Source organism: Leptodactylus fuscus, chromosome 7 (genome assembly GCF_031893055.1).
Source record: "Leptodactylus fuscus isolate aLepFus1 chromosome 7, aLepFus1.hap2, whole genome shotgun sequence".
Taxonomy (NCBI): Eukaryota; Metazoa; Chordata; class Amphibia; order Anura; family Leptodactylidae; genus Leptodactylus; species Leptodactylus fuscus.
In genome coordinates, this window is record NC_134271.1 from 99,996,124 (window position 1) to 100,068,212 (window position 72,089).

Below are 72,089 nucleotides of genomic sequence, written 5' to 3' on the forward strand. Positions count from 1 at the left end.
CATGAACACAACGCTTGTGGGAAAAACTGTACTGAACCACCTCCTTATTATAAGAAAGGTCCATTGACAATAAGCTGAATATAAAATTATCCCATCTGGGAATGCCAGTTGGAAAACCTGGCAGTATATGTTAAACTTCCCTAAAGAGCCACCATATATACTAACGTTGCATGTCCATTGTTCATGTCCATATTGACTGTAATGGGATCCGTTGAGTGTCCGTAATTTTTTAACTGAAATCATTGAAGGAAAAAGTTCTCCTTGCAGGACTTTTTTTCCCCTGCCACTTTTTAGCTGACTCTATAACAGGGTCTCCAATGGAGACGCAGATGTGAACCTAGCCTAACATAGTTGATAAGCAAGAATATGGTATCAAGTCCATCTAGTCCATACTACTATATAATCTTACCATGATGATTCACAAAAAGTTTTTTAAAAAATTGCCTCATATTAAGGAAATTGCAGCATGTCAATTATATCTACGGAAACGCCGGTGGTTTCCCCATAGATATAATTGTAACAGAAAGTCCGCTAAGGAAAACTCAGTGAGCCTTCTGTTTAAAGCCCTGCGGGAAGAATCGCAATGCGTTGCCGCTGCGGTTTTTCCTGCAGCGCTTTATTGCTGCAGGTCGTCCCGTGGTGCCTTAACCTCAAAGTGAGCCTTCTACCAGATGTGTCCCTATTCAACTAACACTGTATAGGACAATCTATAAGGTTTCCAAACATACCTGGCATGGCTGAGTGATCTGGCTGTTTTCAGAAATACAACTTTTATTCTGTATGCAGATTATCTGCACCAGGGCTGTGCCTGCACCTCCACGTATACCCATTTACAGCCAGCAATTCCTCCTTAGCGGAAAAGAAATAGGTATATATAGAGGTGTAACTTGAAGCTCCTGGGGCCTTATGCAAAATCTGTAATGGATCCATTCCCTACCTACCTTATACCATTTAGAATAGTGGTATATTTTATGTCACAGTGGGGCCTTTGCAGTGCTCTCAGGGGCTAGGACCCAGTCAGTGGTGTAACTAGAAATGGCGGGGCCCCATGGTGAACTTTTGACATGCGCCCCCCCACACACACACACACACACACACACTGACACCGACGACCTCGACCGACCCCCTCCTACGCATTCCTGCGTGCTCTATTATGCCCCATAGTGGTCCCTGCACACAGTGTTATACCCCATAGAGGACCCTACACACAGTATTATGTCCCTTAGTGGCCCCTGCACACAGTATTATGTCCCTTAGTGGCCCCTGCACGCAGTATTATGTCCCTCAGTAGCCAGTACACACAGTATTATCCCCCATAGTGGCCCCTGCACACAGTATTATCCCCCATAGTGGCCCCTGCACACAGTATTATCCCCTGGCTCTGCTGCAGTCCTCCGCTGTAGTCCATCTTCAATGCATTCAGACGTCACATGACCCGAGACGCAGGCCGGGGTCATGAGACGTCAGACGACTAGGTCTGAAGCCTGCCCAGAGTGTTTTTTATGTTTCTTACCTCTCCCGGGCCTCCGATCATTATACTCGGGGGTCTGAAAAGATAGTGATAGTGATAGTGATATAATGATAGTGTTTGTGGGGCCCGCGGTGTCACTTACTGATCCCGGCCCTCTCAAGATTGGTAAGGGAGCGTTCACACTACCGTCGGTGTCCGACATGTAGTGTCCGCTCCTAGTGTCCGCTCAAAATCTGTCACGGACACTAGGAGCGGACACTAGATGTGTCCGTGACACCTGTCATTCACTCTAATGGGCATCGGGTGCGTTCTTTTGCACTCCGTGCCCGTCCTTTCCTGTCCGCAAGAGAAGATGTCCGACTTCTCAAGCGGACAGAGGAACCCTGCATGCATTTCTCAAGCTGGCCAAGGGAGTACGGTAAACTCATCCTGGTGCTCCTCAAACCACACACATACACTGAAAGCTTAATGACACGTCGCATTGCTGGTAGATGCCATCATCCTGAGGAAAAACAATTCGCATGTAGGAGTGAACATGGTCCGCAAGGATAGATGCATACTTGTGTTGCTCCATCGTGCCTTCCTTCAACTTACCTGCACAGAAGTGCTGCCGCTGCCCTCTTCTGGTCCGTTGCTCTCTCCTTCACATGCCTTCAGAGCGCCCTGCACCCCCCCGCCTCCCTAGACTAGTATTATAGAGATGCTGGGAGAAGGCGGGGCTTGTGGCTTAGGAGAGTGTGGGCGGGTACTGGGAGGGGAGAGGGGAGACCCGCCCACACTCTCCTAAGCCACAACAAGCCCCACCAGGGGCTGGTATAGATTTCAACGGCAACTCATGCCAATTTTCGTCATCAGTAATACAAAAAAGGCATGCCCGCCCCTTGATCCCCACCCTGATCTGCCAACTGTTTTACAAAGTGGCAAGCGGGGGCAGAAATGGGAGAAAGTGTTTTCTCTTTGGTACAAGTCATGTCCCATTTGCCAAAGATGCACCATTTCTGCTTTTCTAGCATACATATTGTATAGTAAATTACCTCCTGATACGTGCCACTCATGTGTCAAATATATGAATGGCATGTATGTGGGATGTGTTTTATGTGCGAGTGTTGTCTATGAATCATGTTTCTAAGGTGCCTGTGGCATGTATACGATATAATGCGAATATATTTAATTACCTGTGTTGTTGTTTATTGGGGCCCAGACAAACTTCTTGCATAGGGGCCCTTTGTGTCAATGTCCACCCCTGCCCTTGGTGTACTGGTGGCTATTGGACATTTAGTGTATCAGTGACGACCAGGGAATTGTCTAGCATTGACCCTTAGTGACTGGATAATGACAGTGACCAGACAATGATCACCACCAGCAACTACATAATAAATATAACCAAAGACAGTAATAACACATAAATCTGTCATTCATGTAAATGTGCTTCGGTGTAGTTTATTTCACTTACTATGCTCTACAGATCAGTAGAATCAATGAAACATTTGCTGCCCTAGAACACCGGTGACTATATCATTACATCCTTTATTATTTATATTATGAGGGTATTTGAGGGGCTGCCTGTATTGTATGGGAAATATGCTGTTTAGCAGTATAATATGACCATTAGCATTATGCATTATTTGCTACTGTATATGCAGCAGGCATTTTTAAGCATTGTAAAGTCTGAGCAATAAATGACGATATTGTGTGGGCATTGTATGGATGTTTCTTTGTATTATAAGATCAACTCTCAATATATGGAAAGGAGAAGGCGTTTTTTTGTTGCCAAGGACCCCATTATATAAAACCAGCCTAACCTTTGAGTCAATACCAACCATTTGTATACTGTATAATCTATGAACAGAGGTTTGGTACTCTTCCACTATATACTCTATATCTTTCACACAATTATTTTACCCTCTTCAAAAATGAATGGAAATATCTCCATTACATTGCCGCTCTGGATCCCGGTGAAGACTAACAGGTCAAATTCCAAACACGTCTGAAAGCATTCTTAAGACATTAAAATGCTGACTTTGAGTTTAGATCTGGAATTCCATATTCTTAGATATCCCTTTGTATCCTCAGCAATGTTCTGTTTATTTCCTTCCTCTCCCAGCATCCACAAAATTAAAAGTCTTATAATCCTATGCAATTCATATCTCAGTCGCAGACTTCAGGAAAGCAGGAGCTGTGTAGAGAACAGTCAGAGCTCCATCTAAAGGCTGCTACATAATAAATCACCAGAAAAGTCACATTCCGCAGTTTCCCCCTTCTGTCAAATGTCTAAAATATTCTATTCTCATTTTCATCTGTTTATGGAAAAGCTGGATGACAACCAATATGGCCACTACCCCTACAGAGGTCTCCACCTGGCTTAGCAAGATATCTGAATGGCAAATCTGACAAGTAATCATGTTTTCCTGCAAGGGGTGAGTGAGAACCCGCACTGCAGCAGTAGTCATTGTTTTTTGTCACCCAACTTGATGCACTTAAAGAGGTTGTCCATGCATTATTTTAATGTCTGAACAACCGCGGGAGGTGAAAGTAATAAAAAAAATATCCCACTCATCTGTTCCCAGTGCTCGAGTGTTATCCCGACGCGTTCTGGCACTTCTGCCTTGGCGTCTTCTCACGGGTCTTTTCCTGAGTTCCATTGAGCCTCAAAAAGAGACCCATGATGTCAGAGGTAGTGACATCGCAAGTCCTTCCACCACACAGAACCAAGAAGATCAGACTGTGCAGGGAGGCACCAAAGCCATATGGAAAGGTGAGTATGACTTTAGAATTTTTGGTATTTTTGTCACTGCCCACGTTCGATGTAAAACTTAAACGGGTTGTCCATTTGTGCCTGGACAACCACTTTAAGCCTAATGCAAAATCTAGGGGAGAACCTCAAGCTACCACATGGCATTTATAATATTAATGTTATTGGCCCGTGTCTCTGTACCCCTATAGCTACACCCATACCCAAAAATAGATATAACAATATAGAAATCTGGATCGAAAATGGAAAAATAGTTTAAAAAATCTTTTAATTAATATAATATTTGCGCAGTGAGCAGTACAAAAATGCCACAAATACATAATAATATATAATATGTAAAGCATTTAGTCCACAAACTATAAAAAACATAATAAAGACATGAAAATACCACGTGGAGGCTGGCGGCCCACTCTGTCTTCATGCGCTGGAATGGAGCTTCCGGTCCTTTATGAAGGAATGCCAGAACCAGTGGCATAACTACCACCATAGTAGCAGAGGCAGCTGCCTCAGGGCCTGGGACATTAGGGGCCCGGTAACAGCTGCTACCACTGCTATCATTATTCTCGGAGGTCTTTTCGGACCCCCGAGTATAATGATCGGGCCCCCTGTTGGGGGGTCTGGCTCCTCTCAGCGCTTCAGGACGCTCCCCCTCCCCCTCTCTCCCCCCCTCCCTTTCTCTGCCTGTCCTCTGCCCACCAATGAGAGGCCTGAGGAGAGCCCAGGAGGCGGGGCTTATCCCTGCCGAGCTCCTGCCGTCCTGCACACAAGAGAAGAAGAAGCTGCTCCAAGAAAATGAAACTAAAGAAAGAAAACAGGTACACAGGTACATACTGGGGTTACTATGCTTATTAATATCAGGTACATACTGGGGTTACTATACTTATTAATATCAGGCATTTGGGGTGATTACTTTTGTTTTAGTAACTCCATGTGCCTCGCCTCATATTAATAGCAGTTAACCCTATCATGTCCCTCACATTAACCCCTGTGTGCCTCACCATAAGAGTTACTAATATGTGAGACATATGGGGGTAATAATAATGAAGATACTTTATTATTACCTCCATGTCTCTCACATATCAGTAACTCTTATGTGAGGTACACAAGGGTTAATGTGAGGGACATGATGGGGCTAACTGCTATTAATATGAGGCACATGGAGTTACTAAATTGTAATGCACATGACCAGATTTTTTATCCACAATTGTCCTGGTATAGCGGTCAGCGGGTGACGTGACAGTATTTAGTCCTGTAGGGGCCACTATGGGACATAATACTGTGTGCAGTGGCCACTATTGTGTATAATACGGTGTGCAGGGGCCACTATGGGGCATAATACTGTGTGCAGGGGCCACTATGGGGCATAATACTGTGTGCAGGGGCCTCTAAGGGACATAATACTGTGTGCAGGGGCCACTATGGGGAATAATACTGTGTGCAGGGGCCACTATGGGGCATAATACTGTGTGCAGGGGCCACTATGGGGCATAATACTGTGTGCAGGGGCCACTATGGGGCATAATACAGTGTGCAGGGGCCACTATGTGGCATAATACTGTGTGCAGGGGTCACTTATGGGGCATAATACTGTGTGCAGGGGCCACTATGGGGCATAATACTGTGTGCAGGGTCCACTATTGGTCATAATAGAGCGCGCAGGAATGCGTAGGAGGGACTCGGTCGAGATCTTCGGTGTCGGGGGGGCCCCATGTCAAAAGTTCACCACGGGGCCCCGCCATTCCTAGTTATGCCACTGGCCGGAACCTCCGCTGCCATTATAGTCTATGGGGTCCATGCTCTTTAACTGCACAGCGCCTGCAGTTGCGCTGATAAAAAGTAATCTCCCTCGTAACTGCATGTTGTGGGCTTTCGCAACTAGCAAAGACGAGCCTGCAGCAAATCAACGCTGGTTCTGCAGCAGGCATATCCTTGCTAGTCGGAAGAGAGCTGGCAGATTGCTGTTATGAGGGAGCTTACTTTTTCTCATAGGAATGAATTGATCAGCGTTGATTGGCCAGTGTACAGCATTCAGCCAATCAACGCTGGTTCTGCCGGAGGCTCGTCTGTGAGGAGGCGGAGTCTAAAATCGGACCACAATGGAGACTGCTGTGGTCCGATCTTAGACTCCGCCTCCTCACAGACAAGCCTCCGGCAGAACCAGCGTTGATTGGCCGAATGCTGTACACTGGCCAATCAACATTGGTCAATTCATTCCTATGAGAAAAAGTCAGCTCCCTCATAACAGCAAGCTGCCAGCTCTTAGCAAGGATGAGCCTGCTGCAGAACCAGCATTGATTTGCCGAATGCTATACACTGTATAGCATTCGGCCAATCAACACTGGTTCTGAATCAAATATTTATTGTGAATAGCTAGTAGTATTCGATCGAGCACGAATATTTCGAATACCATAATATTCAATCGAATACCTACTCGATGGAATACTACTCGCTCATCTCTATTGACTACGTTTTTGGCTATCCCTGGAACCTACATTGACCTTTTGTGTACCGACTTGGCCTGTATGACTTCCCTACGGTGCTTCTGCTACCTCCTGCAAACCTCAGATCATCTCTCTCCATGCTGACCAGCTCTCCTATTTATTCATCAGCTGAGGTTCCTAACAATTATGCATACTTACCCAGAGACATATTGATGTCAAAAAATGTAATAGCACCAGGCTGCACAAGAGGGGGCAAGCAAGCACAAATGCCTGACACGCATTTCACCAAACAAAATGGCTTCTTCAGGAGAAACAAAGGAAATGTTTAAATACATGACATAGGTTATATTCCATTTCTTATGGCCCCTGCTTTAGCTAATAAACATAAAGTAGAAGAGGAAACAGATGGTGAAATGCAGAGGCTGTGTACATAAACTGTTGGGGCTTTTTATTCAAGACTATTTGGTTGGCTTCTTCATTTCTTATTCTGGTTGGAATAAAGTTACAAAAGCCTGCACTGCAAAAGTTGGACACCATGGGCAATAAGGTAGTGTGAAGCAACAGACGTTGGAGAACAATTTCACATTTCCCAAGGCATTCACCAAGGTGTACTCTGACAAACCTCCTGACAACATAGATTTAATAAAAATTCTTACCTTTTGTGTCCCACAGGGGCCAGCTGAGTTTTTGCTTCCACTTTAATCTATATCATGAAATCTACAGAGGTAGTCACGTCACTCTGACCCAATGCTGGATCCCTAAATTACTTAAAATTTTCAATAACATTTTAAAGGTGCTCTATCACTAGGAAAAGTCATTTTTAACTAATCACATCCTTGCATAGCCTTTAGAAAGTCTATTCCACACCTACCTTTAGTATGTAAATTGCCTCAGTGGTTTCTGAATAAGTCCGTTTTTATTCAGATGCTAATTAGACTGTTGCAGGATACATCGTGCACACCTCTCCTGTTGTTTCCTATGGGAGACTGCTGATGATGATGATGACTCAGCTTCCTGTTTGCCTCACACACATAGGAGATAATAGCAGAGATGAGTGCTGCTGGGAACTTCCTGTGCTGGCTGGAAGCTCATTAGCATGTGAATAAAAACGGACTTATTCAGAAACCACTGAGGGAATCTACATACTAAAGGTAAGTGTGGAATAGGCTTTCTAAAGCCTATGAAAGGATGTGATTAGTTAAAAATGACTTCCCAGTGATAGAGCCCCTTTAAGGGGGCATCCACATTTGCGTTGTGCTCTCCGCATGTAATCAGTTTTTGTAATCCGTCTTAAGATCTCAAAAACTGATTTGAAACTGTATGTTAAGAAACCCATTGATTTCAATAGGTTTTTAAAATGATCCGCAGGTGTGCATTTTGAGCTTTTCCTCTGTGTATTCGGTCTTTTGGACAGAGACCAAAGTCGCACTCTTTGTCCAAAAAATAAGGATATACGATGGTCCACATCAGAATGAAGAAAAGGGGGAAAAAAAACAAACTAATTGGACAAAAACGGACACAAATTGACACAAATGGTCTGTTTTTACAACAGATTCGGGTATTCGCTGCCTGTTTGGAATTCTTTTATACCATTTTTTTTTTCTTTTTTTTACACGGTTTGCAAGCAGACACATACCAGGCACAAGCGTGACCCTAGCTTATCAAGTCCAAAGTCCTTTCTTGAAGCACAGGTAATGGATCTTCAGGCAACTGGACATTTCCTTTGTTTGTATTCAGAGATCAGACTAGGAGGTGGAGACCAGCAGGGATTCACTAATCCTCAGAATGGGATGGTGAGTATTCCAGCATTTCTTTAGAACCTCTTGAAGCTTGACAAAATGGAGCAATTGTACACTACATAGCCACTATTTAGTAATACAATATACAATTATAAATGATCTTTACTATACTCCTGCTTTTTTCTTCAGTAGACATGTCAGCTGTCAACATTTGCCTCTTAAAATGGTAAATACTAGAGGAAAAAAGGCAGAACCTGAAAGGCAAAGAACAAAAAGTCTTTTATGAGATTTTTACAAGATTATTCCAAGTACTTTGGAAGTATTTGTACATTTCATTGTTAGTTCTTAATTACTATTCACATATTTCAAAGCATTCTTCAGAAACAAAAAGTCCTGTTCCAAATGTATGAAATGTGTTTGTTGGTTAAAGTGTTCTCAGTACTTCAGGATTTAACCGAATACTAGCCTAACAATTTCAGCATTAATCACATTGTTAAAAAAGAAAGATACAAATTATGAATATTAATAAATATAGACTGATTTAGAATGTTCCCATTGAATTCAGTGGCAACCCTGTCAGTACTTTGCTCCCCCTAGTGGTGGTTTCAGACAGTCAGATGTATTTTGTCTTTTTAAAATGGAGTCGATTCACTTTTGTTTACTATTGTATAGGTGTTTGCGGAACATTTTTAGAACATACTTTATTAATCTATTTACTTCCTTTTAGTGAAAAAAGGTTCTAAAATTGTGAGTTAAGCCATGTAGTTTACATGTATCTTAATAGACTTTATTAAAGGGGTTGTCCCAGCTCAAGGATCCTATCTATACTGGTAGCTTATGTAAATTGAAGCCTTTTCCTTAAAATTTTGCTTTAGAAATTCTGCTGTTTTCCTGCTATGTGACCATATTCCTCCCATTGTTTTAACAACGTTGCTATAACCACTAACCTATAGCACAAGTGACGTCACTTAGTGCCAGCAGGACAATTGTCCAACTAATTGCAGTTTGCTGATAAAGCCAAGTCTGTTATCTCTCTATGTAAACGCACAGATAACACTGAGTTCATTCTGTTCAAGCCTCTGATCTGTACAAGTGTTTTGTGTCCCGTTCAGCAAGAGGGAGGAGAGAAGAGAGAAATACAGGAAGATGGGAAAACCTATAATTGACTTTCAAAGTGGCAATGGACCACAGTACTGTACAGAGGCATAGGTAGCACATATGATATGTTCAACCCTGGGCATCTCAGGTTTTTTGTAAGACTGTAACATAGAAAAGAGGAATTTGCAACTTATCTATTGTAATCGTCTTGTATCACAAAGACACCTCCTGTCCATAGGCCCTATTAGGTATGTGGACATAAAATTAGGGATCAAACCCACTCCCCCTCCCATGTATGGACATCCATTTAAGGGTCACCCCAAAATTGGCAACAGTCAACAGCTCCGTTTCCATTTTCTTTCTAAACCTTTTTATACTCGAATATTATTTACTTGTCACTACTATATCTGTCTTTTATGTTCTTCCGTTCCTTTAAACATCCTGGTAAATATTCTCAGCAGATTTCTCTTTCATATAGCTCACAGAATGTGTTTACTAGCAAAGACTGACAAATAAATACACGGCCTCTGAGCTGTACAAAACACTCTTCCGTCTCCTCCTAGGTGACCTTAATAATTGGAGCAGAATGTCTTTAAAGTTCCAGCTCAGAGATTTGCGACTATCTGCCACATGTAAATCTCACAGTCTACAAAAGTCCAAGTAATGATAAATTAAGCAGCTGTGAAAATGACAAATACTACGACCACAAACATCCTTCTGATTGAAATGGAAATCTAAATCAAGTCTTAACTTGTCAACTTTAATGAACTTCTCAAAGATTTGGCTGCCTGGCTTTGTTTCTTGACAGTTTTAGATGAATAAACATAGTAGAAAAAAAGTCTATTCTACTAAAATTTTGCAGAGTACAGCCTTATGGGAAATATGTGCACATTATGACTGGACAAATAGAACAGTTCTTTGTTTTTGCTGCAAGGATTAGCCTATGTGTATTGTTGGGTGCGATCCCCTCTGCTGACTTAACCACTTCATGACCAGACCATTTTCCCTGGTTCATGGCCAAACACTAAAATTTATTTTAACCGATTCATGCAAAATCACATATACATATATATATATATATATATATATATATATATATATATATATATACTAGCTTTTACCCGCGACTTCGTCTGCGGTGAGTTGAGTATTGGGCGGACACAGACGTGTGAAACTGTAAAAGTCCTTTAAAAAGTTTGGTGGGCTAGCAAATGTGATTTGATGTGTTATATTGTGTATGTTGTGATACAGACAATGTGATGTGTTATACAGCCTGTGTACAGGAGTGTATATGTATCAGGCACTGTATATAGCAGTGATAGGAGATACATGTAATTATATAGTATATACAGCCTGTGTACAGGAGTATATATGTATCAGGCACTGTATATAGCAGTGATAGGAGATATATGTAATTATATAGTATATACAGCCTGTGTACAGGAGTATATATGTATCAGGCACTGTATATAGCAGTGATAGGAGATACATGTAATTATATAGTATATACAGCCTGTGTACAGGAGTATATATGTATCAGGCACTGTATATAGCAGTGATAGGAGATACATGTAATTATATAGTATATACAGCCTGTGTACAGGAGTATATATGTATCAGGCACTGTATATAGCAGTGATAGGAGATATATGTAATTATATAGTATATACAGCCTGTGTACAGGAGTATATATGTATCAGGCACTGTATATAGCAGTGATAGGAGATACATGTAATTATATAGTATATACAGCCTGTGTACAGGAATATATATGTATCAGGCACTGTATATAGCAGTGATAGGAGATACATGTAATTATATAGTATATACAGCCTGTGTACAGGGGTATATATGTATCAGGCACTGTATATAGCAGTGATAGGTAATACATGTAATTATATAGTATATACAGCCTGTGTACAGGGGTATATATGTATCAGGCACTGTATATAGCAGTGATAGGAGATACATGTAATTATATAGTATATAAAGCCTGTGTACAGGGGTATATATGTATCAGGCACTGTATATAGCAGTGATAGGAGATACATGTAATTATATAGTATATAAAGCCTGTGTACAGGAGTATATATGTATCAGGCACTGTATATAGCAGTGATAGGTAATACATGTAATTATATAGTATATACAGCCTGTGTACAGGAGTATATATGTATCAGGTACTGTATATAGCAGTGATAGGAGATACATGTAATTACAATGTGATGTGTTGTATTGTGTATGTAGTGATACAGACAATGTGATGTGTTATATAGTGGAAAGCTATATGTAAATGTGAGTGAGTAGAGTGAGGGCTACTCCTGAGATGACAGTAAGGAGTGTGCAGGCAGGTTGAGGCAGGAAATGCCAGGCAGTGTGTGTGAGTCTATAGCTGGGGCTAGGAGTCCTGCTTTTGTGAGTCTCCTGTTAGGAAGTCATGTTGTTTAGTGGCACCAAAAGTAGCCTGTGACTCAATCCTAAGGGAAAACTATGTTTGTGGAAAATTGCATGCAAATCCGTCCAGGCGTTTTAGCGTGATTGAGGAACAAACATCCAAACTCACAAACATCCAAACATTCAAACACACAAACTTTCACATTTATAATATTAGTAGGATATATATATATATATATATATATATGAAATCGGCGTGATAGGGTTTAGGATTCAGGACACCGATTGCAGCTGTTAACATTTCAGATGCTACGTTTAAACCTGACCACGACATCCAAATTGTGCAGGCAAAATCACGGCCGCAAAATAACGCGGCGTATACAATCCAGGCTCCCATTGAAATCAATGGGAGCATTTAAGGCACTCAAAGTCTCAAACGCCGTATATGTGCCACATCACGCGGCACGTTACTCCGTGTGAACTCCCCCTAAAACTTTTCTCAATGTGTCTCAATGTATCCCTATATGGCAGATGACCTTACGATTAGCTAACCACCCAGACAATAAGCCATCATTAGAGATGAGCGAACAGTGTTCTATCGAACACATGTTCGATCGGATATCAGGCTGTTCGATGTGTTCAATTCGAATCGAACATCACGTGGCAAACTCCAAAAAAAATCAATTCCCCTCCCACCTTCCCTGGTGCTTTTTTTGCACCAATAACAGCGCAGGGGAGGTGGGACAGGAACTACAACACCGGAGGCATTGAAAAAAATCGGAAAAAGTCATTGGCTGCCGAAATCAGGTGACCTCCATTTTAGACGAATAGTGGATTTCAAATCCGGGTCATATGAGAATGTGAACTTTGTGACTAAGAGACAGGGATAGCTGTACAGGCAGGGATAGCTAGGGATAACCTTTATTTAGGTAGGAATGTTATTAAAATAACTTTTTGGGGCTCTATCGGGTGTGTAATTGTGATTTTTGTGAGAAACTTTTTCCCATAGGAATGCATTGGACAGCGCTGATTGGCCAGAGTACGGAATTCGACCAATCAGCGCTGGCTCTGCTGGAGGAGGCGGAGTCTAAGATCGCTCCACACCCGTCTCCATTCAGGTCCGACCTTAGACTCCGCCTCCTCCGGCAGAGCCAGCGCTGATTGGCCGAAGGCTGGCCAATGCATCCCTATGGGTATGCAGAGACTTAGCAGTGTTGAGCCAGTTCTGCTCAACTACACCGTGTGCCGGTCAGCCCATCAGATGTAGCAGAGCCGAGGGTGCACTAGAACCCTTATGCACACTCGTCTCTGCTACATCAGATGTAGCAGAGCCGAGGGTGCACTGGAACCCCTGTGCACACTCAGCTCACGCTAATAGAATGCATTGGCCAGCGCTGATTGGCCAATGCATTCTATTAGCCTGTTGAAGCAGAGCTGAATGTGTGTGCTTAGCTCAACTACTCCACCGGCGTAGTTGAGCTAAGCACACACATTCAGCTCTACTTCATCGGGGCAATAGAATGCATTGGCCAGCGCTGATTGGCCAGAGTACAGAATTCGACCAATCAGCGCTGGCTCTGCTGGAGGAGGCGGAGTCTAAGATCGCTCCACACCAGTCTCCATTCAGGTCCGACCTTAGACTCCGCCTCCTCCGGCGGAGCCAGCGCTGATTGGCCGAAGGCTGGCCAATGCATTCCTATGGGTATGCAGAGACTTAGCAGTGTTGAGCCAGTTCTGCTCAACTACACCATGTGCCGGTCAGCCCATCAGATGTAGCAGAGCCGAGGGTGCACTAGAACCCTTATGCACACTGATAGGTGAAATGTGATCCAGCAATCCTAAGGTAGGGCCTAGATCAGGGTCATAACTTGAGGGGGTGCAGAGGGTACAGTCACAGTAGGGCCCAGGAGTCTTAGAGAGTCCATAAGCTCTGGCATCAGTATTGAGATTGCAGCTTCCATCTGGCCCATAAGCCAAGGAGACCTACAGGTTACCCTAACCACACTAAGGTTGATTAAACTCCTTATCTCCCATATCCATCACTATCAAGAATTTGTTGAAGGGATGCCCTTTGTAGGGGGCCCCAGACAAAAGATTGCAACGGGGCCTACAAGACCTTAGATACACCACTGGCCTAGATGTTAATGTAGAGAAACCTACCTCTGTATTAATGAAGTTGAAATAATTTCGCCATGAGAAGCTTTATTGGAATATACACAAGAAAGGCCATAAATGTCTGGGACACCCCTTTATCACAGTGATACTCATCACTGATACAAAGAGGCCAAATGAGGGGTGGCTCAGTGGTTAGCCTTGCAGCACTAGAGTCCTGGGTTTGAATCCTTCCAAGGACAACATCTGCAAAGAGTTTGTATGTTCTTTTCATGTTTGCACGGATTTCCTCCCATACTCCAAAGACATACTTATAGGGAAAAATGTAGCTTGTGAGCCCTACATGGAGCTCACAATCTACATTTTTTAAAAAAAAGGCCGAATGAGCCCCCATGAAGTGGTAAAACCCTCACCTATACATGAGACCCTCACCTATCTGGTATTTAATGCACATCCTGCAAATATGTCAAATATTAATATCCCTTTAAGGTTTGACTTCATATAACACTTGCACAACAGTTCTAATGGAAAATTCGTTTTCCACAGGGATGACACAGACTCCATAAATCAATGCAGTAATAATTCACATTGTGTTATGTCTTCTTTTTATCTTCCATTATATTGTGTTTAAGGATTAAAACTAGTCAGTATGAAAAATATGTAATAAAAGCTACATTTGGAGGGGGCACATACTTTTTCATAGTAAATTATAACTTTAGACTATAGTGTACATATAAATTCATAGTCATAACGGTGAATGATATTTTATATTAACTCTTAGGAAATGTAATGTAAAGCTGCATCTAGAATATGAATAACAATACCAATAAGAAAGTAGTAGGTGGAATAAATGAAAATAGATAGTACCAACTTCACAAAATTAGAGGAGTGGGAGTTTTCAGTTTAGTACATGAAAATAGAAAATGGGATTCTGCTAAGATAAATGGGGGTTTATAAAATCAAGCACGGCAGCACAGCTAATAATTCTACCCAAAAGGAATCAATCTATCCTCTCATTTAGGAGAATTAAAGAAATCTTCACCATGTGGCTGACATATAATATAGGGAAAGAAGATCTTGTTATGAAGCTCTTAAAGAGTCCAGTATATACAGTAATGGCCCAAAGTTTTGAGAATGATACAAATATTAATTTTTACAAAGTCTACTGCTTCAGTTTTCCTAATGGCAATTTGCATATACTCAAGAATGTTATAAAGAGTGATGAGCTTAACAGCAATTACTTGCAAAGTCAATATTTGCCTAGAAAATGAACTTTATCCCCCAAAACACATTTCAACATCATTGCAGCCCTGCCTTAAAAGGACCAGCTAACATCGTTTCAGTGATTGCTCCATTAACACAGGTGTGGGTGTTGATGAGGACAGGGCTGGAGATCAATCTGTCATGATTAAGTAAGAATGACACCACTGGACACTTTAAAAGGAGGCTGGTGCTTGGCATCATTGTTTCTCTTCTGTTAACCATGATTATCTCTAAAGAAACATGTGCAGTCATCATTGCACTGCACAAAAATGGCCTAACAGGGAAGAGTATCGCAGCTAGAAGGATTGCACCTCAGTCAACAATCTATCGCATCATCAAGAACTTCAAGGAGAGAGGTTCCATTGTTGGCAAAAAGGCTCCAGGGCGCCCAAAAAAGACCAGCAAGCGCCAGGACCGTCTCTTAAAAGTGTTTCAGTTGCGGGATCGGGCTACCAGCAGTGCAGAGCTTGCTCAGGAATGGCAGTAGGCAGGTGTGAGTGCATCTGCACACACTGTGAGGTGGAGACTCTTGGAGCAAGGCCTGGTCTCAAGGAGGGCAGCAAAGAAGCCACTTCTCTCCAGAAAAAAAACATCAGGGACAGACTGATATTCTGCAAAAGGTACAGGGAGTGGACTGCTGAGGACTGGGGTAAAGTCATTTTCTCTGATGAATCCCCTTTTCGATTGTTTGGGACATCTGGAAAACGGCTTATTCGGAGAAGACGAGGTGAGCGCTACCACCAGTCTTGTCTCATGCCAACTGTAAAGCATCCTGAAACCATTCATGTGTGGGGTTGCTTTTCAGCCAAGGGAATCGGCTCTCTCACAGTCTTGCCTAAAAACACAGCCATGAATAAAGAATGGTACCAGAATGTCCTCCAAGATCAACTTCTCCCCACAGTCCAAGAGCAGTTTGGCAATCAACAATGCCTTTTCCAGCATGATGGAGCACCTTGCTATAAAGCAAAGGTGATAACTAAATGGCTCAGGGAACAAAACATAGAGATTTTGGGTCCATGGCCTGGAAACTCCCCAGATCTTAATCCCATTGAGAACTTGTGGTCAATCATCAAGAGACGGGTGGACAAACAAAAACCTACTAATTCTGACAAAATGCAAGCATTGATTGTGCAAGAATGGACTGCTATCAGTCAGGATTTGGTCCAGAAGTTGATTGAGAGCATGTCAGGGAGAATTGCAGAGGTCCTGAAGAAGAAGGGTCAACACTGCAAATATTGACTTGCTGCATTAACTCATTCTAACTGTCAATATAAGCTTTTGTTACTCATAATATGATTGCAATTATATTTCTGTATGTGATAAAAACATCTGACAAACACACATAAAAACCAGAGGGCAGCAGATCATGTGAAAATATAAGATTTGTGTCATTCTCAAAACTTCTGGCCATGACTGTACAGGACTGCCTGGAAGCAGAAAGCGCTGCAGGAAAAACTGTGATGTGTTGCTACCGCAGTATTTCCTGCAGCACTTTTTTCCTGCGGCCCACTATGTGGGGCCGTAACCTTAGACTGTTTTACATCTTTGTCTCAAATGTGCACTTGGGTATATATACACTGCATTTGATATGCTTTTCCTTGATGCCATAGGTGTGTTGTGGTCAATAAACTAATATAAATACCGATTTAGCAAGCTTAACTCGGCACAATGTGATATCTTATCCCATTAAAAGTTATTGAAAAATGTAAGCAAAGTTTTTTGTGAAGCAGTGCCTCCCTAAGACCTGCACTGTCATACAGGTCTACTTCATATCATGGGTTCATACAATCCCTGGTGTAGGTATCCAGACCTTAGACTGCCTTGAACAGCTGATTTGTACAGGATCCAGGCATCAGACCCCCACCACCTGATAGGTCATCAGCATCAAAAGTATCCTCTAACCCAGAAAACTCCTTTAGGCTAAGGCCCCATGTGGGGTCCCGCAGCAAAAAAAGTGATGCAGGAAAAAAAACCGTCAGCAATGCATCACGGTGCATTTCATAGCATTTTTGACAGAAAGTTTGCAGTTCTCCTCTGTGGACTCCATGCTTCAATTATAAGTATAGGGAAACCGCCAGCATTTCCGTAGGTATAATTGACATGCTGCAATTTCCTAAATCGCAATGGTTTTGGAAACCGTAGCATGTCTGTATTATGTATTTTAATGCAAAGTGGGGATGAAATTTGATAGAAATGTAAAACGCCGGCCTAAGGCCCCATGTTGCAATCTGCAGCCAAACAGTGCTGCATGAAAAAACATGTTTCTTCTTGAAGCCCTTTTCACAGATAGGGAAAAGCTTCCATTATACCTATATGCAAACTGCCAGTGTTTCCATACATAAAATTGACATGCTATGATTTGCAAATCACAGAATTTCCATTGCGGATTATTTTTTACAATGTGCAGATGGGATTAGCCGTAATCCCATGCAATTGCAATTAATGTAAAACACTACGGCGTTTAATCTACATGGAGCCCCTGCCTTAAAATTGCAGAGTTTGCCTTTTTGGAAGAAGCAAATGCTTGTATCTTGTACTGGTTGGCAGCTGCTAACCCAGAAAGAAGTCTTATTTAACTGCAAGTTCTTATGTAAAATTGTTATTTTTGCAAAACTTTGTCAGCCCAATTCGTTATTGCCATACAATACCACAGCAGGAAAGAGGGTACAATCTGCAAAAAGGTAATATGCGTCCTGCGGTGATAACAGATAATTATCTTCTCCTGCAGTCAGCACATTGGAGGACCTGGACAAACCTTCGATACGTATAGCTTATATTAATATTGAGCCCATTAATGCTGTTTCTTGTATATACTTATACATTTCCTCTTCTTAAACATGTCACAGACAAAAAGGTTTATGAAGCTTCACAAGAATAGGATGGGCTGATTTATTATGACTTGTATACCAGAAGTCTGAACTTTAGTTTAAAAATTGTGAATTTTTGAGTTCTCCACTGGACAACCCACTTTCCTTAAAGGAGTGGAGCAGGGTGTGTGGTAGAGCAGGGCCATTGGGGCAGTGTCAGATCATTTACATATTTTCATATAATCATTTATTTTTTTGACACATTTGTGCCTGTCTAGTAATATTTTTGACTATTAAAAGTGGGTGTGGAGAAATTAATCAAATTCACTCACTTGTACGTGCAAATGTCACATTTCCAGGCACAAAATCACTCCAACCTACCCTGGTGTAAATCACTTATAGTGCACAATATACAGAAATTGCAACTAAAAAATTCACAACACTTATCCTGAGTTCAGACAGAGGTTTTTGGTCCGGAATTTGAAGCAGAGGCCGCCTCAGATTCTGGACCAAAAAAACGGCAGTGCATTTCACCGGCATCCAGTCGTGGCATTCCGCTCCGGATTAGGCCCAAACTAATGAGTCTAGTCGGAAAGAAGGTGGCGCGAGGCAGATGTCTGTGGCTGAATCGGCCGCTGAGGAATCCGCCTGAAGAAAGGGCATGTCGATTCTTTCTTTTGCGAGTGGGAAAAAACCGCTTGCGGAAAAAGGAAATGACCGGCTTCCATTGATTTAATGAGAGGTGGCTTTTTGAGCTGGATTCTGGCGTGGATTCCTCGCCAAAATCTGGCCCAAAAAACTCTGTGTGAACATGGTCTAAAGGATTTTCTCCCCCACATGTAAACTACCTCTTAAAATGCATTATATACCAGTATTGCATCAAAATATCAAAATACCACAAGATTTATAGCAATGGTAATGACAGAGATGAAAAGTGGTGAGAGGTTTTATAATCCCTTCACAACTCTGGAGATATGTACTTTGCAAATGACTGGATACATAAGTGTCCAAAATACTGCCATTTTTTAAAATTGCACCAAATCCATCAAAGTTTGGTGAACTTTGTTTAGGAGGCAAGCACATTAGTGCTCCATTCACAAGGAGGTTTTATGAAAACCTTTGGTTCCCTGTTCTCTTGATCACTGGAGGACCCAGCTGTCGAGTCCCCAGCAATCGCATATTTATCCCTTGTCATGTGGATTGGGGATAAGTATCCATTACAGCACAACCTCTTTGAGTGAATTTTAGAAACATTTGACAAATTCGCCACCACCACTGAAAAATTGTCTGTCTACGTTATAAATGGATGACTTAAGTCTGCCAAAGTAGAAGTTGTTCTTAGAAAGTGACTCTCCATTCTCGCTCACAGAAGGTGGTCCCACATGAGAGACCATCCTCTATGACCTCCAAAGGTGTAGAGATTATAATAATATAATTCAGATATCATGTAAAAAATGAGTCCCTATGCCTTACAAACGTTCTTGCTTTGACTTAAAGATGCCAGTAATTCATACAAATGTAACACTTAAAATACAGGTTAGTAAACATGTTTAGGAATTAGAAATTGCTCTAAATTAGGTCTGATTTTTATTTTTAATTTAATGACTAACGAAATTAAGTATTGCACACCACAGCTGGAAAATTATCTTCCCAGACTGCCGATCTAAAGTCAAAACTTAAGACATTTGCTAGAGAAACTGTAAAAAAAAAGTTTAAGCAGCTGACAGCTTCAATTATATCATATATAATGCATGCAAATTGCTGTCACCTCTGTACGTTACTTGAATATTTTTTTCATATTTTCCCACAAAACCATGCTTAAATTACTGCTGAATCGTATATTTCTACAGTCAAATTCTTTGGCATTGTGCATATTTATATCGACAACCTTGACCAATGACAGTATATAATGGCAGTCAGACATTTAAATTGAGGTCCACAGACATGTCTATAACTACTTGTTATTGGGGGGTTTCTTATTTTTTGGGGGGTTGTTGACTTCCTCTTTTGAAATTTTTAAAAAGTAGGGCATCAAATATATTATTGGTACAAATAAAGCATCAAAGTAAGCAAAAATTGGTGAATCTATTATGAAGGAGACAAAACTTTTCTCAGGTGTATTAGTGATTAGGGTTGAGCCGATCTTGAGATTTCAGGATCGATTTTCAAATCAGATTTCTGTTGATTTTCCAGCCGATCCCAATCGCGATCATGAAATTTGCTCGATCGACGATCAAGATCCAATCTTTCCCAATTCCAATCGCTCAACAATATTAATGATATATACATGAGTAGGGTTGAGCCGATCTTGAGATAACCTCTGACCTTGATCCCGCCAGAAAAGATTGGGATTGGAATTCCAAACGCGATCGTGAAATTTACTTGATCGCCGATCGGAATCCGATCTTTTCCGATCCCGATCGCTCAACCCTAATAGTGATAGAAAGTAGGAAATTACTAGGACTGCTAAGATTAAAAATGGGGAAAATAACTATATTGATGGGGTAAGTCAGTCACTTACTGCTACAATAGTTACTTTTGTGTAGTATTTACAGAAGGTGACTTTCAAAATCGCAACTTGTATGGCCACGATATTACCACTGTGATTGGACATGGCATTACTACTATGTTCTATGTGTAATTGAATTTTATTGAGTATTTTTATATAAAACGAGGGAGGGGAAGAAACAAACAAATCAAATGAAGCATTATAAGAATTAAACAAAGTATAAGGTATGCAGGCCTCGCTGAGAAACAAATGGTCAGGGGGAGACCACTCTACTTGTTTAAAGCAATATTCACTGGTAACAGTTCAAGGCCTAGAACTTCAAGATCAAGATCAAGTAACAGGGAACCATCAACAGACATAGGAAAAAACAAACAAGAAAAACATACAGGGGAGTCAAAGACTGGGAAGATGTATAGGAAGGGAGAGGAGTAAAGGAAAACAGCGGGGAGAGCGTAGGGCGACCAGTAACCTTCAAGAAAAGAGAAAGAAAACAGGAGAAAAAGTAGGAGAACTGACGACTGCTAGAACACCACCCAGGGCAGCCAGAAGACATGTCCGTCCTAAGATGGAAATAAGATAACAGCAGACTAAATGGATCATGTTGTCTTTTTTGTCATTAACCTTCCTAATGTTTTTATTATTACTGCCCAGTGAGTTTTAATAATGGCATTGCATCTCAAAGGCAGACTCTGTCCATTTGTCCTATTGAGAAACAGATCTTACCTTGGAGGGTTTAGGTCATCCATGCATTACATGGGCTACCATACATCTTTCTGATTATATGAGACTTCATCAAACATTCTTCAGCTTTCCATTGTCTGTAGTTTTTGGGCAATTTTTTTACAACAGTATGAAACCACTTGGGAATGGAAAATGGAAAACAAACTTAAAAAATCAATGTCAGGCAGCTGCTATAAAGGCGTATAAGATCAAGGGTCCAGATACACTTGAAAGTTTTACTGTTATATAAATCACAAAATCGCTAGTCATAGCACATATGAAGAGTTGTATGCATCCTTGGGCAACAAAGCTTCCCTCTTGTTGAGAGACATATTATACACCCCACTAAATTTCATAAGAACAAAATTGGATTTGTTACAGATTTACCAGTATTTTGTTTGCTTTTCATAATATGGTGCGGGACTTTCTTACAAGTTTTCTGAAGTCAGATAAGGTTAATGTCACATTTCAGAACATCAAAGAGAGAAAGGTAGACAGATTGAAACAATGCGGCACATGCCGAGAGAAAGATGCATTATCTGATAATATACTTCTTTAAGACAAAACAAGATAAGATTAGAGGGGACATTAGAAACATGATATAACAAATAAGAACACAATTATGTTAGCTACAGCATTGTGGAATAGCTTCATGCTACCGAATTCAGTATTCACATCAGCCAAATAAAGGTTATGAAGGTATTTGCTGGCAGGAAAGCTGTTGTCCAATGGGTAATTGAAAGTCAAAAAACAAAAATATGAGCTGACGAAAACAATTCACAATAAAATAAGCCCGAGTTAAGTTTCAACTAAAAATATTGAAAAGATCCCTGTGGCTGTAATAAAACAAAATAAAATTAGACAGGTGGAATAAAAGAATACGCTATAAAATGTTGGCGGTGATTTACTATAGCATTTAACAAAAACATTCTATGGGATGGGACGAGAAGAGAGGAACAACCAGGGAGCGCAGTTTTTCCACTTCATCTTGAACCTCTGGTTCTTGCCTTCCATGGGATGGGACGAAGAATTCATCTTACTGAATCTTCTGATAACAGAAATTATTTTAGATGGGAAAACCAAGTAGACTACATCTAAGAAGATTCTCTTATAAGTCAAGGGTAAAAAAAAGGCAGCAATTTTTAAGCTCTTAAAGGGGTTTCCCAGTTTAGAAAACCTATTTTCATGTACACTATTAGGGAATTAATAGATTGATAGAGGAACCTCTGTAAATGATCCTCATCTCTTGGTCAAAGTGGAGAGTGGTTGCAAAAAGGATATGTCACTTTGGAGGACCTGTCCTGTCCTGTATGTCACAGACATCCCCTTACTCTAAATGGGCAATGTGTAAATTTTCCAATAGATTGCAGGTGATCTTTGGGTATCCCACAAAATCTTATTATGAAGTGGCCAGAGATAGGTAGTTATTGTCCAAAGCAGGAAAAGCCCTTAAAAAACTATGTTAGTATACTGGGCAGATTTATTAAATTTTCTTAAAAAGTTGAACCCCAGGGGGTCTGATCACTGCAATAGAAGTGCAATAGGCTCCCGGCTGTCATGGTAACACATTGCCGACCCCTAATCTCGTTTTGGAGGCCCGGCGGTCCTCCACAAAATGGAGATGCCCAAGTGCCACTGGAAAAAGGCCACCTCAGTCAGCTTTGACTGGGGGCTGGGGGCTTTAAAGGGGTTATCTGATTTCTAACATTCATAGACTATCCTTAGTGTAGGCCATCAATATTAGATCTGTGGGGGTTGGACATCCAGGACCCCTGCAGGTCACTGGTACCGAGACAGAAGGTTTTGCGGTACTGCTGCATAGATTTCAATTGGACAGAGCTGCAGTACCTATACATGTCAAATCAGTTTACACAGCGAGTGAGCAGCATGGCTCATGTTATGTATACAATTCCATGAACTGACACGGTACCAGTAACCTGCGGGGGTCCTAAGGATATGCCATCAATGTTAGTGTCAGGACCTGAGTACTTTAATAAAATTTGTGTTTTCTGGTTGGGTTTGAGCCGGTGTTCTGTGGTTTTCTTACCACTAAGCTATTCATTTGGGTGTCGAGTGGGAGATTAGTGTACACTTGAGGTTTCTTTGATTTGAGCCTCAAGTGTTTGTCATACTCATCATCCTATCAGATTGATCCGGGGTCTGTATAAGGCAGAAGGCTGGCTTCAGTCTTTGCCGGTTTTCGTTGTGACCAACCTGAATTTGTGGCTCAGTCAGGAGGAGTTATTTGTGGAAGTTACACAGTTGTAGGAGCTGATTTGGAAGTAGTGTGAGTGTTACCTTGTGTGAGAGTCTGGTTTTTCCCTCTACACTTCTACTCAACCCCTATCCTACATTTTCTGGTTGCCTGACACCGTCTTGTTATTAGTGAGGTTTTGTTTTGGGTTCCAGGTTTATTTTGCCCCTGTCCTGTGCTTCCCTTTCCTCACTATTCCATTGTTCCTCTCCTCATACTCCTGTTGTGTGTTTATGTTGTGCTGCATGTTTGCTTTCCAGCACTTCCCGCCCTAGTTGTTTCTGTTTGCAGCTGCACCTGTTCTTCGTTAGGGGTGACCATCTTTAGTATCCCCAGTCCCTAGCCTCTTTTAGCTCTCTCCCTATCTACCGGTTAGGTCTTCGTGTTTAGAGAGCCAGAATATGTCGGAGCCAAGCTTACCTTGGAAACAGCCGACCAACATCCTCAGGCAGGAGCTAGTCAGTTGTTGTAGTGCCAGGAAGTTTCCTTCCCCATTTCCTTAGAGGTGCACGCTGCATTCAACATTCTGTTGCTTGGGCATAAACACAATCATGACAGAAACCGGACACCCTCTTTAATGCCCGCCATCAGTGTGGGCACTGATTGTGGGCATTAGCACTGGGTCTTTCCTGTATAAAAACCCAGCAGATGTGGTGACTTAAATACCCAACATTCACCTACAGCGGATGTTGGGAAGGGTTTAATAAAGGTAAATGATAAAAAAAAATTGAAACCATACTAGCTTATTTGTTACTCACAGCATTTTTCCACACCTGCCTAAAACATTTGCAGAGTAGTGTATATACATATATGTTACCCTATGTGTGTATGTGTGTATATATATATATATATATATATATATATATATATATATATATATATATATATATATATAGTCCTAAATAGGTTTGAGCGATCGGGATTGGAAAAGATCGGATCCTGATCAGCAATCGAGTAAATTTCACAATCGCGATCGGGTTCTAATCCCACCTAAAAAAAGATCGGGAATGGAATTCCGATCCCAATCGCTCAACTTACCTGCACAGAAGTGCTGCCGCTCCCCATTCTTCTCGCTCCTCTTCTTTCTCCTTCACATGCCTTCAGAGCGCCCTGCGCACCCTCGCCTCCTTAGACTAGTGTTAGAGATGCTGGGATAAGGCAGGGCTTGTGGCTTAGGAGAGTGTGGGCGGGTACTGGGAGGGGAGACGTGAGTGATGCACTCACGTCTCCCCACTCACACTCTCCTAAGCCACAACAAGCCCCGCCTACTCCCATCATCTTTAACACTAGCCTAGGGAGGTGGGGGCGTGCACGGCACTCTGAAGGCATGTCAATAAGAGGACCGAGAAGAATGGGGAGCGGCAGCGGATCTGTGCAGGTAAGCAAACACCAGGGGGACTAAGTAGCCGAGGGATTTTTATTTTAATCACTACACAGCGTGGAGTCCAAAAATGTAAAAATTTTTGGACTCCATGCTGTGTAGTGAATAGGATCATTTTTAAAATCCGATCTTGGATAATTAAAAAAAAAATCCCATTGACTTGCATTAGGATCGGGATCGGGATCGGGTCCGAATGGAAAATGATCGGAAATCGGATTTTAAAAACGATCCTGAAATTTCAAGATTGGCTCAACCATAAGCCTAAACTATTCTAAATGATTTGATCTCGCACAGAGGGGTCCTAAAGTTTTTTAGCATAGTAAACTTGTATGTGAAATAAACTCTTGCACAGTAGTAATATATGTATATTCATATAGCTATACATCTTTCCTATATTAGTCCTTTGACACTGTGACAATTAGATCTTCCAGAAAGGGGTTAAAACGGTCCTAAAGGTTTTTTGTAACAAAAATAAACTCGTATATGAAATAATAAAGTTCTATAAATCTCATTTCAATTCTCTTCCCTGTTTTCCAGGTCTCTAAATGCATCGGCAGTGTAAACAATGGATGTTTTCATTCCAGTTGCCATGGTTACAGCTAGGGACATGTATACAGATAAAGCAGAGCTGCAAACCAGAGATCACACGCCATGATATCACAATGAGTAGTTCTAGTACATTAGTATGCTATATGCATTATTCTAATATTATTTTGTAAATGTTTCCCATTGCCCAGTATTCCTGAGAGAATGTCAGAGTCTGTTCCATAGACTTGGATGGTACTTGTGTCGTTTGCTTAGCGTATATAGCTCTATAACTACAGTTCAGCCTTGTCACCGTTCACATCATGCTTTATCCACAATGGCCTTCACAATCTAATTGTCTCTATCTAATGTGCGCACACTTGTTCACATTTCACAGGAAGCCGCTTTAGCCCTTCAATGGAACATATCACTGTTTTTACATTTATTTATTAAAAGCAGATGATGCAATATATCAGTGAAATATATCACTTGTTTCATCTGCTTTTATTATCTGTAGATTTTTCTTTACATGATTATACTAAAGGCCATTTTGCCTTAGATCTTCCTCTACCCTGTCAACTGCATTTAGTATAAATTCTTTGCAGCATAGCCATGGTCATAGACAGCAATAGTCTGGAGCCAAGTCATTGAGGTCTATGGGAGAGTTTTCTAGACATGGTTTGTGCAGGGAGGTGGAATAGATAAGCTGTGACATCATTTATTGTCAGTAGTGGATGCAGTGTTGGGTGAGTGGTGTTATCTGTACAAGTATTATCTTCTTTCATTATGCTTATGAAGGTGTTATCTTATATTGTTGTGCTAGAAGTGTCTGTGATGTAAATGAAGTAACTGCTGCATAGAAAACCTGTATAGAATTGGTGTCAGTCTATTATTAGGATTAGTCTTCCAATTAAAAATTGTATATGGGAAGAATATGCAAATCTGTCTCCCAAGATGTAAACAGGGAGACAGTGCCTCTGTTATGCTGCCCTCTATGGGAAGGATAGACGTTATCCCCACAATTAAAAATTGAGAATATAATACTTAAAAAAAATACAAATAGTGACATTGAAAATTAAATTATACTGTTGTAAAGTCTCTGCCTATTTAGGTCTCTGCACCCCTCGCTCGCTGCCGCGCAGGAGGTTTGTTCAGTTTGATTCTTTGCTTAGAGTTTTTTGTTGCTCTGTGTGAACACTGCTCTATTACTTCCCCTCTGTCATTGAATTTCTATCACATCCATCTCCTGCACCCTGTTTCCCTCTGTTCATTGACTAGTTAATCTTAACCTTGCCTGTGTCAATGACAGCATATCTACCAATTAGTCTGGGGCAGGTCCTGGACTTCCTATATGCAGGTTGTCTGCCCACACAGACTCACTGGCTATAGTCACTCTATCCTGTGACTTTGTCCCTGTTCAGCTCCTCTTTCTGTCCCTATTGTATTACTGACCTCTGACCTTTGGTTTCCCTTGTGACTTCTCTTTTGGATTACCATTTTGTAATGTTTTGTCTCTCTGTTTTGACCGTTGGCTTGCTGACTTTGCTTCTGTCTCGTTCCGTGTGTGACTTATTTCAGAGAAGGGACCGTTGCCAAGTTTCTCCCGTCATTAGGACAGCGTGGCAAGTAGGTAGGGACAGGGGCTAGGTCTAGTTTAGGACTCACTGTCTCTGTCTTCCTTTCTTCCTGGTTTTTAGCAGCAGCGCTAGGGAATTGCACAACTGTTTCATCCTCGCATACAGCACCTGTAACAATTAGAGATGAGCGAACAGTGAAATGTTCGAAGTTCAATTCGCGTAGCCGCTCAATACTCGACTGTTCGATCAAACATCGAACCCCATTATAGTCTATGGGGAAAAATACTCGTTTAGGGGGAAACCAATGTTCGACTCAGGAGGGTCACCAAGTCCACCATGACACCTCAGCAAATGATGACAACACCTCTGGAATGCAACTGGGACAGCAGGGGAAACATGCGGGTTAGATTCAGCCTCTAACCAGCAGAGTTTAGGGAAATCAGGGTGGATTTATCCTCTAACCAGCAGCGTTTGGGGAAATCAGGGTAGATTCAGCCTCTAACCAGCAGAGTTTGGGGAAATCAGGGTGGATTTAGCCAAGAAGGATCAGAATTGTGCAACGCAAATGGTGGAGGGATATGAGGAGGAATTGTAGAGGTTGAGCGCAGACATGACAATGGCACAAAAATGATGGGTCTATCCAGTGGCTGTTCATTTCGATGAAAGTCAGCTGGTTGGCACTCTCAGCTGACAGCCGGCTGCGCTTATCCATGATGATACCACCAGCTACGCTGAAAACCCTTCCAGATAGCACGCTGGCGACAGGCCAGGAAAGCACCTCCAAGGCGTATAGGGCAAGTTCAAGCCACAGGTCCAACTTTGACACCCAATACGTGTAGGGCGCAGAGGGATCGGAGAGGACTGGACTGTGGTCGGACAGATATTCCCGCAACATGCGCCTATACTTTTCCTGCCTGGTGACACTAGACCCCTCAGTGGCGGGAGTTTGGCGAGGAGGTGCCATTAACGTGTCCCAGAGCTTAGACAGTGTACCCCTTGTGGGTGTGGACCAGACGGCACTTCTTCACCTCATGGAGGAACTGTCCTCTTTGCTGCACACGACACTTGATGGAAACATCTCCATCATGTTCTGCACCAATTGCTTGTGGCAGACATTAATGCGATTGGCCCTCCCCTCTACCGGAATAAAAGAGGAGATGTTGTTTTTATACCGGGGGTCAAGGATTGCAAATATCCAGTATTGATTGGTTGCTCTCCATTATTTTGACTACGCGCTTGTCACTTGAAAAGCACCCCAACATGAAGTCAGCCATGTGTGTCACAGTGTTACTTGGCATGACTTCACTGCCCCCACCGGAAAGGTCACTCTCCATTTCCTCCTCTTCCTCCTCCTCCCTTTCGCCCCATCCGCACTGCAAAGATGGGACACATTGAACTTCCCCGGTAGCCTCCTGTGTCACAATCATATCATCTGCCACGTCTTCATCCTCCTCCTCCTCCATCATTAAACGCTGTGAAGAGGACAGGTGTGTGGAACTACTCTCCTGCTGTGACGGTTCTGCTGCTATCCCTGACTCCTCAGTGTGATCTGCGTTATCCCTGATGGAAATGAGGCATTCTCGAATCACACACAAGAGCGGGATTGTTACGCTCACTAGTGCATCGTCATAGCTGACCCTCTTGGTGGACTCCTCAAACACCTGTAGGATTTCACATAGGTCTCCCATCCATGGCCACTCATGGTTGAGAATCTGAGAGAGCTGACTTTGTGGCACCCTAGGGTTTTGGAGATGGTACTCCATCAAAGATCTCTGCTGCTCAACCACTCTGCTCAACATATGATATGTTGAGTTCCAGCGTGTGGGGATGTTGCACAACATCCGGTGTTCGGGCAGATGTAGATGTTGCTGGAGGGTTTTGAGGCTAGCAGCAGCTACTGTAGACTTGCGAAAGTGGGGGCCAAAGCGCCGCACTTTCACCAGTAGCTCATGCACATTTGGGTATGTCTTTAAAAAACGTTGCACCACTAGGTTGAAGACGTGGACCAGGCATGGAACATGTTGGAGGCTGGCAAGCTCTAGAGCTGCTACCAGGTTCCTGCCGTTATCAGACACGACCATGCCTGGGCCCAGGTGCAGCGGCTCAAAAAATATTGCTGTCTCATCGAGGAGGGCATCCCTCACCTTGGAGGCAGTGTGCTGTCTGTCCCCCAAGCTGATGAGCTTTAGCACGGCCTGCTGATGTCTACCCACACCAGTGCTGCAACATTTCCAGCTCATAGCTGGAGTCAATTTAATGGCAGCGGAGGAGGAGGGTGTTGTTTCAGAGCCCCTGCCAGGAATGATAGGCGGGGAGACGAGGTACACCAGCCTAGTTTGTGACCCAGTCCCAGCCTTAACTACATTCACCCAGTGTGCCATCAGTGAAATGTAGCGTCCCTGTCCACATGCACTTGTCCACGCGTCGGTGGTCAAGTGGACCTTTGTGCAAAGCACAGAACTTAGGGCCCGCCTGATGTTGAGTGACACGTGCTGGTGCAAGGCGGGGATGGCACATCAGGGGAAGTAGTGACGGCCAGGGACAGCATAGCGAGGTGCCGCACTTGCCATCAGGTCCCGGAAGGCTGGAGTTTCCATGAGCCGAAACGCCAACATCTCCTGGGCCAGGAGTTTGGAGATGTGCGTGTTCAAGGCTTGCGCATGTGGGTGGTTAGCGCTGTATTTTTGCCTGCACTGAAATGTCTGAGAGATGGTGGGTTGCTTGGAGGAGGCGCATGATGGTGCAGAAGAAGGAGCTGAGACAGGAACAGGGGAGGATGAGGGAGAAGTCCCCAAAGTGGCGGAGCCAGATGTTGCAGTGTCCTGGCTGGTGCTCTGGACTGCAGCGCCAGCATGGGCAACAGTGGGAGAGGCAGTGGCGGCAACGCCGAACGACGATTGTCCTGTGTTTGCTCTCTCCCACTGAGCCCAGTGCTTGAATTCCAAATGATGGAATTAGGAAGTGGTCGAAACGTTGCTCTTTTCAGAGCCCCTACTCAGTTTCAAGTGGCAAATTGTGCAAACCGCACTATATTTGTCCTCCGCGCATTCCTTGAAAAATTTCCACACCATCGAGAAACGTGCCTTCGATGGGGGAGTTTTTCTGGGCTGGCTATGATAGGGAACATCTTGGGCCAGGCTGAGTGTGGCCTGGCTTCGGCGAAGCAGCTGACCTCTGCCTCTAGACATGCCTCTGCCTCTAGCTACCCTCTTTGGCGCTGCACCTCCCCCAACATCGACACTGCTTTCCCCGCTTGACATCCCCCCTGTCCAGGCCGGGTCAGTGTCCTCGTCCTCCACCACCTCCTCTGCCAATTCCTCTCTCGCCTCCTCCTCCTGCACACCGCACATGGCAACAGGCTGCCCTGATGGCAACTGAGGGTGGGTTGCTGGTCAACCACCACAAAATCAACAGGAGATGGAGGAGACTCCAGTGCTTGGGCATCTGGACACAGAAAGTCGTTTGGTAGCTCCGTGGAATCGGGAAATGGAGGGACAGGGAGAGGGACAGTTAAAGGACCAGAGAACAGCTCCTGGGAGCAGGGAAAGTTGGGATTACTCTGCTGGGAAGATTGGGCATTTTGGGAGGAAGGCTGACCAGAATGTTGTGTAGGAGGAGGAGTTGAGGTAGAGGCTGACTGGCTGGTGGATAATGTGGTGGAAGCATTATCCGCTAACCATTGTAACACATGTCGTAGTATGGAGATGAAAGATGGCACTGCTGTTCCTTCTTAAAGCAACACAAAACTCAATTAAGAGTAAACGGTACAATGAATCACTGTGGATGTTTCATTATCGTAGGTGGTGCTCAACAACCCAAAAAAACTTTCAGGAACATCTTCAGTAGATAAGAAAATAAAGGGGGGCACTCACCACTTCGATGAATTTTTTCTTAAAACATCATTCTTTATTGCAGTATTTTCATAAAAACAATCTTCAGGAAGGGAGAATATGCATAAACAGGCGTATAGAGGCAACAGCCGTTTCGCGCTATCAGAAGCGCTTTCTCAAGCCTTAAATGCAAGATTGCTGTTGCCTCTATAAGCCTGTTTATGCATATTCTCCCTTCCTGAAGATTGTTTTTATGAAAATGTGCACAGTTTTCCTCAGCGGACTTTCTGTCCCAATTAGATGGGATTAGTCAATATTACATCCACTTTGCAGGTACTGTAAAATGCAGCATTTTTGCCTAAAGTACGTAATGGCCTATATTTTGATGGTTCATTCTAACAGACCATCAAAATAACGGTCATGTGAATAGCCCCCATTCATAGTCATTGAATTCAATGTTGCGATGTGACGTCCATTAAAAAAAAAACCTGTTGTGTGAATATACTGTAGCTTTAGTTTTTACATATTACATATTTCCATTCGTTTTTTTGGCCATCAGTCCAGTTATATTGTCCGGATTGCATCAGTTTGGTCATCCATTTTACCAGTAAGTTAAAATAGTGGATGTACGTCATTGTTCTATACTTTTTACTTAAACTGCTCATCTATTTTTAATGGCCATCACACGTGAAGTTTGTCAGACGTTAAAAATGAACCCATTAACCTGTATTGGTCAGTCTATCCATAAAAATGGACCAAAATAAGACTTGTCTTTTATTTTTAATGGTCCTTTAAAATGGTTAAGCTCTATCCATCCTTCAGTATGCATAGTCTGAATGGGAAACGCCATAGTCATTCGATTTGGTGATAAATAGAAAAAACATCTTTTCATAGTTTGAGTGCTCAGATGTATTTCTAAAGAGTCTAGGACCTCCTAAATATTTAACCATATTGCAGATCTAAAGGAAGAACCATCCACTTAGCTTGATATCCCAGAGAATTTTATGAAAACATGTACTTTTTAGCATAAACATTTATACGGCTTCCATCCCACAGAACAGCCACCTGTACAACCAATGATCCCTCCAAGGCTTACACATTCATAATTCATCGAACTCAGAATGGGATTCAGGAGTTTTAATACGCTGAGGGGCTTATTTAAAACTGAATATGGTTAGCGGCCTAAAATCTATGGCCCATTAAACCACAGATGCTTTGAGCTGCAACCTTGACATGACTCAGAAGATTAACACTTTCAGTTCTGAAACATCAATAGGGTTGATGTCAGTACTCAGGATAGAAATATACAGTATGCCCTCTATAGCCCTACAGGGTAGAGGGACGAGTTGTTATAGTCAGTTTTTAGTAATCAGGTCCCGTCGAATATTTGTCAATGTCAGGACAGTGGCAACATTCTTGCTGAGCTGCGAGTGGCACCGCAATCCACCACAACCAATGTGCCTGGCATACCTTTACTTTTATTAGGGGTGCTCAAAGGAGGTGAACTCATTTTCTGTTACTAATGGCTCTTGTTGCTTTAATTAGGGTTTAATCTACTTATCCAATTATTTAATTTTTATCTAATTATTATAAAATTAGTGGCCTTTCTTCTTAATTTTGTAGCCTTCAGATCAGGGATCTGTCCCACTAGCCTGCTATTTCACAGTGGCCTGGGACTCTGGACTATTATCTTGAGAATGGAAGATGTAAAACAATCTGTCCAAGAAGATGTTTGATCGCGATGGTGGTTGTAAAAGTGCAGAAAGCTGGGGACAACCTCATTTGATCTATACTTACTGTAGCTGGGCTGAAGACACTCATTGAAAAAAGGCATTTTTTTGTTGCAAATTTTGCTGTTTCTTTGTTTGAGCCAAAAGCATAAGAGCTTCCTTTGTATTTTCCATTCCCTTTGAAGCCATTCTTGACTTTGGCTCAAAAAATGAAGCAAAATCTGCAACAAAAAACACATTTTTTCTGCAATGTGTGACAATAGTTTATTACTTGCATTACAATGATGCTAAATAATTATGTAATTGTTTAATTTTAGTTATTATGTCAATCGAAAACACAACCTAGGGCAAGAATGCCAATGTTTCTGTAATCTAATACAACCTCTAAAATAGTAGAAAAAATCCAATTTACTACAAATATCACACTCACACATGGAATTACTTTTTTTGTGTTCACCAGAACTAAAAAGCTTTCAATAGGCATGGGTATGTAAAACATAGAGCAGAAACACAGTTACCCTTGGTTCACATCTGCGTTTAGTAATCTGTTCGGGGGAGTTCGCATGGGGACCCCCAAACAGACTATTGAACGCACTGGCAAGTGGTGTGCAGTGAAATCACATGGACATAGACTATAATGGGGTCTGTGTGCTTTCCGCGCACTGCCTACATGAATCATGCGGACATGAAAGTAGATCACGATTTACTTTTCTCTCCGCATGTTCCGTGCGGACACCGCGTAGAAAGCACATGGACCCCATTATAGTCTATGGGTCTGTGTGCTTTCACTGCACACCACTTGCCAGTGTGTTTTGTATTCCGTTCGGGGGGGTCCCCATGCGGACTCCCCCGAGCGGACTACCAATGCAGATGTGAACGAGGCCTTACACGTAAGGAGGAAGCAGTCATACTCTGGCCTAGTGACTCCAGCTCAGCAGCAACATAAAAAGACACTAGTATTGTGAATGGTACATAGTAGGTTCAGGCCCTGTTACAGATATCCACAGATCTCACCATATGGTTCTCCACGCAGCTTTCTTCTTTCATATTAAAGTGTCACAATGAGACAAGAGGAGTTTTCTTATTTTCCAATTTTGTTTTCAATCAAATTGCAATATGAATTTTTTATTCTGCAATTTTGGACTAATTTTGCTTTTGCCCTTAAGGCGCTTAGATGTAATTAACTGCATTTTACTTACTTTAATAGTTTTGTGTATATTATCATATATATTAAATTTTCCCAGCCTGCAACTTGACGCCTTTTTATATTACACCCTTCTCTGACAGTCTGAGGTTCATTAAAAACATTATTCCTGTAGTTACAATAAGCAAGTAATTGCAATTATGTTGTTTTGTAAGCATATTCATAGGCTTAGTAGTTCAGCTCTTGTACAGCTCGGGGTAATGGATTGTGTAGAATAACCAATTTTGAGTTCACCTTAGGAAACAGACTGTTGTAGCTCAATGACTGAGAAATATTAGCTCTTTGGTGAAATATGATTTAAAGAGCAATTCTTTATTGAAGATGTGTACAGAGGGATAGAGACAGCAATAGCTATACATATTGAACCTGGAAAAATGTAGCTTGGTTTATCATGTTTACTTAGCCATAGTCTAATATATGTTCATGTTCACCTAACTATACCTTTACTCACTAAACCAAAAACTTATTGAAAAAGAAAAGAGAGCCCTAAAATAGGTACTGAATATTTTAGACAAAAAAATTGCTAAGAAGTGTCTGCATCTCACTGCCCTAATTTTTTGGGATTGAGACTGAACACTTTTTAACGAGATAGTAACTATCTGCTGTCTTTTGATGGCAGGCAATGCAGGTCCTAACTCCTAATGCCCACTTTCCTTGGGCAACCATTGTCTCCATTCCTATTGCTTTACTGGTCTTATTGCTACCAGTCAATAACTGTTGCGTCATGACCTGGTAATCTGACTGGAAAAGTCCATACTGCATGGGTTAAGGGTGGAGGGTAAGGGAATTCATTAGGTTATGTTCACACGGCGGGTTCTAGCACAAATATTGAGGTGGATTGCAACTTAAAATCCACATTCTGCCTTGATTCTGCTTTGAATAGTTTTCAGTAGAAGTTGGAGATGAAAGCACTGGAAAAATAAGTGTCCTGCTTAACCATTCTGCTGCTGATTCATCCGAAGTCTGCGGCATTAGACCCATTCATCTCCGTCTAATCGGCAGTGGAAAGCTGGAGGGGTGAAAATGAATGAGGAATTTGAGGGGAATGTCCAACTCTAATTCCGCATTTTCGGCTTTATGGACCTTCCCTTCAGGAACATAACTAGATTGGAACCCATAGCAAACTTTTGATTTGATGCCCCCCCACCCTCATACGGCATAGAACCCCTTTCCTGGCTCCCACACAGAATAATACTCCATTTACACATACTATAATGTTCCACAGTAAACTAGTATAATATCCCATAGCAGCTGCTCCACACAGTATAGCGTCCCATAGTGGCCTCTGCACACAGCATTATGTCCCATAGTGGCCCCTTCGTATAGTATAATGCCCCATAGCGGCCTCTCTACATAATACAATGCCCTATAGTACCCCGCACACAGTATAATGTCCCACAATAGCACCTCCAAACAGTATAATGTCCCACAGTGGCCCCTCCACACAGTATAATGTCCCATAGTGGCCCCTCCACACAGTATACTGGCTCCTATAGTGTCTGTTGCAAATATAGCAAAAATATAAGGTTAGGCAGAATCCACAATTTTTGGGGTTCACCACTCACAAACTATTATTATGCTGAGGGGTCCTTTCACACTCCTAAGTATAATAACTGCAGGATTAGGAGATATGAGCAAAAATAAAAAAAAAGTTTTTAGTTACTTCTCCTGGGCTCCAGCACGGTTCCTCAGCTCTCATCAAAGACACCACAAATGTGGGTTACACCTACGTCACGGTGGCATGTAGGCGTAACCTATTGTGATGTCATTGAAGAGGTTGCAAGACATCAGGGAGTCGTGCCAGAGCTCGAGAGAGGTGAGTACCATTGTTTATAATGTTTCCTCACTTCCTATAATAATGGCGCTTTCGGTTCAAATGTTTTCAGTCTGAACAAAATAGCCAGTGAACCTTGTGGGACGAATTTTGAGAGCTTCGCTCAATATATACTCTTGCTGCAGGCCAGCGGCTTTACTTAACCATTCTTGCTCCTTCCCATGACCTCCTTCTCTTGCTTATCAGCAGAAGCGGGAACTGGTAAGTAAATATGGCACATTACCTGAGGTTACTCCAGCAGGTAATGGCCTATTTAAAAAAAAAAAAGCAGCAGTTGGCCCACCTAAGGTCACAGGCCCTAAAGCAGCCGGCAATAGTTCCACCACTGATCCCCTTAGACCATGCACCCCACCAGCAGTAAACTGACTGTGGCTTACAGAAGCTATACAGTATCTATAGTGAGAAATATAACAATTATATTAGGAGTTGTTGGTAAAAAAGGATAACACAGGGAGCACATAAATTAAAGATTTCCATCCAACAACTATTATGCTGAATACATGACCCATCACTCGGATAGATAGATAGATAGATAGATAGATAGATAGATAGATAGATAGATAGATAGATAGTTTATAGATAGATGCAAACACTTTGGACAATGTTTAAAAAGAGTCCATAATGATATCAGAATATCTCTATACTTTGCATCCATTGTGCTGAAAATCCAAATGTTTAGCTGTCATTTTTATAGCTCACAGCTAAATCCTCTAAAAGTAACATTACACACTTAAAACTGTGATTGGTAATTACCACACCTCGGCTTCAGATAGCAACAGAATAAAGAAAGAAAATGGCAGAGCGGTTTGAGGCTGGTGCTAAAATGTCATCTTTTATAAAAAGCCTTTCACTCAGCTCCAATTTGAAGAGCCGTTTTGCTGACAGTATCACCGGAATGCATTACTACAGGATTCACAAGTAATTGCCAGCATCCTAAAATAAGCCTGATTTCTGTAAGATGGCAATGCGCTGTTATAAAAACATCCTGGCTGGACCATCTGCTTATAGTATTAGACCTAACCTGACATTACACATTGCTATAGATGAAGATGGATGCATTAATCAGAACAGTCCAACAGGTCATGGAAACTGCAATTTTTAATTCAGAGAAGGAGAAAGTTCAAAAACCAACACTCGGAAATGTTATTTATAAAAGACATCACAGAAATAACAGGAAGTAATGTAGAAAAGTTTTTTTTTTTAAAGAGAATGTAAAGGGTTAAAACCTGTGTAAGACCAGTGGTATTTTACTTAACGTCCTTTGCGTCATTGCAGGGTTCCCTTAATTCATGATGAAGTGAATCATGAATTAGGCGCTTGTACCTAGATTCTGGTGCTATTGTCACCACATTTGAAGCATAAATTATACAGTACTAGAGGGAGGACCCGACTTCGCACGGGTATATTACATTTTATGTTTGTGTAGTGGCCCCATAAGAATTGTCCAGTTTTGTACTGGTGTATTTTGTATGTGGTTTGTGTGTACGTCCATAAGCGTCATGTGATTATGTGTATCTCATTTTGAATGTCAGTGAAAAACCTGTGATCAGTTGTTATGGATACCTGGAGTAAAGCTGTATCTAATCCTTCCCTGTGCAGTACTGTGTTTAGACGCAAGTAGCTAATCCTTGTTGGTGTGGTACTGTGTGCAGATGTGTGTATCTAATCCTCCCCCGTGTGGCATTGTGTGAAGAGGCGCGTATCTAATCCTCCGGTAAATGAAACTGTGTGCAGACGTGCATATCTAATCTTACGGCATGTGGTACTATGTGCAGACGCGCGTATCTAATCCTCTGACGTGTGGTACTGTGTGCAGACAGGTGTATCCAATCTCTGGCGTGAGGTACTGTGTGCAGATGCGCGTATCTAATCCTCCCCCGTGTGGTACTGTGTGCTGAAACGCATATCTAATTATCTGGCATGTGGTACTTTGTGCAGATGCATGTATCTAATCCTCCAAAGTGTGGTACTGTGTTCAGATGCATGTATCTAATCCTCCCCTGTGTGGTATTGTGTGAAGAGGCGCGTATCTAATCCTAAGGCGTGTGGAACTGTGTGTAGACGCGCGTATCTAATCCTACAGCATGTGGTACTGTGTGCAGATGCGTGTATCTAATCCTATGGCGTGTACAACTGTGTGAAGACACATGTATCTAATCCTACAGCATGTGGTACTGTATGCAGGCGTGTGTATCTAATCCTATGGCGTGTACAACTGTGTGAAGACACATGTATCTAATCCTCCCCTGTGTGGTATTGTGTGAAGAGGCGCATATCTAATCCTACGGCGTGTGGAACTGTGTGTAGACGCGCGTATCCAATCCCCCGGCATGTGGTACTATGTGCAGACGCACGTATCTAATCCTATGGCATGTGGTACTGTGTGTAGACGCGTGTATCTAATCCTACGGCAATGGGTACTCTGTGCAGACGTGTGTATCTAATCCTATGGCGTGTACAAATGTGTGCAGATGCGCGTATCTAATCCTCTGGAGTGTGGAACTGTGTGTAGATGCGCGTATCTAATCCTACAGCAAGTGGTACTGTGTGCAGACGCGTGTATCTAATCCTATGGCGTGTACAACTGTGTGAAGACACGTGTATCTAATCCTCCCCTGTGTGGTATTGTGTGAAGAGGCACGTATCTAATCCTATGGCATGTGGTACTGTGTGTAGATGCGCGTACCTAATCCTCCCCCGTGTGGTACTGTGTGCTGAGACGGGTATCTAATTCTCTTGCTTGTGGTACTGTGTGCAGAGGCATTTATCTAATCCTCCAAAGTGTGGTACTGTGTGCACACACACGTATCTAATCCTCCCTTGTGTGGTATTGTGTGAAGAGGCGCGTATCTAATCCTTCGGCGTGTGGAACTATGTGTAGACGTATGTATCTAATCCTACAGCATGTGGTACTCTGTGCAGACGTGTGTATCTAATCCTATGGCGTGTACAAATGTGTGCAGACGCGCGTATCTAATCCTCTGGAGTGTGGAACTGTGTGTAGATGCCTGTATCTAATCCTTCGGCATGTGGAACTGTGTGCAGAAGTGTGTATCTAATCCTCTGGTTTGTGGGACTGTGTGCAGACGCGTTTATCTAATCCTCTGGCGTGTGATACTGTGTGCTGATCTGTGTATCTAATCCTCTGATGCGTGTATGTCAGTTTGGATATCAGTGTTGTATTGTGCATGTGGAGTGACCGTGTGTATTGTAGTTGGAATATGAGTGAAAGTCTTGCAGGTTTGTATTGGCTAAGGGGGGGGGGGCACTGTGTTTGGAATGCTGTATCTCAGCAACGGTACGTCCGAGCGAGTTGGAGTCTCATCTTAAACCTTCCCGGACACCTGAAGTATCTCTTTACCAAATTTGGTGAAGATCGGTCCAGTCGTTTGGTTCGCATTAGAGCACAGACAGACAGACAGACAGACAGACAGAAATTCATTTTTATAATATAGGGAGAGGGTGGAGAGAGGATATGTTGTGGGTGGTGCTTCTTTCCACACCCCTCAATGCCCCTTCTCCACCCACTTTTTGTACAAAAACACCTCTTGCAACTATTATATTCATATGTGGCATAGGGAATTTGATGACTCTCCCCCAAAAAAACTGCATGCACCTTTCTGAAAAATGAAAATTATACATATATATGGTCAGACAAAAACACTTGTGGTGAAATGTTATATTTAAAAAAAAAAAAAATGTACAGGTTTTTTTGGTATTTAAAGCACTTTTCCAGCTTTATGATGGCTGTTTGTGGGTTAATGAGCAAATCCTATGTTGTTGTGTTAATGGGAATGGCCTTTGCTCTGTGATTTCTAGGTGAGAGGAGTTAATCATAGCTTAGCTACCAACCCCATTTAGCCAGTCGGGACCTGTAACCAGGTGAATTGTTAGTTAGCTGCAATGTAGTGCAGCTGTCTTCACCTTCAGCTATATAAATAGTAGTAGTTAGGCCAAGACAGGCTGCCCCATGCCATTGGCACTTACAGCTCGTAAGAAGAACCCTTTGAGATAGAAAACCACCTCCAATGAATAACAGTGAGGAAACGCGAGGAAAATGAGCCTTGTATTTCTCAAGAGCAGCTGAAAGAAAGGGGTGTCACCATATTCACCATGGCGGTAAGGGACAAAGGTCTAGAGCGCGACCAATTCTGTTTTTTCTGTCCTGAGGGAAAAATTTAAATGACACCCTCCCCCCACAATGTTAGAAAAATAGGCTTGACTACCACTGCATGCATAGCACTCAGCACTGAATCTTCCTGAATAAGATAGGTCACCAAGCCTGCAGTGATTAAAGGAAGCTGGTACAGATACCCAGCCTCAGAGCTCCACTTAAAGGGGTAGACCAGAAATTGGACAAACTCAGGAGGAGCCCTGGGCAGGTATAACAAAAAAAAGATACTCACCTCTCCCCAGCACTCTAGTGTCTGCCGCCACAGCACATTTTGTCACGTGCCATAATTAATTCCCCGGAAGCCGTGCACCCAATGTGACCACTGAGGCTAATAAGAAGTCGCTGGAGAGGGACCACTGACATATGTGATGTATTGGCCTCAGCGGTCATGTAGGGTACAGGGTTTCTAGGGAACCAAGCATGGAACAAGACCCCCGGCCCACTGGAGTTTGTCTAGTTCCTGGAAAATTCGTTTAAGAATAATGTCCCATGGAGCACTCAACATAGTGGCCCGACCACACATTATAATGTCCCACAGCGGCCCCTTCACATCATATAATTCCCCATAGTGGGCTCCATATAGTATTAAGTTCCATAGTGGCCCCACCACACAATATATTATCTCATAATGGCCCCTCTACTCAGAATAACGTCCCATAGTGGTCCCTACAAATTTTCACAAAATTTGAGGTCTGGCCAAACCTCAGTATAATAAACGGAGGTCCAGGGAAAGTGACTAAACATAACAAACAGTGTTACTCACCTCTACTGGGCTCAGTGGGCCTCTTGGTGTCTCAGAGACATCATAAATTATATCAGAAACTATGATTGGACAATCTGAATAAGTAAAATGTGTACCGAACATAACATGTTCAACTGCCACTGCGTACTAAGAGTACCCAAAACACCACTTGCCTAGAGACCCAAGGCAGAGCGTGCCCAAGTGAACCCTCTATCATTAGACAGTTAAAAGTCAAAATGTATATATTTTCTCTGCAACAACCATCTGAACGCATTACTTCCCAAATTATGTTCTAATGTATATAAGCCTATGGCTGGCCCTGGCGCTGGAAGACAGGTTTTAGGGGGAAAAAACTTTTTAATTTAATTAAAACATTCTTCTTCTTTTGTTGCCATGGGAAACCTTCTGACCTTTACCTATTGAAATAGACATGGACCCTCGGCAGAGCCAAACATTTATGTTTTTGGAAAGTGAGACGGTTTTTAATATGACAGTTATCTAATATGTATAGCCAATGGAAAACATACAATGTTTATATAGATGATATTTTAGGCAAACTATGCCAGGATAACCCTTTTTTGCAAGGAGGCCGGGAAGGTGAAAGAAAAAACTCATACTCACCTGTCCACACTGCTCCAGTGTCTCCCACTGTGGTGCGGTCCTGCTGCTCCTGGGTCTTGTTTTTTGCATGTGACCACTGAGGCCAATCAATGGCCTAATTAATGGAACCGGGACGTCATTTACATGCATCACCTGGGACTTCCCGTGTCCTTTATCCTATGTAGTAAATGGTAAAGCTAAGAATAATACCAATATTTCTGATTGATTTTTTTTTTTTTTTTTTTTTGTCAACTTGCCTCAAAATTGTGATTAAAACTGTTATGAACAGCAGGATTTCTCCTGATGTTTTGTCATTTCCTACATCAGGAATAGCGAATCTTTGGCTCTCCAGCTGCTGTGAAGAGCTCCCAACTCCCATCATGCTCAATTTACTTCCATGGGAGATCCAAGAACAGCAGAGCAAGTATGCATGCTGGGAGTTGTAGTTTTGCAAAAGCTGTAGAGCTGGACGTTCCCTACCACTGTCCTACATATTAGCTTGTTGGTGGGGTAGTTGATGGACAACTGCTTCACAGTTAAAGTAGTCTTGCCACCTGTTAGTGGTGTGATATAGTACCTACATTATACTTCTTGCTTTTTTACTGTCTGGGAATAACTAGCCACCAGGAAGGGATTGCTATAGGTGTAGTCCAGCCAGAGTGGAGATATGTGTATCCCAAAATGGTACTAATAACAACTAGAGCTCAATCTCCAATAAAATAAACCCTCACACAGCTCCATTCAGGGGTATAGCTATAGGGAATGTAGAGGTAACAAGTGTTACCAGGCCCTAGAGAGTCCAATGGTCTCTCAACATGATACAAACAACAATGGCAGACTTGGTGTTTTTCTTAAAAAGACCTTTCACCATCTGGGGCACATGCAGTTTAATACACCGCTAGAAAGCCGACAGTGTGCTGAATTCAACACACCATTGGTTTTCCCGTTCTGTGCCCCAGGTGAAGAGCTATCAGTGTGGGTACTGTAGCTCTTCACTGTCAGAAGGGCGTTTCAGAAAGTCTGTCAGGAACGCCCTTCCTCACAGTAGCGCCTATTGCGCTGTACTGTGAGAGCAGTGCGGAGCACATCCCTCCATTACTGATAGTGCTCGTCCATAGACGAGTACTGGGGGGGAGGGGCTATCCTCACTGCTCAGCGTAATCCCTGAGCACTAAGCAATAACCCCTCTCACAGTACAGCGCTATAGATGCTGCTATGAGGAAGGCCATTCCTGACTGACTGTCAGAAACGCCCTTCTGACAGTGAAGAGCTACAGTAACCGCACCGATAGCTCTTCACTGGGGGCACAGAACGGGAAAGCCGATAGTGTGCTGAATTCAGCGCACTGTCGGCTTTCTAGCGGTGTATTAAACTGAATGTGCCCCAGATGGTGAAAGGTCCTCTTTAATAAAAAAAAAAAAAAAGCTAAGAAAAGTTAAGAAAAATGTTAAGTATTGAAAATTACAAATTATCTTGCAAAACACAAGCATTCATATGGCTACAATGACAAAAAAAAAAAAACGCAAAGTCTAGGCTGAGCCCTTAACATGTCATGGTGACACTTCACTTGCTTCTGAGACATAATAAAAAAAATACAATGCATACCTGTCCACAGGTTTTGTGTCTTATTGCATCTAAGCAATACCAAATACAATATGTGGCACTATCATGTTTTCTTTCATCTTTTACAACCCCTTTAAGGATAACCCAAAAAATACAAGGGATGTAGAAGGAAATGCTTATATTAAGAAATAAGACATATATTAATTGAATGTGATATATTGGGATCTTAGAGAATGACAAAGTACTATAGGTTTTCGTTTCTGTTCATTTCATTTGCACTTAGTGTAATGTATAAAGCATGGAAAATTAAAATTGTATTTTGCCAATGTGGATATTCTTTACCTTTCTCATCACTGAAACTTTAGCTGCCAAGTCCATTTTGTTGTTTGACATGAAAATTAGACCTCTTGACTTCTACTTATTCATTATAAGAATCATTCATTACGTCTTGTGAATTTTTCTTTTTAAACAAAAATGCACCTATTGCTTATTACTCTACAGACTGACCTTCAATATGAATGTATTCATTTTTCTCCATTGTGGGAAAAAATTGCTGTTATTATGAAATATTCAAGCCCAAAGTAGCCATCATTAGTAATTCTTGACAATATAATGAATAAAATTACATTCTATTATATATATACTTGATTTTTGGTTTTATATTACCTATATGAATTGGCAATAGCTTCTTCTGCGGTTCTCCATAAAGAAAACAAAAGTAAGTGAGTAGCGAAAAAAGCCACCTAATGTTAATGTGACACTATAATAGATAGTAACGGTAAGGTCATCAAATAACAGTAAAATAAAAGGAGGGTAAAAATAAAAGGTTTGAGGTTGAATAGAACAATATATATGGAGAATAAAAAATGTCCACCAAACCAAAAGAACTGTGCGAGGAGCTAGTCACAGCCTCCCTACTACGGCCATATTCATGGAAGCCACACTAAAAAGCAGCCAAAAGCAGAGGCAGCAAAAAAATAAAAATGACTATGTAATCACAATCTAGAAACTGGGCACACCTAAAATGGAAGACATAAAGAAGGTCTCTAACAAGATGAATGTATAAACTTCGTGTTTTCTGGTCATTGACCTCACATGTGTGATATCTGTACGAACATGAATGGATTGATCACTGCATTACATAAAATTTACATACCTACAGTCCCCTAAAAATTTATTTCTAATAAGTAGACTTCTCTGATATGCAGATGACTGTTGAAGGAGGAAGGGGATCATTTGGTCACTTTAAAGAGGATCTTTCAACATCCCCAACAAGTTCAGCTCTTTGCATTATTTAATAGCTGCTGCGCCACTGATTCTGGCACAGTTGGATTTTCTGGTCCCCACCTCTCCTGAGCAATCAATGCTGTTAGTTTTATCAGGTGGGCAGTGTCAGGCAGGAGCATACAAGGGGTGTGATTCTGAGCTCCGACACTGGCTTACACCGATTGGAGCTCTGAATCATAATCCCCTGCCTGACACAGCCCTTCTGACATTATAGAGCTTAAATAACACTTTGGACACCAAAACTAACTGTGCTTGTTGCTCAGGAATGGTGGGGGCTAGAGAGAAAATTCTAACTGTGCTAAAATCAATGGTGCAGCACCTATCAAGAGATGCTAAGGACTTTAATTGGTGGAGGTGTTTTAAGGTCCCCTTTTAATGCTTATAACCAATTATAATTTGTGAAATATCTAGCCAGGCTTTTGTAACTTAGATGAAACCAGAAAAAAGTCATTGGCAGTATAACCTTCTTTCACTTTTCAGACTGAAAAAAGCTCATTTGCTATACTTGTTTAAGTGTTTTATTGTTCGGAAAGTGACTGTCACTACATATAGCCTCCCTGTTACTTTGCAAAACCTCCCATTGGTAGAAGTGTGAATTGTTCTTCGTCTCTTAGCAGGACTTGCCTAAATTGGTCATAACATAGTAGCATTATAAGTGCCCGATCTTCTCCTCAACACAGCTGGAGAAAGCAAGACCTAATGAAATCTCAAAGGGCAGCACAGTTCTGTAGGCTGGTGACTTTGGCTGAAATTATTCTCACTGAAAAGGCAACAAAATTGAAAAGTGCATGATCTGACACAGAAACATCTGTTCCAACTGATACAGATGCGCACTGTGCAATGAATGCTGGAAATGTTATGGAAAGATCCATTAATGATAATGGAGACATCATTGACTACTGAAGTCTTCTACAGATCCAATGCACCTTAAATGGTCAAATAATGTAGATTTACTATTAACCACACTCTATTATAAAAGGTCCAGACAATGAAGCACATGACCAAGGACATATTCAGACAGCAGAAGGGCATTATTCAAAATAAGACACCCCCGGAGCCATCAGCAAAGGGGGACATGACTTTGGGATGGGGGAACCAATAACTCCTGCAGTTTCTTCTTCGTGCAGTAGTTGTGTAGATTTATACAGACTGGGTCAGCTTTAAGAATATACAGTCCTATGAAAAAGTTTGGGCACCCCTATTAATCTTAATCATTTTTAGTTCTAAATATTTTGGTGTTTGCAACAGCCATTTCAGTTTGATATATCTAATAACTGATGGACACAGTAATATTTCAGGATTGAAATGAGGTTTATTGTACTAACAGAAAATGCGCAATATGCATTAAACCAAAATTTGACCGGTGCAAAAGTATGGGCACCTCAACAGAAAAGTGACATTAATATTTAGTACATCCTCCTTTTGCAAAGATAACAGCCTCTAGTCGCTTCCTGTAGCTTTTAATCAGTTCCTGGATCCTGGATGAAGGTATTTTGGACCATTTCTTTCTACAAAACAATTCAAGTTCAGTTAAGTTAGATGGTCGCCGAACATGGACAGCCCGCTCTCAAATGATCTGAAAACAAAGATTGTTCAACATAGTTGTTCAGGGGAAGGATACAAAACGTTGTCTCAGAGATTTAACCTGTCAGTTTCCACTGTGAGGAACATAGTAAGGAAATGGAAGAGCACAGGGACAGTTCTTGTTAAGCCCAGAAGTGGCAGGCCAAGAAAAATATCAGAAAGGCAGAGAAGAAGAATGGTGAGAACAGTCAAGGACAATCCACAGACCACCTCCAAAGAGCTGCAGCATCATCTTGCTGCAGATGGTGTCACTGTGCATCAGTCAGCAATACAGCGCACTTTGCACAAGGAGAAGCTGTATGGGAGAGTGATGAGAAAGAAGCCGTTTCTGCACGTACGCCACAAATAGAGTTGCCTGAGGTATGCAAAAGCACATTTGGAGAAGCCAACTTCATTTTGGAAACAAAGATTGAGTTGTTTGGTTATAAAAAAAAAGGCGTTATGCATGGCGTCCAAAAAGAAACAGCATTCCAAGAAAAACACTTGCTACCCACTGTAAAATTTGGTGGAGGTTCCATCATGCTTTGGGGCTGTGTGGCCAATGCCGGCATCGGGAATCTTGTTAAAGTTGAGGGTCGCATGGATTCCACTCAGTATCAGCAGATTCTTGAGAATAATGTTCAAGAATCAGTAACGAAGTTGAAGTTACGCCGGGGATGGATATTTCAGCAAGACAATGATCCAAAACACCGCTCCAAATCAACTCAGGCATTCATGCAGAGGAACAATTACAATGTTCTGGAATGGCCATCCCAGTCCCCAGACCTGAATATCATTGAACATCTGTGGGATGATTTGAAGCGGGCTGTCCATGCTCGGCAACCATCTAACTTAACTGAACTTGAATTGTTTGTCCAAAATACCTTTATCCAGGATCCAGGAACTGATTAAAAGCTACAGGAAGCGACTAGAGGCTGTTATCTTTGCAAAAGGAGGATCTACTAAATATTAATGTCACTTTTCTGTTGAGGTGCCCATACTTTTGCACCGGTCAAATTTTGGTTTAATGCATATTGCACATTTTCTGTTAGTACAATAAACCTCATTTCAATCCTGAAATATTACTGTGTCCATCAGTTATTAGATATATCAAACTGAAATGGCTGTTGCAAATACCAAAATATTTAGAACTAAAAATGATTAAGATTAATAGGGGTGCCCAAACTTTTTCATAGGACTGTATCGGTGTATATTCAGCTTTAGGAGTATATATCTGTGTATATTCAGCTTTAGGAGTATATATCTGTGTATGTTCTGCTTTAGGAGTATATATCTGTGTATATTCAGCTTTAGGGGTATATATCTGTATGTTCTGCTTTAGGAGTATATATCTGTGTATATTCAGCTTTAGGAGTATATATCTGTGTATGTTCTGCTTTAGGAGTATATATCTGTGTATATTCAGCTTTAGGGGTATATATCTGTATATATTCTGCTTTAGGAGTATATATCTGTGTATATTCAGCTTTAGGAGTATATATCTGTATGTTCTGCTTTAGGAGTATATATCTGTGTATATTCAGCTTTAGGGGTGTATATCTGTATGTTCTGCTTTAGGAGTATATATCTGTGTATATTCTGCTTTAGGAGTATATATCTGTGTATATTCAGCTTTAGGAGTATATATCTGTATATTCTGCTGTAGGAGTATATATCTGTGTATGTTCTGCTTTAGGGGTGTATATCTGTATGTTCTGCTTTAGGAGTATATATCTGTGTATATTCTGCTTTAGGAGTGTATATCTGTGTATATTCTGCTTTAGTATATGCTGCTTAGTGTGTTACTGTAGGGAGGGAGTAGTTAGGAATAGATATCACTTCCTGTCTCATCCATCTTCATCCTCTTTCTCATCACAAGACCTGGATGAAGCATTTCCCACCCGCCCGCCCTCTTTTCATCACTGTTACACTTGTTTTTTATTTTTATTTTTTTCACATTTTCCTGTCTAATGTATTATTGTATCATTGCTTTGTTACTGTAATTGTGTATTTGGCTCTATATATTCAATTATGAGATGACTTTGATGAGTTATTGTTGGGCATTATCCTTCTAAGCCCAAGGGAAGGGCAGTCCTCCAGCCATGGTTCCTTAGAGGTTTCCTCCACAGGGGTTTTTTCCTCTCCTGAGTGCTGTAGGATGACTCTTTGTGAGTCGGGGGTTTGCCATTATTTAGTCAGTCGTGTGTAATAAAGTGTTACATGTCACATGGTCCATTGATAAACTGTCACAGCTTTACTTTTGCGGTTGAGGAGTCTGGTGGAAGTTGCAGGCAAGTTATTGTGGACTTATTTTAACTAATAGAGGAGGTTAAACCTCATGGTGGTGAACAGGCTGAGCTTTGGAAATGGCCGGCCTGTAGGATATCGTAATAGTAACATCATCCAGGGGCGGGCACAGGGGTTAAGCAGAGGGTCGTTGGAGCTCTTAAAGTGTACTGGCTCTGCTAGAATTTCAAGCCGGAGCGTGCCGCCCCCCTTTATTTATTTATTGCTGTCTGGCCGGGCGCTGTATGTCAGACAGCTGGGGATCTCACAGTATTCGTGAATCCCAATGGTCTAGCACTTCACCTGACTCCTTTTGTCATTATTTTACATCTGTGAGTTTAATAAAGCTGTGGCCATTTTGACAACCAAAAAAAAGTGTTTTGTGCATTTATTCCAAAGTCATTATTTACCGTAGTTTGGGTGGTTTTAGGAGTGAGGGACATCCCATATCCAAAGTCAAGCATATGGATCCTTGATCTTATAACAGAGCACTCTCTCCCATGTCTCTCTAGCAATGCACCAGTAATTGTGAGCCATGAAATTCAGTATTACCTGATATGAAATCTAATAGACAGCAGGAAGAAGACAGTGGCTTTATTTACTTAGTGAGGCCCTGTATAGCTGCAGAGGTTACAGATGTGATATGTCCACTAGTCCCATGGTCGTGCCTCTATAGAAAAAAATAACAGTATTGTTTGATATATTGAAGAAACTTTGAGCGTCGCTATAGTCTACATACAATAACAACCATAGCACTGAAATTGTTGCGGTACATCTCAAGTGAGGTTGGAACTATCATAGTATGCCATGCCACATGCTATGCGGGAATACATAACAATTAAATTATACGAAATTATGTGTATCCCACTTTTTGGTCAAAGACAAAAAACTCAGTTAATGCCACAGAGTAGAGAGTTATATTTTAACCAACATGGAACAATAACTCCCAATGGGGAAATTCTACTATACTACATCACCCAGATTGTTGAGACCTAATGAATTTGATTTACTCTCCTGGTAGAATTTCTTCTACTTGTAATACTTTTATAATATGAGGCATTAAAAAAGATAGCTTACAATAACTTATGGAAGGCCAATAGCGTCATACTACATAGCAGCAGGTTCTCATTGCGACTCTATACAGACCTTAAGAAAGACTATTCTTCCCTTACCTTTATTATTCTGATCCGCACCGCCGGTCCTTAGAAATATCTTTTTTTCCTATGCAAATGAGTTTTCCTGCAGCACTGGGGGCGTTCCTCTGTGCTCAAACAGCCTCGGAGCATCCCAGTACTGCGGGAAAACTCTCCAGCGACGGCCTCTGTCTTCTTCTCTGCCTCCTGCCCCTTCTCTCGCGCTCCTCATCTCTTCTTCAAAAAGCACCAACTGCGCATATCCAGCGGCCATTTTCCTGTGACCAAATGGGAGAGGCCACAGGAAAATGGCCGACTGCGGATGTCCGTCAGCCATTTTTTTGAAGAAGAGGAGAAGAGGCGGGAGGTCGGAGAAGAACACAGAGGCCAAGCTAGGGAGTTTTCAAGCAGCACTGTGGACGCTCACGCGGATCAGAATAATAAAGGTAAGAGAAGAATAGACTTTCTTAAGGCTATTTCTATGTGTATTTAGTTTAAAAAGGGTATTCTAGTGACAGACTCCCTTTAAATGAAACTTTTAACATTTTCCAAAAATAACTTTGTAGTTTGGATGTCCTTGCAGCATTTTTTTGTGCTTTAGCACAAACATCCATAGATTTAATGCTTACATAAGCCATGTAGTGGATAAACAGATTTGCCCTCTCAATTCTGGTATTGGTGAAGAATAAGAAATCTAGTGCAGTATGTTTCTGAAAATGCCGCAAATGCTTTTCTTTACAGGTTTCTAATGGAAGTCATGACCATCATACTTGATAAAGTATGCTGAAGTACTTAGTACTGTATTAGAAATAACTCATATTTCACAAATTGTCCATATTTGAAATCGTATATTCTAGTGAGTTTTAGTGTCCCATTATGTGACATCCACAGTCATACATTGGTGGCCACAGTGCAGAAATACTGCTGACAGTAACCTACAGACTGGTCCAGGACTATCGCTCTGAATATACAATATTAGGGACTGTGCATTTAATGGAAAACACAAGCTAAGTCATAACCAAAGCCTTAAATCTGACAAATACCTACCTCAAATATTGATTCCTGCCGCCCCATACATTAGTGGGCAAAAGCCCCAAACAGTGATGGTCACAGACCCCAATAATAGTCAAGTATTGCTGACCACATAATTAAATAACCAAAATCCTCGATTATCTATTGTCACAGACCCTAAAAACTGATTTCCACAGCCCCATACATTAGTACTAATCCCCTAGTCCAGGGGTCGGCAACCCCTGGCACGCGTGCCAAGACTGGCACGCGAGGCATATTTTGCTGGCACGGCAGCCAGCCTGAGACTTCACACTAAAATTTAGAGAGAGAGAGCGTCCTTTCAGTGCTCTGGTAGAGCTGCGGTGTAGGACACGCCCCCTTCTCTCACTGCCCACCAATCAGAGGTGAGCCTCTCACTGCACAGGATAAGGGCTCCCTGGACCTGCTGCTACATGTGAGGAGTTTCTGCCGTCTGCAGCCCTGAGGAGGAGAGGAAGCAAAGTGAAAGTAAAAACAACACCAGGTACGTGTGTGTTACTAACTATTCTTATTAATGTCAGGCATTTGGGGTTATTAATTTAGTTTTAGTAACTCCATGTGCCTCACATTAATAGCAGTTAACCCCATCATGTCCCTCACATTAACCCTGTGTGGCTCACATAAGGGTTACTGATGTGTGAGACATAAGGGGTACTAATAAAGGACCTATATAATGAAGATATTCACTTATTACCTCCATATGTCTCACATATCAGTGTCCCTTATGTAAAGCACACAGGGGGTTAATGTGAGGGACATGATGGGGTTAACTGCTATTAATATGAGGCACATTGAGTTGTAACCTGCAATGCACATGACCAGACTCTTTATCTTTATAGGTCTGGATAAAAGTACAGACCTATATATTTCAATTGACCCATATATACAGCCATTCTTTTTGTGGCTGTGTATCTGGGCCATATTGAAGAACTGAAAACTATTGAGCAGGTCCTATATGTGTCCTATACATCCCCTATATCTGTCTGCATTTGCAGCCCTGTCAATTCATTTCTAATGTATAGGTCAGTGAAAACCACATGCGTGCCATTTGTATGCAGGAGGCCTAAGGCTGAGGCCCCACGTTGCAGAAATGCAGCATTTTTGTTGCAGATTTTGATGCGGTTTATTTCAATCAAAGCTAAAAATGGCTACAGAAGGAATGGGAAATATATAGGAAGCTTCTTGAACGTTTCCCTTCTGCTCAATCCACTCCTGGCTTAGGCTCAGAAAAACACAGCAAAATATGTAACAAAAAAAGCTGTGTTCCCACAACGTGGGGGGCCTTAAGCTAAAGCCCCACGTTGCAGAAACAGCTTTTTTTCGTTGCAGATTTTGCTGGTTTTTTTGAGCCGAAGCCAGGAGTAGATTGAGCAGGAGGGAGACGTATAAAAAGCTTCCTATATATTTCCCATTCGTTTTCTAGCCATTCTTGGCTTCGACGGAAAGAAAAACGCAGCTAAATCTGCAATAAAAAAGCTGCATTTTTGTAATGTGGGGCCTCAGCCTTAGTGTGATTCTATTGGGTGGTCACACTGTAACTAGATGCAATTAAAGCCAAATCCAGTTCCTGGGCACCAGTGCATTCACCTTGTTGTAAGTGTGACACCCATTAATTCCTGGCTGGGGTTTTGCTGTTACTGCACTGCCAGGAACTAAAAGTGACAAATTAATCTGCGTTTCACTTAGGGAGCGTTCACACTACCGTTGGTGTCCGACAGCTAGAGTCCACTGCTAATGTCTGTTCAAAATCTTGTGTGGACATTAGCAGTGGACACTAGCTGTGTCTGTGACATTTTGCATTGATTTAAATGGACATCGGGTGCGTTCATTTACTGTTTGTGGGTGTCCTTAAGTGTCCGTTCCCAAAGATGTCCGACTTTTCAAGCGGACAGCAGAACCCGACAGCACCCCTATGTTGCGGTTTGTGCTATATGACTTTAGCGTAGGTGTCGTCAGCTTTACAATTATTGGCCCGGCACTCCGAGGACCTCATCTTTGATTTTTTAATTTAAATCGGCACACCGAACAGAAAAGGTTGCCTACCCCTGCCCTAGTCCTTATTCCTAGGTAGTCACATCCCATATACAACGATGGCGTCATATATTTTGAGCTCAGATGCTCTGACGCTAGGTTCACACCTGCGTTCAGCCTTCCGTTCTGTGCTTTCCGTCTTCTGTATGCCAGAGAACACAAAGCACAGACCGGGTCCAGCCGTGAGCGGTGGTGAGCGTTTTATGCTCTCCGCCGCGAAACCGGATTTTTTAATCCGGACACAGAGTACTGCATGTCCAACTCTGTGTCCGGATTAAAAAACCCGGTTTCGCGGCGGAGAGCGCAAAACGCTCACTGCCGCTCACGGCCGGACAGCTTTCTCACCCATTCAAATGAATGGGTGAGAAAGACTCCTGCAGGTTTCCGTCTCCTGCTCTGTTTTATGCAGGAAACGGAAACCTGCACAACGGAGAGGACAATGCAGATGTGAATGAGCCCTGACAGCTAAAACCCCAAAATACAGTAGATTTAACCACAGCTCATATAAATTGACAGATGGTCACAAACCCCATACAGTGATGGACAGAGCTTCTAGTTAGAGATAGACAAAGCACCCAACTACAGCCCCCAATGCAGACCATCTTGGAATCCTGGTCTCCATCAGCATGGAAATTTTAAAGGAAAGTAAATTATATTAATGTTCAGTATGGCTACATTCTCATTTGTAATGGGTGTTTGTCCGGAGCAAGGCCCGCCAGATGTCCCAGGTGAAAATGTTCAGTGACATCAGGACACACAGTATAGTCATGGGGATCCTTCAGGATCTGTCCATCATTAGATAGACCAGAAGAATAGAGATAAGGACGCAAATGTAAATGTTACTTTAATCATATGGCAGTCAAAGACAACCCTTTTAAGAAAAGGTAATCAATGACCTCTTTACATATCTGCTTTCCCAATCGCTGCAGCCACAGATAACAGAAAGCATTATCCTCCTTTTATTCTCCATCCATATCACGCGGCGCGTTCCCTCTGCCATTAGTGTTACTGTTTTTTTGACCTTTGCAGTTTTCATTTTAGACTTTACAGTTCGGCAAACACTAATAAATCTTGTCAGAATTAATGCAGATGTAAAACATAGTTATTACCATCTTCACTCCATAAAAGATGGACTGATACAATGTTATTACGGCCGCGCAATTTATCCTGATTGCAAGGAAGATGAAATAACTGCAAGAGGACTAGAAGGCTAGTGCGGAGAAATACATTTTTCCTGACATGGCGCATTGAGAAGGCAGCTAGATTCCAGGCGAGGTGCAATGGCAGAATTTGATTGATTTACTGCTACAGAAACCCAAAAGGTTAATTTGTTTGTATTTGATTCTGTTCGGAGGAAGCGTTTAGGCTTAGTGGTGTAGCTCTGATTTAACATTTGCCAGAATTACTTGCTACTGCAGTTCTTTAAAATGTATCTGCTGGCTCAGGATAAAAAGTCGCCACTGCATAAACACAAATGACTATTTCCATTAATACAGGCCTTCTTCACATTTATCTATTGCAAAACTGCTGTTTCGTGGATGGCATCTCGTGGCGGTTTTATGGTTTCCAATGATAATGAGCGTTTTGTTCAAGTTTTTTTTGTACAGATTACTTTCTTCATACAGGATATTTATGAGAAAGAAGCCAACAAGCCATAAAAGTGCTAGTGAGATAGAAACCTCAATGTAAAATATGCTGCTTATCAGGGGCCTAGCTATAGGGGTGCAAAGGTTACAATGGGATCCGGGGTCTGGTGCTCGAGTGGGCCGAAAGGTCTCTGCATCTGCGATGAAGATACCTGTATTATAAATGGCACATGGCAAATAGGGAGCCTTTTGTAGCTTTCACACTTTGGCTCTTGTTCTGATGTAGACAATGGTGGACATTTATTATACTGTTTATCATATGAATATTGCCCCAATATGCCAGTTTAAATAAACAGTAATATGGGGATTAAACATTGTAGTTGCCTGAAATTTGTCATCCTCTACAATGGACCTCTCACCTCACCTTTCCCACCATGGTCCATGTAGTAAGGTACTGAAGTTCATAGAATACATTAGTGAAAGTTTTTATGAGTCTCTTTACGAGGCAGGAAAGTGCTGCAGATCCCCAATCACTATAGAATAGAGCTCTGCTATAGGGGAGTGTTGCCATTCTTGTTATTGGTGGGGGCGGGGGTTAAAAAACCCCTTTAAAGGGATCCTATCTTTTAAACACTTTTTTTTCTAAGTAACAAGTCAGAATAGCCTAAAGAAAGGCTATTCTTCTCCTACCTTTTGTTGTCTTCTCCGCGCCACCGTTCACCTGCAATCCCGTTTTTTCTCGAAATGTAAATGAGCTCTCTCACAGCACTGGGGGCGGGCTCCAGCGCTCAAACAGCATTGAGGGTGTCCCTAATGCTACCAGAGAACTCTCCAGCGCCGCCTCCATCTTCTTCTGCAACGAGGTCTTCACCGCGTCTTCTTCCAGTGGTGTCTTCTAACTTCTAGGCCTCGGGCCTAGGGCAAGCCGACTGCGCATGCCCGCCAGCCACAAAAAAATGGCCGCTTGCAATACTGTGTAAGCGGCCATTTTTCTTGTGCAAATCACTTTGCATAGCCAAATTAGAGATCCTCATTGAATTCAGCCTGGTATCAATACAAGGTAAACCTAGGCAGATGCCAAGATCCATTGAGTTTCGGTGTTGTGATCTGGATAATCAGGGACATAGTTGGCCTATCTAGGATCATTATGCTCTATGATTGTCAAGCTGACAGTGGAATATACTGATGGTCCACTGTGGCTCTGATACTCAAGGACCCACATTAACCTAAAGAAGTTTTAGTAGAAAACTTATATATTTTGTTTTCTTTACATACTTTTCAATTTTTCAGTATTTAGAGGATGAAGTCACACCCAGGACCAGGATATCTCTGCTTCACAGAAAGAAATTAGTGGAGTAATTATAGTGTCCTATTTGGAACACTATAAAACATGTGTCTATGTGTTTACATGTGAAAAACAGCATTGATGTATTGTATGTGTAAGACTACATGGTGTCACAGGCCCAACTCCTACTCACTAAATATTTAACATATTTAATATTAATAAATAAATATATAACAACTTCTTTGTGGATTGAATAAGGCCGCAAAGTTTATTAAGGGTTATATAAATTAATTATTAAATAATAAATCAATAAATCAAAGAATCAATAATCAAATATATAAACTTAACCAATAACATAACCATAACCAATACCAGAATCTATAACCACCTAGTCCACCCACTAACAAACATCACAACAAATATATAAACTCTTTGGCAAAGGGAGAGGGGGCGGGTGGGGGCTCAGGTTTTTATATCTCTTCTGAGAAACAGCTTGACCATGGCGCAGATCTCCTCCTTCAAAACTTGAATTTTCCCGCCGCTGGAGCTGCTCCACCAATCAGCTGTTGCTACTGGAGAAACCTGCCCGGTGATAGAAACATCTGGAACTAGGATGAAACCAATGGCAACCGAATCCAGGGGGACCATCCTTGGTAAGTACCAACACATACCTGAAGAGAAAAAAGGGGGCGAAAAGGTGCAGAAAACAACCAAAAACACAACAAAGTACCTCAAAAAATTTTATTAAAAATTAAATTCCTGTTGTGGTCGGTGACACCATGTGTCCCTAGGCTTATTCATTCACATCTGCGCCAGAGTTTCCTTTGGAAAATCAGCAGAGGAAAAAGTACTGCATGGAGGACTTTTTCGCCAGCCAGTTTCAGTTTAAAATGACAGACACCAGATGAACCCTTTTATAGTCAATGGTGTCTGCAGGGCCCCATGTGTAAATAAAGTGGCCCAAGTCCCGCAATGGAACCAGACAACTGAGATGTAACATTAGCATAACTTGTATTTGTGCCTTTAACAGAGCAAATCATTTGAGGCTGGATGCTGAGTTTATGGTATAACCCTGACAGAAGTCTCTAGTAATGGGAGGAAAAAAAGTCTAATTTCCGCACCTACCATCATGGGCACTCCAATCACCTTCAGGCTCAGGAAGACTTACTATCATTAAGATGTGTGCCAGGGGAACACTGTTGTCATCATCAGACAGGCCCCCGCAGCACACCCCCAGGCTTGGAAGAGCATTGGAGGATCTGGTCAAGATCCTTGCCATCATGACTACTACTACCAACCGTCCTCTTCCACTTGGCTGTTGTATAATTGACACATGGTAGTTAAGGGGCCCGGATTTTACATTGGGGCCCAAGAGCTTCAAGTTGCAACTTTGTTATGTAAAGAAATGGAACTCAGTAAGTCAGAGAGTCTTCTAATTAATAAACAGCATTTTATTACATTTGCGAAGACGATCGGGCTGTCTGTGGTGCATAGTAATGCTGCTATGCCCACAGGGCAGATGAGTAATGTGTCTTAACTTGTAATCAACAATAACTTTACCATGAAACTTTTGTAAAGGCTTCACAGACTGTCTGCATTTATGTTTCATTAATGACTTAGATCTCTGCTCTAGATTTTAGGTTGTAGACCACTGAGATTGACACTTCAGAGAATTTAATTGTAAAGTAATTTAATATTAAGTCCAATGAAGTGCCCTTCTGGACTGCGTTGTACTCTAACTGATAACCAATTATTTTCCTTGGCACTGGAGTGAATCAGTAATAGCCATCTCCATTACTAGATAGCTCTCTGTGTCGCTTATCCATGGGCTAGATTGACAGCAATGTCTGGCTACTGATTATTTTCCCCGCTTTGCATGAAGCAAAGACTCTAACGTTTTATAGGCTTTTATCTTTTATCGCAATAATATTCCAGCAAAAACATCTTAAATTTACTTAATCAGAAAAATGTAAAAAGAATGTAAATGAAGACACCATTGAAATGAAAGAGTTTGTCTGGGACTTTGTGTAGGTAGATAAAAGCCTATGCCAAGTTTCGAAGCCAAGTTTAGTCTCAAGAAACAGTTTAGTCTGCTTCAAAAAAGTCAAAGTGACAAGGAAAACATAGACAGGTGAGCTTTGTCAGTGCTGCTGATCTCCTATATGGTTGTGTGTATTTTCTTGGCACATGTAAGGTATCATACAAAAGGCAGCATTTTTCTTATTAAAGTGCATCCAGATTAGTAGCCCTCACCCTTAAAGGGATTCTATAATTAAAAAAAACGTTTTACACTAAAAGCATGTAGGAATAGCCTTTATAAAGACTAGTCATCTTTTACTTTTACCTAGAAGGTTTGCTTCACCGTTTTCTTTATTCTTCATTGTGCTCAGAAAGAACATTGTTATCCATTCCAGCTCTGTCTTTCTTCTGCTCCATCAGTCCTTTTCCCCCTCTTTACTCCTCTTCTTTCAGGAGTTCAACGCAAAATGGCCAACAGAACAGCCGACTGTACATGTCTGTTGGACATTTTGTGGTGGTCTCTTACACGAGACCACCACAAAATGGCGGATGGACAAGTGCAGTCAGCTGTTCTGTCGGCCATTTTGCAGTGGTCTCCTGTAAGAAGAGGAGGAGAATGGACAATGCAACAGAAGAAAGGCAGTGCTGAAATGGATGACAATGCTGTGCTGAGAGTATAGGGCAGGGGTCTCAAACTCGCGGCTTTCGGGACAATAGTTTGCAGCCCCCGGTGGACATCCCGACATCCACCGTAATAGTACAGCGTATGCCGGGTGTGTAACTATGGCGACTGCCCAGGAGCCGGGCAGCCGCCATAGCCGCCGGATGTCTACTGCTTTAAGCAGTAGACAACCGGCGCTAATGTCTCCGATCGGTCCCGGACCGATCGGAAGCATTAACCCCTCCGGCGTCACGGTCAAAATTTTGCCGGTGATCGCCGGCGCCTGGAGCAAGCTCCAGGGCCGACGTCACGTTGCCATGACAGCCAGGAGCCTTTACAAGGCTCCCAGGCTTGACTGCAATCTCTTTCTTTTGCAAGCTGCTCTATGCAGCCTGCAAAAGAAGTGATGATTTTTTGCAATGCAAAGTGATCATTAGTGATCAGACCCCTTGGGGTTCAACACCCCTAGGGGGTCTAATAAATGCAAAAAAAAATTAAAAAAAAGTTAAAAAAAATATAAAAAGTATTAATATCAAATCACCCCCCTTTTCCTAGAACACATATAAAAGTAGTTAAAAACTGTGAAACACATACATGTTAGGTACCCCCGTGTCCGAAATCGCCTGCTCTACAAATCTATAAAAATATTTTTCCTGTACGGTAAATGCCGTAGCGGGAAAAATAGTCAAAAGTGCCAAACTGCCATTTTTACACTGTTTTGATTCTGATAAAAATGTGAATAAAAAGTGATCAAAGCAATAACATTTCCCAAAAATGGTAGAACTAAAAAGTACACCCAGCTTAGCAAAAAAAGACGCCCTATGCATCCCCGTACACGCACGTATAAAAAAGTTACGGCTGTCAGAATATGGCAACTTTTAGAAAAAAAAAAATTGGGAAAACCTGATGCGGCCCAGCCTCACCCAGACTCTACCTCCAGCGGCCCCGGGGTAAATTGAGTTTGAGACCCCTGGTATAGGGGAAACACCCCCTGTGCTTTCTGGGCACAATGAAGAGTAAAGAAAAAATCAAAAATGGCAGCACATACCTTAAAGGTAAAGATAAGAGATGAATAGCCTTTATAAAGGATTTTCCTATGTGCTTTTAGTTTAAAATGTGTTTTTTAATGATAGAATCCCTTTAATTACTGATCATCACTGCTGCTTTGAAAAATGCATATTTTGGGAACATAGTATTCTCAACGCTTTCACACTGGTGGGGGCTGTTCCTGTTCTTACAGGATCAGACAAACATTTCAATAATGGTCCCTAAAAATTTTATTCCAAAAGTTAGGTAGGGGAGCATAGTAGGAAAGACAGGAGGGAGATTAAGTTGGACTTAAAGGGGTTGTCAAGTTTCAGACAAATATTGAGATACAAATTTTATTGTCTGTATAATGAAAAGTTTACAATATTCTTTCTGTATCAATTCTTCACAGTGTTTTAGATCTGCCTGCTGTAATTCATTCTATTTAATACAGTATATAAAAATCAGTCCATGGTCATGTGATGTACAGTCCATGGTCATGTGATGTACAGTCCATGGTCATGTGATAAACACACAGGTGCACAGCTGGTTACCAGGCAGATGTATGATTACTGTGATGTGACTATAACGACCTGTGCACATGTCTGTCCATCACATGATCATGGACTGATTTTTATCCACTGAGAGTAAGCAGGATGAATGACAGCAAGGCGATATAGAAACCTGTGAGGAATTGATACAGAAATTATATTGGATATTTGAATTGCTTTACATTATAAAAACAATAATATTTGTCTCTCAATTTTGGTTTGAAACTGGACAACCTATTTAAGCAAGGCAGAGACACAGTTCAGGAGAGCTCTATTAAGTTGGTGCAGACTAATCCAAGGTAAGGTAAACTAAATTATCTTGCATTTCTCAGCCTTAACCACTACAGGCAGGAATGAAATTTACCAAGGATATCCAGGTTTCATTCCCCAGAAAAGCCCCAATAGACAATCGGACAGCTGGGCTAAATATGTAGTCTGAACAGAATTCTATTGGCAACAAGCAGGTAAACATCAGATCTAAAGACGGTGTCAGGAAGCAGAGTATAACATGAAGCTTCTTGGCCTCAATGCAAAATCTGTACCAGGCCTTCTAGCTATGATGTATCATTTATAGTACTGGACTCCTTATATTGGGAAGAGAGACGTTATGCGCCCATAAGGCTCCAGGGACTACATGTAACTGCACCCCCTCAAAAAGGGCGATAAGGATGGGCCATGTAAACATAGATAGTCAGGTCAAGCAAAGTCAGGCAAGTCTGGTGAAATACAAGGAATCAAAGGAAATGCCAACAAGAAAATAGGCAAAAAAAAAAAACTCCCCACAGAGACTGATAACCAATAGAGATGAGCGAACACTAAAATGTTCGAGGTTCAAAATTCGATTCGAACAGCCGCTCACTGTTCGTGTGTTCGAACGGGTTTCGAACCCCATTATAGTCTATGGGGAACATATACTCGTTAAGGGGGAAACCCAAATCCGTGTCTGGAGGGTCACCAAGTCCACTATGACACCCCAGGAAATGATGCCAACACCTCTGGAATACAACTGGGACAGCAGGGGAAGCATGTCTGGGGGCATCTAACACACCAAAGACCCTCTATTACCCCAACATCACAGCCTAACAACTACACACTTTACACACTCAATACCACCTCTCTGACAGTAGGAAAACACCTTGAAACATGTGTATTTGGCACTTGGAGTGAGGAGAGCGTGTCACCAGCAGTGAATTTGGCCCTTGTAGTAAGTTGAGGTTGGCACCAACATTTGTTTTGAAAATCAGGGTGGATTGAGCCTCTAACCAGCAGAGATTGGGCAAATTCATGGTGGAGGGAGCCACTAAAAACCCTAGTTTGGACCAATTCATGGTGGAGGGAGCCTCTAAAAACCCCAGTTTGGACCAATTCATGGTGGAGGGAGCCTCTAAACAGCCCAGTTTGGGCAAATTCATGGTGGAGGGAGCCTCTAAAACCCCCAGTTTGGACCAATTCATGGTGGAGGGAGACTCTAAAAACCCCAGTTTGTCCAAATTCATGGTGGAGGGAGCCTCTAAACAGCCCAGTTTGGGCAAATTCATGGTGGAGGGAGCCTCTAAAACCCCCAGTTTGGACCAATTCATGGTGGAGGGAGCCTCTAAAAACCCCAGTTTGGCCAAATTCATGGTGGAGGGAGCCTCTAAACAGCCCAGTTTGGACCAATTCATGGTGGAGGGAGCCTCTAAACAGCCCAGTTTGGACCAATTCATGGTGGAGGGAGCCTCTAAAAACCCCAGTTTGGACCAATTCATGGTGGAGGGAGCCTCTAAACAGCCCAGTTTGGACCAATTGATGGTGGAGGGAGCCTCTAAAAACCCCAGTTTGGACCAATTCATGGTGGAGGGAGCCTCTAAACAGCCCAGTTTGGACCAATTCATGGTGGAGGGAGCCTCTAAACAGCCCAGTTTGGACCAATTCATGGTGGAGGGAGCCTCTAAAAACCCCAGTTTGGACCAATTCATGGTGGAGGGAGCCTCTAATAACCCCAGTTTGGACCAATTCATGGTGGAGGGAGCCTCTAAACAGCCCAGTTTGGGCAAATTCATGGTGGAGGGAGCCTCTAAAACCCCCAGTTTGGACCAATTCATGGTGGAGGGAGACTCTAAAAACCCCAGTTTGTCCAAATTCATGGTGGAGGGAGCCTCTAAACAGCCCAGTTTGGGCAAATTCATGGTGGAGGGAGCCTCTAAAACCCCCAGTTTGGACCAATTCATGGTGGAGGGAGCCTCTAAAAACCCCAGTTTGGCCAAATTCATGGTGGAGGGAGCCTCTAAACAGCCCAGTTTGGACCAATTCATGGTGGAGGGAGCCTCTAAACAGCCCAGTTTGGACCAATTCATGGTGGAGGGAGCCTCTAAAAACCCCAGTTTGGACCAATTCATGGTGGAGGGAGCCTCTAAACAGCCCAGTTTGGACCAATTGATGGTGGAGGGAGCCTCTAAAAACCCCAGTTTGGACCAATTCATGGTGGAGGGAGCCTCTAAACAGCCCAGTTTGGACCAATTCATGGTGGAGGGAGCCTCTAAACAGCCCAGTTTGGACCAATTCATGGTGGAGGGAGCCTCTAAAAACCCCAGTTTGGACCAATTCATGGTGGAGGGAGCCTCTAATAACCCCAGTTTGGACCAATTCATGGTGGAGGGAGCCTCTAAACAGCCCAGTTTGGACCAATTCATGGTGGAGGGAGCCTCTAAACAGCCCAGTTTGGACCAATTCATGGTGGAGGGAGCCTCTAAAAACGCCATTTTGGCCAAATTCATGGTGGAGGGAGCCTCTAAACAGCCCAGTTTGGGCAAATTCATGGTGGAGGGAGCCTCTAAACAGCCCAGTTTGGACCAATTCATGGTGGAGGGAGCCTCTAAACAGCCCAGTTTGGGCAAATTCATGGTGGAGGGAGCCTCTAAACAGCCCAGTTTGGGCAAATTCATGGTGGAGGGAGCCTCTAAACAGCCCAGTTTGGACCAATTCATGGTGGAGGAAGCCTCTAAAAACCCCAGTTTGGCGAAATTCATGGTGGAGGGAGCCTCTAAAAACCCCAGTTTGGCCAAATTCATGGTGGAGGGAGCCTCTAAACAGCCCAGTTTGGACCAATTCATGGTGGAGGGAGCCTCTAAAAACCCCAGTTTGGGCAAATTCATGGTGGAGGGAGCCTCTAAACAGCCCAGTTTGGGCAAATTCATGGTGGAGGGAGCCTCTAAACAGCCCAGTTTGGACCAATTCATGGTGGAGGGAGCCTCTAAACAGCCCAGTTTGGGCAAATTCATGGTGGAGGGAGCCTCTAAACAGCCCAGTTTGGGCAAATTCATGGTGGAGGGAGCCTCTAAACAGCCCAGTTTGGACCAATTCATGGTGGAGGAAGCCTCTAAAAACCCCAGTTTGGCCAAATTCATGGTGGAGGGAGCCTCTAAAAACCCCAGTTTGGCCAAATTCATGGTGGAGGGAGCCTCTAAACAGCCCAGTTTGGACCAATTCATGGTGGAGGGAGCCTCTAAAAACCCCAGTTTGGGCAAATTCATGGTGGAGGGAGCCTCTAAACAGCCCAGTTTGGGCAAATTCATGGTGGAGGGAGCCTCTAAACAGCCCAGTTTGGACCAATTCATGGTGGAGGGAGCCTCTAAACAGCCCAGTTTGGACCAATTCATGGTGGAGGGAGCCTCTAAAAACCCCGGTTTGGCCAAATTCATGGTGGAGGGAGCCTCTAAACAGCCCAGTTTGGGCAAATTCATGGTGGAGGGAGCCTCTAAAACCCCCAGTTTGGACCAATTCATGGTGGAGGGAGCCTCTAAAAACCCCAGTTTGGACCAATTCATGGTGGAGGGAGCCTCTAAACAGCAGAGTTGTGGGAAATCAGGGTGGAGGGAGCCTCTAACCAGCAGAGTTGTGGGAAATCAGGGTGGAGGGAGCCTCTAACCAGCAGAGTTGTGGGAAAGCAGGGTGGAGGGAGCCTCTAACCAGCAGAGTTGGGGGAAATCAGGGTGGAGGGAGCCTCTAACCAGCAGAGTTGGGGGAAATCAGGGTGGAGGGAGCCTCTAACCAGCAGAGTTGGGGGAAATCAGGGTGGAGGGAGGCTAGTATTAGCAGAATTGTGCAACGCTTATGGTGGATGAGTATGAGGATGCAGAGGAATTGGAGAGGTTGAGCACAGACATGGAGTTTCATGTTGGGGTGCTTTACACAGGTGGGCACAAAAATGAAGGCTCTATCCAGTGGTGGTTCATTTTTATCAAAGTGAGCCGGTTGGCACTCTCAGCTGACAGACGGGTGCGCTTGTCAGTGATGATGCCACCGGCTGCACTGAACACCCTCTCAGATAAGACGCTGACGGCAGGACAGGACAGCACCTCCAAGGCATATAGGGCAAGTAAAAGCCACAGGTCCAACTTCGACACCCAATACGTGTAGGGCGCAGAGGGGTCGGAGAGGACAGGGCTGTGGTCGGAAAGGTATTCCCGCAACATGCGCCTATACTTCTCACGCCTGGTGACACTAGGACCCTCCGTGGCGGCACTTTGGCGAGGGGGTGCCATCAAGGTGTCCCAGACCTTAGACAGTGTGCCCCTCGTTTGTGTGGACCGGTGAGAACTTGGTCGCCTACTGGAGGAACTGCCCTCCCTGCCGCCAACGTCACATGCTGGAAACATCTCCATCATATTCTGCACCAATTGCTTGTGGCAAGCATTGATGCGATTGGCCCTCCCCTCTACCGGAATAAAAGAGGAGATGTTGTTTTTATACTGGGGGTCAAGGATAGCAAAGATCCAGTACTGGTTGTCCTCCATTATTTTGACTACGCGCTTGTCACTTGAAAAGCACCCCAACATGAAGTCAGCCATGTGTGCCACAGTGTTAGTTGGCATGACTCCTCTGGCCCCACCGGAAAGTTCAATCTCCATTTCCTCATCATCATCCATGTCTACCCATCCGTGCTGCAACAATGGGACGATTCAAAGTTGCCTGGAAGCCTCCTGTATCACCATCACATCATCGGACAACTCTTCTTCCTCCTCCTCCTCCTCCTCCTCCATTAAACGCGATGAAGCGGACAGATGTGTGGACCTACTCTCCAGCTGTGACGGATCGGATGCTATCCCTGACTCCTCTGTGTGATCTGAGTTATCCCTGATGTCAATCAGGGATTCTCTCAGAACACACAAGAGCGGGATTGTAAGGCTCACCATCGCATCCTCAGAGCTCACCCTCCTTGTGGACTCCTCAAACACCCGTAGGATGTCACAAAGGTCTCTCATCCATGGCCACTCATGGATGAGAAACTGAGGCAGCTGACTTTGTGGCACCCTAGGGTTTTGTAGCTGGTATTCCATCAAAGGTCTCTGCTGCTCAACCACTCTATTCAACATCTGAAACGTTGAGTTCCAGCGTGTGGGGACGTCGCACAAAAGCCGGTGTTGTGGCACATGCAGGCGTTGCTGGAGAGATTTTAAGCTAGCAGCGGCTACTGTCGACTTGCGAAAGTGGGCGCACATGCGCCGCACTTTCACCAGTAGCTCTGGAACATTGGGGTAGCTCTTTAGGAAACGTTGCACCACTAGGTTGAAGACGTGGGCCAGGCATGGAACATGTTGGAGTCCGGCAAGCTCCAGAGCTGCTACCAGGTTCCGGCCGTTATCACAAACTACCATGCCTGGGCCCAGGTGCAGCGGCTCAAACCATATTGCCGTCTCATCGAGGAGGGCATCCCTCACCTCGGAGGCAGTGTGCTGTCTGTCCCCCAAGCTGATCAGCTTCAGCACGGCCTGCTGACGTCTACCAACGCCAGTGCTGCAACGTTTCCAACTCGTAGCTGGGGTCAATCTAACAGCGGAGGAGGAGGCGGAGGAGGAGGCGGTGACGGAGGAGGAGGCGGTGGAGGAGAAGGAGGGGGGTGTTCTTCTCGTGTCCCTGCCAGGAATGTTAGGCGGGGAGACAAGGTACACCGGGCCAGTTTGGGAAGCAGTCCCAGCCTCAACTACATTCACCCAGTGTGCCGTCAGTGAAATGTAGCGTCCCTGTCCGCATGCACTTGTCCACGCGTCGGTGGTCAAGTGGACCTTTGTGCAAAGCGCGGAACTAAGGGCCCGCCTGATGTTGAGTGACACGTGCTGGTGCAAGGCGGGGACGGCACACCGGGAGAAGTAGTGACGGCTAGGGACGGCATAGCGAGGTGCCGCAGTTGCCATCAGGTCCAGGAAGGCGGGAGTTTCAACAAGCCGGAACGCCAACATCTCCTGGGCCAGCAGTTTAGCGATGTTGGCGTTCAAGGCTTGCGCGTGTGGGTGGTTAGCGGTGTATTTCTGCCGCCGCTCCAATGTCTGAGAGATGGTGGGTTATTGTAAAGAAGCACCTGATGGTGCCTTTGATGGTGCAGGAGAAGGAGATAAGACAGGAACAGGGGAGGATGAGGAAGAAGTCAACAAAGTGGCGGAGGCAGATGAAGTGGTGTCCTGGCTCGTCCTCTGGAGTGCATCGCCAGCACAGTCAGCAGTGGCAGTGGCAGAGGCAGAGGCAGTGGCGTGAACGGCAGGCGGCCTTTGTCCTGCCGTTGCTGCCTGCCACTGATTCCAGTGCTTGGATTCCAAATGACGGCGCATTGAAGTGGTGGACAGGTTGCTCTTCTCAGAGCCCCTAATCAATTTCGAGAGGCAAATTGTGCAGACAACACTATATCTGTCCTCGGCGCATTCCTTGAAAAAACTCCACACCTTCGAGAAACGTGCCCTCGAGGTGGGAGTTTTTCGGGGCTGGGTACGAACTGGAACATCTTGGGAGATTCCGGGTGTGGCCTGGCTTCGCCTAAGCTGCTGACCTCTGCCTCTGCCTCTAGCTACCCTTTTTGGTGCTGCACCTGCCTCAACATCCACACTACTTTCCCCGCTTGACATCCCCCCTGTCCAGGTCGGGTCAGTGTCCTCATCATCCACCACTTCCTCTTCCAACTCCTGTCTCATCTCCTCCTCCCGCACAATGCGCAGGTCAACTGGATGCCCTGAAGGCAACTGCGTCACATCGTCGTCGATGAGGGTGGGTTGCTGGTCATCCACCACCAAATCGAACGGAGATGGAGGAGACTCTAGTGTTTGAGCATCTGGACACAGATGCTCCTCTGTTAGGTTCGTGGAATCGCGACGTGGAGGGGCAGGTTGAGGGACAATGAAAGGAGCGGAGAACAGCTCTGGGGAGCAGGGACAGTTGGGGTTATTGTTCTGTGAAGCTTGGGAATTTTGGGAGGAAGGAGGACAAGACTGTTGGGTAATAGGAGGAGAGGAGGCAGAGTCTGACTGGCTGCTGGACAATGTGCTGTAAGCGTTATCCGACAGCCATTGCAAGACCTGTTCCTGGTTCTCGGGCCTACTAAGGTTTGTACCCTGCAGTTTAGTTAATGTGGCAAGCAACCCTGGCACTGTGGAGTGGCGCAATACTTGCTGCCCCACAGGAGTAGGCACGGGACGCCCTGTGGCTTCACTGCTACCTTGCTCCCCAGAACCATTCCCCCGACCTCGCCCACGGCTTCGTCCACGTCCCTTTCCGGGAGCCTTGCGCATTTTGAATTCCCAGTCAGAAACTGGCACTATATGGCAGTAGCAAGAAATGAGGGTATTTGTAACCCCAATATATTATTGGAATTCCCAGTTAGACAATGGCACTATATAGCAGTAGCAAGAAATGAGGGTATTTGTAAACCCAATATATTCCTGGAATTCCCAGTCAGACAATGGTACTATATGGCAGTAGCAAGAAATGAGGGTATTTGCAAACCCAATATATTCTTTGAATTCCCAGTCAGAAACTGGCACTATATGGCAGTAGCAAGAAATGAGGGTATTTGTAAACCCAATATATTCCTGGAATTCCCAGTCAGACAATGGCACTATATGGCAGTAGCAAGAAATGAGGGTATTTGTAACCCCAATATATTCTTTGAATTCCCAGTCAGACAATGGCACTATATGGCAGTAGCAAGAAATGAGGGTATTTGTAACCCCAATATATTCCTTGAATTCCCAGTCAGACAATGGCACTATATGGCAGTAGCAAGAAATGAGGGTATTTGTAAACCCAATATATTCTTTGAATTCCCAGTCAGACAATGGCACTATATGGCAGTAGCAAGAGATGAGGGTATTTGTAACCCCAATATATTCTTTGAATTCCCAGTCAGACAATGGCACTATATGGCAGTAGCAAGAAATGAGGGTATTTGTAAACCCAATATATTCTTTGAATTCCCAGTCAGACAATGGCACTATATGGCAGTAGCAAGAAATGAGGGTATTTGTAAACCCAATATATTATGGGAATTCCCAGTCAGACAATGGCACTATATGGCAGTAGCAAGAAATGAGGGTATTTGTAAACCCAATATATTATGGGAATTCCCAGTCAGACAATGGCACTATATGGCAGTAGCAAGAAATGAGGGTATTTGTAAACCCAATATATTTCTGGAATTCCCAGTCAGACAATGGCACTATATGGCAGTAGCAAGAAATGAGGGTATTTGTAAACCCAATATATTCTTTGAATTCCCAGTCAGACAATGGCACTATATGGCAGTAGCAAGAAATGAGGGTATTTGTAAACCCAATATATTATGGGAATTCCCAGTCAGACAATGGCACTATATGGCAGTAGCAAGAAATGAGGGTATTTGTAAACCCAATATATTCTTTGAATTCCCAGTCAGACAATGGCACTATATGGCAGTAGCAAGAAATGAGGGTATTTGTAACCCCAATATATTCTTTGAATTCCCAGTCAGACAATGGCACTATATGGCAGTAGCAAGAAATGAGGGTATTTGTAAACCCAATATATTCTTTGAATTCCCAGTCAGAAACTGGCACTATATGGCAGTAGCAAGAAATGAGGGTATTTGTAAACCCAATATATTCTTTGAATTCCCAGTCAGACAATGGCACTATATGGCAGTAGCAAGAAATGAGGGTATTTGTAAACCCAATATATTCCTGGAATTCCCAGTCAGACAATGGCACTATATGGCAGTAGCAAGAAATGAGGGTATTTGTAAACCCAACATATTCTTTGAATTCCGAGTCAGACAATGGCACTATATGTCAGTAGCAAGAAATGAGGGTATTTGTAAACCCAATATATTCTTTGAATTCCCAGTCAGAAACTGGCACTATATGGCAGTAGCAAGAAATGAGGGTATTTGTAAACCCAATATATTCCTGGAATTCCCAGTCAGACAATGGCACTATATGGCAGTAGCAAGAAATGAGGGTATTTGTAACCCCAATATATTCTTTGAATTCCCAGTCAGACAATGGCACTATATGGCAGTAGCAAGAAATGAGGGTATTTGTAAACCCAATATATTCTTTGAATTCCCAGTCAGACAATGGCACTATATGGCAGTAGCAAGAAATGAGGGTATTTGTAAACCCAATATATTATGGGAATTCCCAGTCAGACAATGGCACTATATGGCAGTAGCAAGAAATGAGGGTATTTGTAAACCCAATATATTCTTTGAATTCCCAGTCAGACAATGGCACTATATGGCAGTAGCAAGAGATGAGGGTATTTGTAAACCCAATATATTCTTTGAATTCCCAGTCAGAAACTGGCACTATATGGCAGTAGCAAGAAATGAGGGTATTTGTAAACCCAATATATTATGGGAATTCCCAGTCAGACAATGGCACTATATGGCAGTAGCAAGAAATGAGGGTATTTGTAAACCCAATATATTCTTTGAATTCCCAGTCAGACAATGGCACTATATGGCAGTAGCAAGAAATGAGGGTATTTGTAAACCCAATATATTCTTTGAATTCCCAGTCAGACAATGGCACTATATGGCAGTAGCAAGAAATGAGGGTATTTGTAAACCCAATATATTATGGGAATTCCCAGTCAGACAATGGCACTATATGGCAGTAGCAAGAAATGAGGGTATTTGTAAACCCAATATATTATGGGAATTCCCAGTCAGACAATGGCACTATATGGCAGTAGCAAGAAATGAGGGTATTTGTAAACCCAATATATTATGGGAATTCCCAGTCAGACAATGGCACTATATGGCAGTAGCAAGAAATGAGGGTATTTGTAAACCCAATATATTCTTTGAATTCCCAGTCAGAAACTGGCACTATATGGCAGTAGCAAGAAATGAGGGTATTTGTAAACCCAATATATTATGGGAATTCCCAGTCAGACAATGGCACTATATGGCAGTAGCAAGAAATGAGGGTATTTGTAACCCCAATATATTCTTTGAATTCCCAGTCAGACAATGGCACTATATGGCAGTAGCAAGAAATGAGGGTATTTGTAAACCCAATATATTCCTGGAATTCCCAGTCAGACAATGGCACTATATGGCAGTAGCAAGAAATGAGGGTATTTGTAAACCCAATATATTCTTTGAATTCCGAGTCAGACAATGGCACTATATGTCAGTAGCAAGAAATGAGGGTATTTGTAAACCCAATATATTCTTTGAATTCCCAGTCAGAAACTGGCACTATATGGCAGTAGCAAGAAATGAGGGTATTTGTAAACCCAATATATTCCTGGAATTCCCAGTCAGACAATGGCACTATATGGCAGTAGCAAGAAATGAGGGTATTTGTAACCCCAATATATTCTTTGAATTCCCAGTCAGACAATGGCACTATATGGCAGTAGCAAGAAATGAGGGTATTTGTAAACCCAATATATTCTTTGAATTCCCAGTCAGACAATGGCACTATATGGCAGTAGCAAGAAATGAGGGTATTTGTAAACCCAATATATTCTTTGAATTCCCAGTCAGACAATGGCACTATATGGCAGTAGCAAGAAATGAGGGTATTTGTAAACCCAATATATTATGGGAATTCCCAGTCAGACAATGGCACTATATGGCAGTAGCAAGAAATGAGGGTATTTGTAAACCCAATATATTATTGGAATTCCCAGTCAGACAATGGCACTATATGGCAGTAGCAAGAAATGAGGGTATTTGTAAACCCAATATATTCTTTGAATTCCGAGTCAGACAATGGCACTATATGGCAGTAGCAAGAAATGAGGGTATTTGTAAACCCAATATATTATGGGAATTCCCAGTCAGACAATGGCACTATATGGCAGTAGCAAGAAATGAGGGTATTTGTAAACCCAATATATTCTTTGAATTCCCAGTCAGAAACTGGCACTATATGGCAGTAGCAAGAAATGAGGGTATTTGTAAACCCAATATATTATGGGAATTCCCAGTCAGACAATGGCACTATATGGCAGTAGCAAGAAATGAGGGTATTTGTAAACCCAATATATTATGGGAATTCCCAGTCAGACAATGGCACTATATGGCAGTAGCAAGAAATGAGGGTATTTGTAAACCCAATATATTCTTTGAATTCCCAGTCAGAAACTGGCACTATATGGCAGTAGCAAGAAATGAGGGTATTTGTAAACCCAATATATTATGGGAATTCCCAGTCCGACAATGGCACTATATGGCAGTAGCAAGAAATGAGGGTATTTGTAAACCCAATATATTCTTTGAATTCCCAGTCAGAAACTGGCACTATATGGCAGTAGCAAGAAATGAGGGTATTTGTAAACCCAATATATTATGGGAATTCCCAGTCAGACAATGGCACTATATGGCAGTAGCAAGAAATGAGGGTATTTGTAACCCCAATATATTCTTTGAATTCCCAGTCAGACAATGGCACTATATGGCAGTAGCAAGAAATGAGGGTATTTGTAAACCCAATATATTCTTTGAATTCCCAGTCAGACAATGGCACTATATGGCAGTAGCAAGAAATGAGGGTATTTGTAACCCCAATATATTCTTTGAATTCCCAGTCAGACAATGGCACTATATGTCAGTAGCAAGAAATGAGGGTATTTGTAAACCCAATATATTCTTTGAATTCCCAGTCAGAAACTGGCACTATATGGCAGTAGCAAGAAATGAGGGTATTTGTAAACCCAATATATTCTTTGAATTCCCAGTCAGACAATGGCACTATATGGCAGTAGCAAGAAATGAGGGTATTTGTAAACCCAATATATTCCTGGAATTCCCAGTCAGACAATGGCACTATATGGCAGTAGCAAGAAATGAGGGTATTTGTAAACCCAATATATTCTTTGAATTCCGAGTCAGACAATGGCACTATATGTCAGTAGCAAGAAATGAGGGTATTTGTAAACCCAATATATTCTTTGAATTCCCAGTCAGAAACTGGCACTATATGGCAGTAGCAAGAAATGAGGGTATTTGTAAACCCAATATATTCCTGGAATTCCCAGTCAGACAATGGCACTATATGGCAGTAGCAAGAAATGAGGGTATTTGTAACCCCAATATATTCTTTGAATTCCCAGTCAGACAATGGCACTATATGGCAGTAGCAAGAAATGAGGGTATTTGTAAACCCAATATATTCTTTGAATTCCCAGTCAGACAATGGCACTATATGGCAGTAGCAAGAAATGAGGGTATTTGTAAACCCAATATATTATGGGAATTCCCAGTCAGACAATGGCACTATATGGCAGTAGCAAGAAATGAGGGTATTTGTAAACCCAATATATTCTTTGAATTCCCAGTCAGACAATGGCACTATATGGCAGTAGCAAGAGATGAGGGTATTTGTAAACCCAATATATTCTTTGAATTCCCAGTCAGAAACTGGCACTATATGGCAGTAGCAAGAAATGAGGGTATTTGTAAACCCAATATATTATGGGAATTCCCAGTCAGACAATGGCACTATATGGCAGTAGCAAGAAATGAGGGTATTTGTAAACCCAATATATTCTTTGAATTCCCAGTCAGACAATGGCACTATATGGCAGTAGCAAGAAATGAGGGTATTTGTAAACCCAATATATTCTTTGAATTCCCAGTCAGACAATGGCACTATA